This window comes from Chiloscyllium plagiosum, unplaced genomic scaffold, assembly GCF_037043375.1.
Source record: "Chiloscyllium plagiosum isolate Xiang-an unplaced genomic scaffold, Cpla_swu_hap1 HiC_scaffold_15, whole genome shotgun sequence".
In the NCBI taxonomy this organism is placed as follows: domain Eukaryota; kingdom Metazoa; phylum Chordata; class Chondrichthyes; order Orectolobiformes; family Hemiscylliidae; genus Chiloscyllium; species Chiloscyllium plagiosum.
In genome coordinates this window covers 23,781,789-23,853,877 of record NW_028270153.1, presented here as the reverse complement: position 1 = coordinate 23,853,877, position 72,089 = coordinate 23,781,789, and the positions used below count along the sequence as shown (strand labels likewise).

Sequence of the window (72,089 nt, the reverse complement as noted above, 5' to 3'; positions counted from 1 at the left end):
CATAGTTGCTTAACTGGAGGTAGAATTTATTTGTTTGTAATAAATAGAAATTCTTGTTAAAATACAAAAACCTGGTGCATGTTTTCTACCAACCCTAGTGGATGATCCAATTTGATCTCCTCCTGAGGCTTCCAGTGTTTTAGATGTCAGTTTTCACCAATTCCATTCACTCCACATATCAAGAAACAACTTGAGGTACTGAATACTGCAAATAATAATGGGCTCCAGTAACATACCAGTGGGATTGAAGACATTCACTCCGGAAATAACTGCCCTGAAACAAGTTGTTCCACTCAGAGGGCAGGACAGAATTCAGGGGCCCAGGTTCTACACCTGGACAAGGACTTCAGACCCTGGTCCAGCTCCCAACCAAGTGCAATGAATCTACTTCCAACTCCTAACCCAAACACAACGAGCCCTACAACTTCTGGTTCTGCTTATTGGGCCTTATGTATGGCCTCCATCCCCTGCCCTGATACCAGAACATTTACAACTTTGTTATCTACTTGATAGCTAACTCTGGCCCACCCAAAAGCAGGACAAATCCACCCAGCCAATTACTGCCCCATCAATCTACTTTTGATCATCAAAGTGATGGAATGAGTCTTGGATAGACCTAACAAGTGGCACTTGCAAAGAAACAATCTTCTCACTTATAATCAGTTTGGATTCTTTTAAGGCCACTCAACTTTGACCTCATTACAACCTTGTCCAAACATGGAAAAAACAGCTGAACTCCAGGGGTGAGGTGAAAGTGGCATCTAGCACAATGAAAAATGGTTGTGGCTGTTGGAGATCGATCATCTCAGATCAATGCAACACTTCCTCAGGGTAATGTCCTCAGCCCAATCATCTTCAGCTGCTGCATCAAAGATCTCCCCTCCAAGTTTGCTGATGATTGCAAAATGTTCAGCAGTATTCACAACTCCTCAAATATTACAACAATCAACGTCCATATGCAGCAAGTCTCGTACAACCTCCAGACTTGGGCTGATAAGTCACGACTAACATTTGTACCTCATAAGTGCTTGACAATGGCTATCTTCAACAAGTAAAAAGTCACATTGCTCTGACACTGAGTCCACTGCTACCAACATCTTGGTGGTTACAGTTGACTAGAAACCCAACAGGACAGTAACTGCTGCCCAGCCTACAATGTCTTAGCTTCTCTCTTCTGGACAGGCCTGCCATTCAATGTTGCCCTGCAGCAGTGGCAGAAAATCCCATTGAAGGACTCTAAGAGAGAGTTATCTCCCTTTTCATGGTGGATCTGGGGTGGGAGGTGCTGCAAGGCTGTGCAAGATATTTAAAATATTTATGTTAAAAGGACTATTGTTAAAGCACTGCTCACACTTCGTCCATGCACGCCTGATCTTTGGAGAGCCAGTGTGGAGGAGAGGAACATTCAAATCTGAGGACCATCTCATGGGTCTGCTTCTGGGACTAGTCAAGATAGCCATCAACAGGTTGAGGAAGCAGACTTTGAAAGGGGTTTTTGCACACAACTACCTGCCTCTTTTCTAGTTATGTCTGTCAGCCTTTCCTTGGTTGGTGGTCACTGCTGGTGCATCGATACGCGACAAAATGTTGCCAAATTTAAAATATCCCTCCTCTGGATTTTGATTTTCCTTATAGTAACCCTTATGGACAGTTCACATTAATTTTGTTTGATTTGTAATTTAAATATAGTACAATCTGAACTGGACCATCCAGAATTCTGTGGTAACCCACTTCCAGCGTTTTCAATGTCAGTACACCACATACAAAATTCAAGTCAGAAGTATGATGGAAAACTCTCCAATTGCCTGGAAAAATGCAGCTCCAAAACTATTTATGAATCTTTACACCATCCAGGACTTCTTTGACTGGCCCCCATCCACCAAGGTGAACATTCATTCCCACCACAACTAATGGATAATAATAACAACATGTATCATCTACAGGATGAACTGCAGAAACTCACCAAAAATCCTTCAAATGCATTTTCCAAATCTACCAACTCTACCAGCTGGAAGGGTAAAGACAGCAGATACACAGGAACTCCACCACCTTCAAGTTCCTCTGAAAACCACAAATCATCCTGACATGAAATTGTATCATTCTTCATTCACTGTCACCAAGGAAAAGTCATGCCATGGAACTAATAGCACTGTGGACGTCCACACATCCCACAGACTGCAGTAGTTCAAGTAAGTGGTTACTATCATTCTCTCGAGGGCAATTAGGGATGAGTAAAAAAAAATGCTAGCTAACATCTCAAGCTAAATTTAAAATTGCATATGCTCTATCATTGGGTGTATTTGAGATTCTGATAGATATATTCCTGATTGCTCAAGGTATCCAGGGATCTGGGATGTGGTAGGAAAGTGGAACAGAGATCGAAGATTAACCATGCTTGTATGGACAGATTGAGCAGGCTAAAGATCCTTTTTCTTATGCATGAAAATTGGCTTCCATGCTTCTTGCATTACAATGTCAGACTTGCACAGAAAACCAATACTACCGAGGGGGGAATGGTGTTTCCATGTGTAGTAACATAAGTCATAGCAGAAATCTCCCAGAACAATAAAAAGGGAGGTGATAGCCTGGTGGTATTGTTGCAAGACTATTAACCCAGAGACCCAGGTTCTGTTCTGGGGACCCAGGTTCAAATCCTGCTATAGCAGATGGTAGAATTTGAATTCAATAAATATCTGGAATTGACAGTCTAATGCTGACCATGAAAACGTTGTTAATTGTTGTAATAACCCATTTGGTTCAGGAATACCCTTTACAGAAGGAAACAGCCATGTTTACCTGGACTGGCCTACATGTGAATCCAGACCAACAGCAACATGATTAACACTTCACTGCCTTCTGGACAATTAGGTCTAGGTAATAAATGCTGACAAACCAGTCACACCCACGCCCTGTAAATGAATAATTAAAAAAAAACAAAAAAGCTTTAGGGATGGATTTACGCATTTCAGAGCATTCGGACTCTGGCTTGTGACTAATGACAATGGAGGAACTTTATTCAAGAACATATTGATATGTGTAAGGGTGTCAGAGAGAGCGCATGAGTTTCCCCAACAACTCATTTACCTAAACCTCCTATGTGCCCTCCGTGTGGCAGAGTCTACAGAAGCACGCTCATCATCTAACAATGAACCCATCAAACCAGAGTGGAAACACGTCAGCTTTCATCCTAAGGGACTGACCAAGATAACGATTACAACAGTGAACACATCTCTCAATTGTGAATCAGCTTGAGATTTTTTGAGGAACTACATAAATGCAAATCTGTATTTTTTTTTGTTTCTACTGCTATGAAGGTATGTTAACTGAAATATTAATCGATAATATCATTGACCTGTCTCTTTAGCTTTTTGAAAATGATACTGGCGACAGCAACAAAACATTGCAGTTTGCAATTGTTACAAAGTGCACATGCTGCTTCAACAGTCACCAAATCTACACTGAGAAAAAGAGGAAAGGTCATATGAACCAGTTGCAGGTGTGAACCATGTTGGCTTTGAGCATGGACAGAGAGAGTGGACTCATTACAGAGGCACCAAACTTTGACTCCTTTCTGTTGCTCCAAAACTCCCCTCAGACTTTGAGATTTGAAAGACAACCAATTAAATGCCACAAGTGAAGAATTCTTAAAAGGGAAGTCTGAATCTACACCACTGACTTGAGAGACAAAAAAAATCAAGCCTTAACTAATCCAGGAAGAAACCCCCAATCTTTTAATAGATTGTGTGGAAAGTGACTTTTTCTGCATATCATTGTGAGGGACAATTTATCTTTCTTTTTTTTTCTCCTGAACTTAATTGTTATTAGCCAAAAATACTTCTAAAGATAATACTCTGCAGAATTGTGTATTTGTTTTTGCCAGTTTGGAGGTATGTGTTATTTTTCATGAAGGGTAGTTGGATTCCTTTGCAGATTTTAAACTGATCGTTAGCAATTTTTGCTCAAGTACATTTTTCTTAAATAATCATTTTGTTAATTTAAACAAGTTGGCTGATCTGTTTCTAATAATCACACAACACGAGGTTATAGGCCAACAGGTTTAATTGGAAGCACACTAGCTTTCGGAGCGTCGCTCCTTCATCAGGTAATAGCGACGCTCCGAAAGCTAGTGTGCTTCCAATTAAATCTGTCGGACTACAACCTGGTGTTGTGTGATTTTTAACTTTGTACACCCCAGTCCAACACCAGCATCTCCAACTCATGACTGTTTCTAATATTAAGCAATAGATATATCATTAAAGTTGATATTGCTAAACTTTCAAATTAAAGCTGTCGCAGCCAGTAGAGTGGGACAATGAAAAAAATCAGTCCACCTCGTGTCAATTAGAATCTGTAAAACAAATCCCACTCCACTGCCATGTCAAAGATCAATGTCTCCTTGACATCCCACCCTACTTCCTTTTAACAACTTTTAAACTGAAATTCTTTACACCAGTGAGCTGCTTTGCAATGTCCAAATGTTTGCATTTCATCAGTCCCAAGATAATGAAATACCTGTATATGACTTAACGTCCAGCTATGATTATTTTTGTGATTAACAATTTGGATTGAATCCATCACACAGCTTTGTAACATTCCAAAGATAGATGATACTCCCTTAATTCATGTTCTAGCTTGTTGATTAAATGCTTGCATCTTTGCAATGATTCAATTAGATTTCAAAAGCACAATGAATATTAGTTATTGCAGTACAAACTACAGTCTCACAGAAATCCAGTAATTGCAATATCGGCAGTGGTTTTCCCAAGATGTAAAAAATTACAAGACAGAATCTAGAAAATGCTTTTTAATGGACACTTTTGAATTGGTTTTCCATTTACATTTTAAATCAGCTTCAAGCAGGAAATAGCTCCCAGAGTCACAGGTGATGTAGTTCAGGACTTGGTCTGTGTGTGTGGCTTTCCTGTATACCTTTGTGGTGAATTCTCCATTCAGTGTTCTCTGTACCATCACGTCTAGGAATGGGAGTTGGTTGTCCTTTCCTTCCTCTCTAGTGAATCGGATTCCTACGAGTGTGGTGTTGATGATCCAGTGTGTTTTCTCTATTTCTGTGTTTTTAACGATTACAAAGGTGTCATCCACATATCTGACCCAGAGTTTGGGTTGAATTTGCGGTAAGACTGTTTGTTCTAATCTTTGCGTTACCGCTTCTGCTATGAGTCCAGAGATGGGGAGCCCATGGGTGTGCTGTTGATTTGTTCATATATTTGGTTGTTGAATGTGAAGTGTGTTGTGAGGCACAGGTCCAGTAGTTTGAGTATGCCGTCTTTGTTGATGGGTTCAATGTCCTGTTGTCTGTTCTGTATGTCCAGCAGGTTGGCTATTGTTTCTCTGGCAAGGGTTTTGTCGATAGAGGTGAACAGTGCCGTTACATCGAGTAATCATACAGTGGTAGTCTCCTCAAATTTTATTATGTGTATATAAAAAAGTATCAGAATTGGCAAACGTATTTAAAAAAAAAACTGTTTCACTTGCGTACATAACAGGAATAACAAGAGTGCAATATAAATAAAAGATTATCTTATATTAGCTGGTCTTTGGACATAAGTAATTGTTTTTGGGCTTTGTGCTAAGATTGCATGCATTACTACTTGCCTTTGAAAGTAATAATGTTTTAAAATAAGTTTACATCCCTTGACAGCAATAATTTGGCAAGGGTACTAAATGGACTGATCTCAGAAACAACCATTTACAATTTCTGCATCATCGGGTCTGGGCAGTAACAGGTCTGCATTGAATTCTAAAAGAATTTAAAACCCCTAATTTTAGCAGTTTATAAATAAGTGTAATTCTTTAAAGAGTCACCTGTCAGTCTTGCAATGTGAGAAATGCAGATGGAAAATACAGTATTAAGTCATTTAAATCGCCAAATTTAATTACTTATTAATTGGCTTACAATTGGAATGTAAGTGAAACAAGTACACTCGTATAAAGATGATCAAAGGCCCAAGTACACAATTTATACTGCTCATCTTCGAAAATGTATCTGGGGAGGAAACAAACAAATGGTAGAGGAGTTAAACAGATACTGTGCATCAGTCTTAACAGTAAAAGATACTTTGAACATCCAATTAATACTAAAAGAATATAGGGAAGAAATTAAATATCATCACCAGAGAGATACTATTAGAAAAACTAATTGGGCTAAAGGCAGTTGCATCCCCTGGCCCTAATGGCTTGCATCTTAAGATCCTAAAAGAAGTGGCTACAAAAATCATGGATTCATTGGTTGTAATTTTCCAAAATTCCTTGGATTCCGGAGAAGTACCAGAGCATTTCCAATGCCAATGCGGCATATCTATTCTTTTTCAAAAAAAGGTTAAAATAGATAACTATAGGCTGATTAGCCCAACATTTATTGCCAGCGAGTGTTGGAATTAATTAAGGAAGCCATAGCAGTTCATTTAGAGAATAATAAATCAATCGAGTCAGCATGTCTTTATAAAAGGGAAACAATGTCTAACTAATTTAGAGTTTTTCAAGTAAGTTTCAGAGTGAATAGAATGGAACCAACAAGTGTGTTTTTGTTAGGACTTCCAGTCAGCATTCAACAAGATACCTCACAAAAGCCTCAGTCATTAGAGCCCATGGAATTGGAGGAAGTTTATTGGCATGGATGGAGAACTGGCGAGTAGGCAGGAAATAACAACTGGGGCTAGGGGGATCTTTCTCAGGTTGACCATCTGTAACCAGTGGGGTTCCGCAGGCATCAGTGCTGGTACTGTAACTGCTTACAATATATTTAATAACTTTAGAGGGAGGCAGTGAAAGTACTGGAGCCAAATTTGCAAATGACAAAAATACATGAAAGACAAGTTGAGAGGGATATACAAGCAAATTACAGATATCTTGAAAAGTTAAGTGGGCTAAAGGTTAGTAAGTGAAGTATGATGTGGAAAAATGTTAAGTTGTTCATTTTGGAAGGGAGAACAAAAAGAAGTGTTTGGGTGGCACAGTGGTTAGCACTGCTGCCTCACAGCGCCAGGACCTGGGTTCAATTCCCACCTCAGGTGACTGCTTGTGTGGAGTTTGCATTCTCCCAGTGTCTGCGTGGGTTTCCTCCCACAGTCCAAAGGTGTATAGGTTAGGTGAATTGGCCATGCTAAATTGCCTGTAGTGTTAGGTGTAGGGGAATGGGTCTGGGTGGGTTGCGGGTCAGTGTGGACTTGTTGGACTGAAGGGCCTGCTTCTGCACTGTAAGTAATCTAATATTGAATATCTAAAATGGAGAGAAACTGCAGAAAGATGCAACACTCAAGGGACTTGGCTGCACTTGTGTATAAAACAGAAAAAGCTAGCATAATTGGAGGTGTCGTGGACAGCGAAGAGTGTTACCTCAGATTACAACAGGATCTTGACCAGATGGGCCAATGGGCAGAGAAGTGGCAGATGAAGTTTAATTCAGAGAAATGTGAAGTGCTGCATTTTGGGAAAGCGAAACTTAACAGGACTTATACACTTATTGGTAAGGTCCTAGGAAGTGTTGCTGAACAAAGAGACCTTGGAGTGCAGGTTCATAGCTCTTTGAAAGTGGAGTTGCAGGTAGATAGGATAGTGAAGGCGGCGTTTCGTATGCTTTCCTTTATTGGTCAGGGTATTGAGTACAGGAGTTGGGAGGTCATGTTGCGGCTGGTTAGGTCATTGTTGGAATATTGCGTGCAATTCTGGTCTCCTTCCTATCGGAAAGATGTTGCGAAACTTGAAAGGTTTCAGAAAAGATTTACAAGGATGTTGCCAGGGTTGGAGGATTTGAGCTATAGGGAGAGGCTGAACAGGCTGGGGCTGTTTTCCCTGGAGCATTGGAGGCGGATGGGTGACCTCATAGAGGTTTACAAATACGCAAAGTCTTTTCCCTGGGGTCGGGCTGTAAGAACTAGAGGGCGTAGGTTTAGGATGAGAGGGGAAAGATATAAAAGAGACATACGGGGCAACTTTTTCCACACAGAGGGTGGTATGTGTATGGAATGAGCTGCCAGAGGAAGTGGTGGAGGCTGGTACAATTGCAACATTTAAGAGGCATTGGATGGGTACATGCATCGGAAGGGTTTGGAGGGATATGGGCCGGGTGCCAGCGGGTGGGACTAGATTGGGTTGGGATATCTGATGGGCATGGATAGGTTGGACTGAAGGGTCTGTTTCCATGTTGTACATCTCTATGACTATACAGATGCAGCAGGTAACCTGCAAGGCTAATGGAATGTTGACTCATATTTCAAAGGGGTTGGAGTTGAAGAATAGGAAAATCTTACAACTATACATGGTGCTCGTGATACCACATCTGGAGTTCTATGTGCAGTTTTGATCCCCTTAAAAGAAAAGATGTCACTTCATTGGTGGCAGCTCAGGCAAGGTTCACTAGGATGGATGATCCATGGTTTGAAGTGATTGCCTTATGAGCAAAGGCCAAATAGGGTGTGACACTACTCACTGGAGTCTAGAAGAACAAGAATGATCTCATTGAAACATATAGGATTCTTAAAGGGCTTGACAGGGTGAATGATGAAAGGATGTTTCCTCTCATGGTAGAGTCGAGCACAAGAGGGCATAATCTCAGAATAAAAGAGTGCCAATTTAAGACTGAGATAATGAGGAACATCATCTTCCAGATGGTCCAGTGCCTTTGCAATTCCTTGCCATAAGCGAGCTTGTGGGGACAGAGTCCTTGTGTATATTTAAGTCAGAGATAGATCAATCTTAGATCAGTATGGGAATAATGCTGAAAACATGGATATGAGGAATTTCAGATCAGCCATATTACTATTGAAGGGGAGTGCAGGCTTGAGGGATCGAACAGCCTTCTCCTGTTGCTACTGTCTTATGGAATCTTATAATACTTAACAAAGGAGTGGATGAAAATAGGATTAGACACAAACCTATGTTGTACCCATTGTAATAAGGAACCATAAACATTATATTGAAATATTTCATCAAAGAAAGTGACATGACAGGGTTTAAATAATTTTTTTTAAACTGCAAAGAATGAGGTTTAAAAATCTAATGCATATTGCATATGAAAGTATTTATTCCTACCTTTTTAGTGTGGGAAAACAAAAAACAAAAGGTACTGCATAAATGCATTTTGACGTTGAGGTATTTGTCCAGTTCTGCTGAAAAATTACTCTGCCTTAACAGTAAAATATCAGCAATACAGCAATATTTGTCTATAGACAAAATACTTAGTTTTTGATGCAACTGAACAAATAAGCAAAGAATTTTAGTGCGGTTGCACTGAATATACTTGCCCTACTCTGAAAGCTCCAGAGAATGGAAAGTGATTTCATCTGACCGATATGGAAATGTGATTTAGAATCAAAAACAATGATTTGTTGCTTCAACATCTTTAGAACCAGGTGGGGGCGCGTGGCAAGCAGAGAAAAGGAGGCACTAAACATTATTCTTATATTGCAGCAATCAACAAGAAGAAAACCTCGGTCCCCTATGGTTGATCTGTGATAAATTCAATAACTTTCTGCATGCCCTTGAAGCAATAGCTACACGACTTATAACCATATAAGTTTATAAACATTCTTGATTGATAGAAAGAAACACACTTGGATTATGTAAGCCTTTCATGAGGTCAAGACATCACAAATACTTTACAGTCAACAAAGTACTTTTGTGGTCACACCAAGATCAAAACTTGGTAACAAATTTGCATCAAGGTTCCACAAGCAGCAATGAAATAAAGCAGTAAGATAATCTGTTTTGGTTACGTTAGTTTGGTTATAAATATTTTTTGAGACTATTCATGAATAATGCCGCAAAGTTTTTAATATCTGGAATAACTATACAGTGGTTTAATGTCTCTCATCCAAAATAAAGCTGTATTCTAGCAGTGCTATATTGAAACATCAGCTTGGATTACATTCTCAAGTTTCTGTAACTCAAATCTGCAACCATCTGACTTGGATGGAGTGCCCTATTATTAGGCTAATGTGGATCAAAAGAAGAGTGGAGAATACAGAAGCAGCTGGAATGATAAGAATCCAGGTTTCTTGGAGCACTGCTGGGCTGATAAGAAAAACTGACAGGGTGAGAGGAGGTAATGACGAGATTTGATGACAGGCATTGCTTCAACAGGAGACAATGTAGAGCAGCAAATATTAGGGGAATGGATGAGGACACAAAACAGCTTTTATGAAATGAAGTTTATATAAAGGTGGGGTATGGGATGGCAACAAGAAAGACATCAGAACAATCTGGACTGGACGTGACAAAGTTGTTGGCAAGAGATCAGCTGAGATAGGGGAGGAAATTGGCAATGTTAGACATAGATCATTTTTGGAAAGAAGGGAAACTGGAGGCTTGCCTGATTGCTGTAGTGATAATTGTGTCTGTATTTTTTTCTGCCAATTCTTGCCCTTCTGAAGGCACCTACTGCTTTCAGAACACCAGGCAACTACCACCCAGTGACTATATATAATATGAAGCTAGAAAGTGGCCACTGGAAAGCAAGTCAGTAACATATCACCAAACATTAACTTCTGCCTTCAAAAAGGTGATTGCAAATTGATAAACCCAGAAAAAGCATTAGTAACCATAGTCCAAGACACTAGCTAATATCTAAAGGGGAAAGAAGCAAAGTTAGGAAGTATCGGGTGGGTGACAAAGCTTGAAAATGGTGTTCAGAACTATTGTTTTCTTTGACTCAGTACCACTGCAACCACTTCTGCAAAGCTGGAACTTCCTCATCTCTATGGTTCAGCTGATATTGCAGAACTGACATCTTCATTTCAGGCACTGGTCAAATTACATTCAGAGTTTCAATTCCAAAAATAGCCCTCTGCACCCTGCATCAATTTAATATCATTTCCACAAGATGTACATGAATGCCAAATGGAAGGTAAAACTTCAAGGCTGTGGTGTTGTGCACAATAACAACATAAAAACTAGATGGATTTGGATCGGTTTCAAGCCTGCCTGCTTGTACACTCTGTCAAGAGGGTTCAATCCAATGTGACCAAAATGCTTTCAGACATCCATATTTGTGTTTACAATGCTATCTTCCCTTCTGTACATTCCACGTCATACTGAAAAGATCAAGGTGCACATCAAACAGATATGGAGAAAAACACATTTCAGATAAGGAAAGGTCATCAGTCTCAACAATTTAAAAAAAAAATCTCAATAAAGGAGATTGAAAGACAATAGCAGCAAGTCCATAAATGCATCAGAAACCACAAACTGTGAATCCAAAAAAGTGGTCAACCTACATTTCCTGAAGTAGATGCACTATCCCTTGGAACAAAAATAAAATCCACGAGTTAAGACAACACCCTCTTTGATACTTACAAACCATACTGTTGACTGATACAGCAGGAAACAAGTAACAGCAAGTTTATTATTGTGACAAAAATCACCCTTCCCCTCTGCCAAAAGAATATGACCCAAGCATGTTTATTGTTTAAAACCTGTAACTTTCTATTAGGCAAACAACTACTTCCTTCACGTAGTTGAACCTTAATTTCATTAAACAGACAAATGCTCCGAAAACAAGGAAGACGACACAGGTTGAACATATATTCCTCCCCCAACCCCTCCCCATACAATTATTTAGTTTGTTGAAGGTAAAAATCCAGCAAGTGTTCTCTACTTGTCCTTTGATTGAATACGAATAAGTAAAGAGAGAACGTGAAAGTTCTATAAATTTGCTTTTTGTGTTTACAACTTTGTTGAAAAAACCATATCATCTGAGAAGTGGAACAGCTGTCATACACTGCCAGGGTCAAACATAACATCACTTGATATATTTTTGGTTGTGTGGAGTTATTAACACTGGTACGAGATTGCTCAACCATTTCCCTGAGGTATATTCACTGTAATGAGAACTGAAATGTAACAACTGCAAAATAATATTTGTATTTTGATCAGCATATCTTTACTTCACTCCCTAACTTGCAATTTTAAATAGAAGAATTTATATTAACTTGGTTTGTGTTCCTAAATACTTGGAAACAAAGATGACATATAACTTTTATAAATGTTTCCCCTGAACACAACAGACCTCAGGTGTCAAATCTTTTTCTCTGTATACTTTGTATCTTAGTATTTAAAACACTAAGGGTTAAAATAATATTATTTAGTTAAACAGGGTCATCCTGATAAATTACTGGCCACAATTAGTTGTTTTCTTTCCTTTGATACAGTGAGCAGATGAACGTGGTCCAAACAAAATCATCAGCCAAAATAAGTGTCATTTGAACTGTCTCAATAAATCAGAGAAATGCTACTGGACAGTCAGATGGAACTCAACAACAAATTCAATTTTAGTTTAAGCACATGCAATGTCTCCTCACACTGGGGGGTTACATTTTACATAGTAACGTGCGAGTACCACTTATACCTCATTTTTCAGAGCAGGTAGGAAGACAGCTGATTCCTACACTAAGTTAGGTGTGAAGGGATGACATGGATTCAAGGATGGTCGCTCAAGCATTGCCAATGGAGGATGCTGCAGCTGTTCTGAAGTTGGCTCAGAAAGATAGCTTTGCATTTCACAACCTCAGGACAGTCCAAGTCCCTTGCAGACGAATATGCTTGAAATGTAGTCAATATTATAAATATAGAGAAACCTATCAGATCAGTTTGCAGACATTAAGATCTCACAAAGTTTACTATGATAACAAACAGATAATACCTTGGTGATGTTGGTTATGGGGCTCGAAGAAGAATTCCTCTTTTCTTCTTCAAACAGAAAATTGAGTAACGTTTAAAGACAGGACAGTGAAACCTCATAATGCAGCTCCACCTCAGCATTGAGGAGCCAGCCTAAACTATATACTCAAATCTCTGGTATGAGATTGTAAACTAAAGCCTTAAATACAGGACTGTTAGCATTGAGCCACAAAATAACCAGAAGCTTTACTTGGAAACAGAAAAGGAAATGAAAATTTATATGGTCTCTCTTTGAGCTCTCGCAGCAGTTTCTATGCTGGCTAAGTTGTTCACACAGGTACAACCATGCAGAGCTCATACTGAAACTCAACATATTTCTAAGTAACAAATACAGAAGTTATTGCGAAAGCTCAGCAGATCCAGCAGCATCTGTGAAGAGAAATCAGAGTTAACGTTTTGGGTCCAGTGACGTTTCCTCAGAATAGTTCTTTGGTTTTTACATTTCTAAGTAAATTTAACTTTTGGGGACTTTCCAACAGACAATAGACCCAGATTTACATTTTTAAGAGGAATCTAAAATTTATTTTTGTCAAACACTCAGGAACCAATGGAATCCATAATGGTCTACATGACTGTCACACTTCTGGCCTAATACAGATGAATTATGCTTAGAAAATAAAACAGATTTGATTTGATAATTTCATGTGAATGGAGAGCATTTATAAGAAGCAACATGACTGAACTTTGTTTTACATGGCAGGGGATGGGCAAACTGGGTTGAACAGTTATAATGTGGAGACATGCCAAACTAGCTGTATTTATCTTTTCATGGACTAGCAATTAAAAAAATTATTGACTGAAGATGAAAGTTACTTTCTTGGTCAAATTTAATGAATTTCTTCAAGTGCTTCACCATCTGAGTGACAAGTAATATCATAAAAAGGATCCAATTGAGTTTTCACATTGCAAATCTGAAGGAAAAAAAAGTTGATTTCACCCAGAAATGTAGCCTTCCTTATTCAAATCATTAGAAGAAGGCTTGCAGTTATGTCAAGCTTTTCATATTAAAAATGCTTCTCAAGTTGATTTAAGTCAATGTAATACTTGAGATGTAGTCACTTTTCTAGAAAACACTGCACTCCAGCTGCACAAAATGACCTCTCTCAGTAGTTGATGTGATAGAAATCAGGTAATCCAACTTTATAATGACATTGGAGGATAAATATTGTTGAGAACACCGAGGATAACTTTGCTAAACTTTTATGAAATAGTGCTGTGGGAGGTATTTAGCTGTGTGGGCAGGTGGAGCTATTGGTATGACATTCACCCAAATTCAAAAAAGGAGCAAAACAATCAATCTTGAGAGCCGGCTCTGCTATTCACTAAGATAAATATCGAACTAATAAAGTTTCATTTGAAGGATAGCACCTTCCACAGCAAACTATTTCCTCAGTACTGCACTCAGTTTTTATGCTCAAGCCCTAGAATGGAAGTTGAATCCATTACCTTGCATTTCAGAGGAAAGCATGTGCCCAAGTTACGGCTATCACTAGGTATTAAAGGTCGACATTAAAAGTTTTGATGTTTGTCAAAAGGTCCAAATTTACTCAGATCCATAAGCTCTGAAGTAGCTTATTAACTGAGTTACCCTACCTCAGATGGGAAAAATTATGTAGCAGCAATGTTCAAACTAATTCACTTAAAAAGTCTTAATTAGGGCAGCACGGTGGCTCAGTGGTTAGCATTGCTGCCTCTCAGTCAGGGACCTGGGCTCGATTCCAGCCTCGAGTGACTGTCTGTGTCGAGTTTGCATATTTTCCCAGTGTCTGCGTGGGTTTCCTCCAGGTGCTTAGGTTTTCTCCCACAATCCAAAGATGTGCTGGTTAGGTAAATTGGCCATGCTAAATTGCCCATACTGTTAGGTTCATTAGTTAGGGATAAATATAGGATAAGGATTGGGTCTGGGTGGGTTACTCTTCAGAGGGTTGGTGTGGACTTGTTGGGCCAAAGGGCCTGTTTCCATACTGTAGGGAATCAAATCTAACCTAATCTTGGTTACACAATCACACCTTGCATGCTCAGAGGGAATGTATGTTACATAAAGATACTTTGTTCAGATGGCTCTTGTGGTGAGTTTAGATTGTCAACTTTCATTGTTTATCGTAACAGGAATAAAGAGTAATGACTTTGAAACAGATGAAAGAGGAAAAACGATGAAAGTGACACACTACATCTCATCAGGCTGCCTTCACCTGGAACAAAAAAGTAATCTAACTTCGAAACTCAAGTTAAGCAAACTGCCCAAGTACAGAAATTTTAAAAATGACATCAGAGTTGGCAAAAATGTGCTTGCTGATCAGAAGGTGATGTGATTACTGGGTTTAATTATCAGAAATTAGATGAGTTTTTGATCAAACCTGAGGCTAGGTGAACCTGAAACAAACTGAGTATAGCACATACCATACATTAAGAACACCTCAGACTTAGAAATCAGAAAAGAAACAGTTCAAATAATGCTGTAAACCCGTTTTATTCTCTGAAGCTCATTTTAAAAACATTTGGTGCTATAGACTGCATCATGCAACACGCTTGCACATCACAGACGCACATGGAAGTGCACTAGTGGGTTCAAACATGATCTAAAGAGTGAAGTGGAAATATCACAACTGAACAAAATTATCCTGCAATTTCTTTTACTCTATAATCATGAAAGAAAATATGGGCTTTGTGCTAGCACAAAGACAGACAATCAAAGTTTGACACCTGTATTACTAACAGTATTTGTAAAATTTTCAATACTTATGACTGGCATAAAATCTCAAACCCACTGTGCAAAAATAAACTAGATGATATGTAAACTGTGAAACATTTGCATATTTAATCACAACCTACACCAAAATCCCTGCATTTTTAAACACAAACTTGATACTATTTGAGCTAACAATTGTGCAAAAATAGCATCCTTCTCATCGAAAGACTAAGAAACAAATGAACACCCAATAAAATACATAGGTATGATGCCTAAATTAAACACAAACACTAAGACCTCCAATAAATGAAGTCATACACATTATTAGCCATAAGGTGTTTTCTAAGTCATCCTTAAGAACTTGAAAAGACAGGTGATAAACAGTAGGTCTTACAGAGGTTCATTATTTAAAGTTTGAAAGCCAATACCAAATCTTTCCACTATTCAGGCAATTGCAAAAGGCCACTTCTTCTGAGGGCTTGGAAAAAAACAAACAAAGTGGAAATACTGAACTTAGTTCCTGTAATCATACACAGCGCAGGCTCCAAATACAAATCCATGCAGCACTCCTACTTCACATCCGCGAGCACGTTATCCTTTTGCAATGGAAGGTGCCGTCTGCAGATGAAACCCCACTTCCACCAACGGTCTGGGTGCAAAAGGATGCACTGGGATCCAGAAGGAAAACGGGAAGAAACCCTTTCATTTAAGAAAAAAAGAGTAGTCGCATCCGCTTGACGGGAGGAAGGTCAAAGAGACGAAAGGGGCTGACAAATAAATTGAAGGGTGAATGAGAGACCATCGGAGGCTGAGTTGGCGGAGGTTGTCCGGGTGGAAGGCGGCGGCAGATTGGCACTAGGTGCCCACAATGTTGGGGTCGTGAGCGGAGTCCGGCAGCGGTGCTCCGCCGCAGTGGTAGAGGAAGCAGTTGCCCCAGCAGCTGTAGCAGATGAGAAAGAGGGCGGCCAGGAAGACCAGCGCGCAGATGGTGCAGGGTTTCCTCTCCAGCAGGAAGCTCAGCAGGTAGAAGCCCATGAACATGGAGTGGTTGAACCACAGGGCCGGGTTCAGGGGTTTGGGGATGAGCAGGACGGGCAGCAGCCACTGCAGACAGTACATGGCGGATGTGGGAGACGGTGGGCAAAGCGGGTTCACACCCACCCGGGGGGGGGGGGGGGGGAGGGGAGGGCAGGGCAGGTCAGGTCAGGCAGCAAATCCCGCAGCCACTCTCCTGCAGGCTCCGAGGCCGCGCCGAGTCTCCACGGCCACTGTAAGCTGCCCTCGCGCTCTCTGTCTGAGGCGGCTCTCCCTCAGGCCTCACGCTCGAAGGTGGCTGTCTCCCAGTGAGTCCACGCTCTCGGTCAGCCTCAAGGCCTCACCCTCCCTCTGTCTCTCACCGTGTGTCTCTGTCCCAGACGCTCCGGCCCCCTACTGCGCAGCCGCGTGTACACGGCAGGACCGGAGATAGGAGGCGGGTCAGCTCGCCCGCTTCCACCCGCCGTCTCGCGATAGCTCTGACGTTTCGCGTCCGAGTTCTGGTTTTTGACATTTTGTTTTTAAAAATTCTCCCGGGTTGTTTCCTGTGTATATTTTGTTCAAAGGTAAAAAGGGGTCACATCACACGAGCGTTTGGTTTAATTCCTACCGGCGCTCGTTGGTCGCCCCTGAACTTGGGGGCTTTGTGGCGGAAGAGGGACCATGGAAACGTGAGAGAGATGAAAGGCAAAGGGGGAAGGACGGAGTAGAAGGATGAAGGATTGTAGAGGGTCTAAGGTGGAGCGAGTTGGTGGAGATGAATAGGATTTGAAGGTGAGTAAGCGCCTAATTCCTGATGATGGGCTCTTGCCCGAAATTAGTTAAAACAATGACTGCAGATGCTGGAAACCAGACTCTGGATCAGTGGTGCTGGAAGAGCACAGCAGTTCAGGCAGCATCCGAGGAGCAGCGAAATCGACGTTTCGGGCAAAAGCCCTTCATCAGGAATAAAGGCAGTGAGCCTGAAGGGTGGAGAGATAAATGAGAGGAGGGTGGGGGTGGGGAGGAAGTAGCCTAGACTAAAATGGGTGAGTGGGGGAGGGGATGGAGGTGATAGGTCAGGGAGGAGAGGGTGGAGTGGATAGGTGGAAAAGGAGATAGGCAGATAGGACAAGTCTGGACAAGTCATGGGGACAGTGCTGAGCTGGAAGTTTGGAGGTGGGGGAAGGGGAAATGAGGAAACTGTTGAAGTCCACATTGATGCCCTGGGGTTGAAGTGTTCCGAGGCGGAAGATGAGGCGTTCTTCCTCCAGGGGTCTGGTGGTGAGGGAGTGGCGGTGAAGGAGGCCCAGGACCTCCATGTCCTCGGCAGAGTGGGAGGGGGAGTTGAAATGTTGGGCCACACGGCAGTGTGGTTGATTGGTGCGGGTGTCCCGGAGATGTTCCCTAAAGTGCTCTGCTAGGAGACGTCCAGTCTCCCCCATGTAGAGGAGACAGCATCGGGAGCAATGGATACAATAAATTATATTGGTGGATGTGCAGGTAAAACTTTGATGGATGTGGAAGGCTCCTTTAGGGCCTTGGATGGAGGTGAGGGAGGAGGTCTGGGCGCAGGTTTTGCAATTCCTGTGGTGACAGGGGAAGGTGCCAGGGTGGGAGGGTAGGTTGAAGGGGGGCGTGGACCTGACCAGGTAGTCACAGAGGGAACGGTCTTTGCGGAAGGCGGAAAGGGGTGGGGAGGGAAATATATCCCTGGTGGTGGGGTCTGTTTAAAGGTGGCGGAAATGTCGGCGGATGATTTGGTTTATGCGAAGGTTGGTAGGGTGGTAGGTGAGCACCAGGGGTGTTCTGTCCTTGTTACAGTTGGAGAGGTGGGGTCTGAGGGCGGAGGTGCGGGATGTGGATGAGATGCGTTGGAAGGCATCTTTAACCACATGGGAAGGGAAATTGCGATCTCTAAAGAAGGAGGCCATCTGGTGTGTTCTGTGGTGGAACTGGTCCTCCTGGGAGCAGATACAGCGGGGGCGGAGGAATTGGGAATACGGGATGGCATTTTTGCAGGAGGTAGGGTAGGAAGAGGTGTAATCCAGAGAGCTGTGGGAGTCGGTGGGTTTGTAAAAAATGTCGGTATCAAGTCGGTCGTCATTAATAGAGATGGAGAGGTCCAGGAAGGGGAGGGAGGTGTCAGAGATGGTCCAGATAAATTTAAGGTCAGGGTGGAAAGTGTTGGTGAAGTTGATGAATTGCTTAACCTCCTCGTGAGAGCACGAGGTGGTGCCAATGCAGTCATCAATGTCGCGGAGGAAGAGGTGGGGAGTTGTGCCGGTGTAATTATGGAAGATCGACTGTTCTACGTAGCCAACAAAGAGACAGGCATAGCTAGGGCCCATACGTGTGCCCATGGCTACCCCTTTGGTCTGGAGGAAGTGGGAGGATTCGAAGGAGAAATTGTTAAGGGTGAGGACCAGTTCAGCCAAACGAATGAGAGTGTCAGTGATTCTCCTACTCCTGGGATGCTGCCTGACCTGCTGAGCTTTTCCAGCACTCTTGATTCTGAAGGTAGTGGTGTAGAGAGAGAGAGAAATGGACTGATGAGTGGGGAAATGATTCAGGGAGGGGAAGTGCAGTTGATTCGTTGAGCGAACAGTTTAAGAGTGAGTGGGGTTTCTCAAGGAATGAGAGACATGGCAGGGTTTGGGGTAGTAAGGTGGCAAGGAAAGTGAGGATGGGGTCTAGGCAGGATGATGTGAAAGCTGATGGGTCACCAGTAAATGGCAAATAGGACAATCAACCTCCACAAAGACGAAACGAAGTCTGAGTAAATTAAAATCAACAATAAACAACAACAAAACAGTAGCCATGATCGCACCCTCCATTAAGTCACCTCTTCATCTTCTAAATTCCAGTGAATCTGAGTCCACATGAACAACACTGCACTTGTTCACTGAAGACTGGTAATTGTAGGTACAGGTGTTACTTAATAAGGCAGCTGGCATGTTAATCTTTATTGCTTAAAAGATTTGTATGCAGGAGTAGTGAAGTCTCATTTTAGTCATATAGAATCTTGGTTAGACCATCTTGGTTAAAACTAGATTGCAGTTTTGGTCTTTTTTAGCTTTGTGAGAATATTGTTGCCATATGTCGTGTGCAAAAATAGTCAAATCAGGTTTGTTCCTGGCGTGGCAGGACTGACCTATGAAGTGGGAATATATTCTCTAGAGGTCATAGTCATAGAGATATTCAGCTCTCAGACCCTTCGCTCCAACTTGTCCATGCTGACCCAATCTAGTCCCACCTGCCAGCACCTGGTCCATATCCCTCCAAACCCTTTCTATTAATTTACCCATTCAGATGTCTTTTAAATGTTGCAATCGTACTAGTCTCCGCCACTTCCTCTGGCAGCTCACTCCATACATGTACCACCTTCTGTGTGAAAAACCTGTTCCTTAGGTCGGTTTTATATCTTTTCCCTCGCAATCTAAACCTATGCCCTCTAGTTCTGGACTACCCCACCTCAGGGAAGAGACTTTGTCTATGTATCCTATGCATGCTCTTCATGATTTTATAAACCTCTATAAAGTCACCCCTCAGCCTCCTACGCTTCAGAGACAACAACCTCAGTCTATTCAACCTCTCCCTATAGGTCAAATCCTCCAACCCTGGCAACATTCTTGTCAATTGTTTCTGAACCCTTTCAAGTTTCACAACATCCTTCCGATAGGAAGGAGACCAGAATTGCATGCAATATTCCAAAAGTGGCCTAACCAATGTCCTGTACAGCAGCAACATGACCTCCCAACTCCTGTACTCAATACTCTGACCAATAAAGGAAAGCATACCAAACACTGCCTTCATTGTCTTATCTACCTGCGACTCCACTTTCAAATAGCAATGAACCTGCACTCCAAGGTCTCTGTTGAACAACACTCCCCTGGACCTTACCATTAAGTGTATAAGTCCTGCTAAGATTTGCTTTCCCAAAATGCAGCACCTCGCATTTATCTGAATTAAACTCCATCTGCCAGTTCTCAGCTCATTGGCCCATCTGATCAAGCTCCTGTAATCTGAGGTAACCTTCTTTGCTGTCCACTACACCTCCAATTTTGGTGTCATCTGCAAACTTACTAACTATATACCTCTTACATTCACATCCAAATCACTTATATAAATGACGAAAAGTAGTGGACTCAGCACCGATCCTTGTGGCACTCCACAGGTCACAGGTCTTCAGTCTGAAAAACAACCCTCCACCACCACTCTCTAAGAGGAAATTTCATTGAATACTTAAAGGAATAGACAAATAAGATGTTTCCCCAGTTGAATCAAGAACCAGTGACACAATTTCAAAATATGGAAGCCAGTTGCAATGAGATGAAAAATGGTTTTAACCAGAGTCTCAGTCATTGAGTATGTCTAAAGTTGATATTGACAGATGTCTAAATACCAATGAAGGCATTAAAATCGTTAATTGTCCATGATCGTATTGAGTGGCAAAACAGGCTTGAGAGGCTGAATAACTTACTTCTGTTTCTGCGTCACTAAAATGCACTTGACAGTCATGAGCTCAGTGCTCTAGTGCAGTTAGGTAAGCAATAATCGAGTGCCCGAAACGTCAATTCTCCTGTTCCCTGGATGCTGCCTGACCTGCTGCGCTGTTCCAGCAACACATTTTCAGCAATAATCGAGCATCATCCACTGAAATAACTCAGCAGAGGCCAGTATCCCACCACCCTTTATTTACACGTGGATAGTCCTTGACACTGATCCAGCTCCTCAGAGCCAACTCTTAGATTGAACAGGATCTTTGACATTCCTGTTCCTATCTGTCAGCCAGGGCTATCTGATTAAAGCCCCATACTCTACTATGTCCATCTGGCTGACCTCGTCACAATCACTACATCCCTCGTGCTCTATGTCCAAGGACATAGATCAATTCTTTTTGTTGCTCCTCCTGGGGCGTTTTAGTATAAGTCAGGTTCCTCCAACTCTGCCTTAGATACAGGCGGCATGTAAAGCATAGTAACTCACCTATTACTTATTGGAAGAAATTCATTCTGATTCAGGCAGCAAAGACGTCGAGGCAGCGACATTCACTGTGTCCATCTCAGATTTTGAGGTACCTTCAGTGCTTGACTGAGATGGATAAGCCACAGGTCTTTGAGGAGCTGGGCATGTTTTGATCCCGCCCTTTTTGCTAGTTTGCAGCTGTCATATGGACAACATGCTTGTTCACTACCGAACAGCCCAAATGGCCTCCTTCAAAGACCGCAATTTCCCCTCCAACATGGTCGACGATGCTCTCCACAGCATCGCTGCCACTTCCTGCACCTCAGCACTTGAACCCCCGTCCCTCCGTCCCTCCAATCGCCACCAGGACAGAACCCCACTGGTCCTCACCTTCCACCCCACCAACCTCCGGATACATCGTATCATCCTCCGTCATTTCCGCCACCTCCAAACAGACCCCACCACCAGGGATATATTTCCCTCCCCAACCCTATCAGCGTTCCGAAGAGACCACTCCCTCCACGACTCCCTCATCAGGTCCACACCCCCCAACAACCCAACCTCCACTCCCGATACCTTCCCCTACAACCACAAGAAGTGCAAAACGTGCGCCCACACCTCTCTCCAAGGCCCCAATGGATCCTTCCATATCCATCGCAAATTCACCTGCACCTCCACACATATCATTTACTGTATCCGCTGCACCCGATGTGGTCTCCTCTACATTGGGGAGACAGGCCGCCTACTTGCGGAACGTTTCAGGGAACACCTCTGGGACACCCGCACCAACCAACCCAACCGCCCCATGGCTGAACACTTAAACTTCCCCTCCCACTCCGCCAAGGACATGCAGGTCCTTGGCCTCCTCCATCGCCAGACCCTGGCCACACGACGCCTGGAGGAAGAGCACCTTATCTTCTGCCTAGGAACCCTCCAACCACACGGGATGAATGTAAATTTCTCCAGCTTCCTCATTTCCCCTCCCCCCACCTAATCTCAGTCCCAACCGCCGGATTCAGCACCGCCCTCTTGACCTACAATCTTCTTCCCGGCCTCTCCGCCCCGCCCCTTTTCCGGCCTATCACCCTCACCCTCGCCTCCTACCACCTATCGTATCCCAGCGCCCCCACCTTTTATCTCAGCCCACTTGGCACACCAGCCTCATTCCTGAAGAAGGGCTTATGCCCGAAACGTCGATTCGCCTGCTCCTCGGCTGCTGCCTGGCCTGCTGCACTTTTCCAGCACCACATTTTTCAACAACATGCTTGTTCAGACCATTGCACCTACCCGCACTTTATAGGTCACTGGAACTGACCTCTGGTCAACCATACATCTTACCCATGTAGGGCCATTCCCATGGTTCCTGCACCAAACTTTATCACCTGAAGAAAACTGTCTCTTTTGCTTAGTACAGTATTGTGTCCAGCATTAACATTGCTGATTTTGTTTCTCCCTCCTCCTAGCTCTGAGAAATTCAGATTTAACTTGGTGCTGATTTCGTATGAAAGTAGTGCCATACAGCACGATAGATGGTATCTTCAGTGTGAAAAATGGGAGTTCATCTACACAAAGACTTTTCTGTTGTTATCCTTTCCCAATACTGTCATAGAAAAAAACTATAGCAGGTAAATTGGTCAAGTCAAATAGATTTTGCCCTTTTTTTGCTTCCCCCAATGACTATTGTAAACCCTGAATAGCAGTAATGAACTTCAGGACTTGTCCAGTAGTGTTACTGAGCTATATTTAATGATGGACATTAAACTCTCCCATCCAGAATACTATATACTTTCAATTGACATTTATCAATGAGGAGTACTAATCCATTGGTTCAGAGTTGGTGGGGGGAGTGGGTGTTGGCAATCAGTACAATGTTTCGTTGGTGTTATGAACCCTCAAGACATCATTTCTGATGCTTACGTAATGCTACATGGTTTTCCCTTCTTTAGTCTTTGTAATGATTTGATACAACTTGCTCGGCCATTTCAAGAGCAACTAAGAATCAACCCCCCCACATTGTTATGGGTCTGGAGTCTAGACCAGACTAGTTAAGGATCGTGGATTTCCTTCCCGAAAGGGCATCAGTGAACCAAGTGGATTCTACATCAATAAACAATGTTACATAGCCATCATTAGTTTTTATTTGCAGATTTTATTGAATTCAAATTTCACCATCACCAGTAGCCTGGCTTTCTGGATTACAAGATCAGTGAAATTACCAGTTTATCTTGAATTGAATTGAATTAGTCTTTTATTGTCATGTGTGCTGAAAGGAATGCAGTGAAATGTTTGTAATATCATTGCTTTGGCGCCATCATAGACCATAAGACAGAGGAGTGGAAGTAAGGCCATTCGGCCCATCGAGTTCACTCCACCATTCAATCATGGCTGATGGGCATCTTAGGTAAAGGGTACCCAGGTACAGAATACTTAAGTATGTGTTACAGACTTGAAAGGATCATAAATAAAATTCAGCATAAGAATAAAGAATTTATCTTTTTTTAAAAAAAGTACTCAAATTTTAGTCTTTTTACCAAGTGTGTGCCACCACTGGGCCCTTCAGACCATCTGGGCCAAGTTTCTAGACCACACTGGTCTTCAAACCTCGAGGCCTCGCTTCCAGTCCCCAAGGGCCTCACTCCACTCTGGGACTCGCCACTTTGGCCTGGGATCACCTAGAGATTGCCTCTGGGACTTGCAGCCCCCACACTGTCCTGGCCTGGGACTCATGTCCAGGACTGTCTCTGAGACTAGTTGCCCTCACGCCGACCTCACCCGGGACTCGCCTCTGGGATTCACCAGCAATGACCTTTGGTCTCCTCCATTTGCCTCTGCATAAGTTTAATTTAAGAGTTTGAAAAAAAGAGAAAAAAAGGTGGAGTAGAGAAGCTCCAGCTGGAGCGTCTTACTTTACCACCATCTTGGGTTGCACTCACCTAAGTAAAAGAGTGGAAGGCAGAGGAATTTTGTTACTTACTAACGCCAAGAAAATAATAAAGATACTGTACAAAACACTGAATTAAAACACTGGTCAAAAGTTTATCTAAAGATGATTGTGTCCGGTAGGAAAAGAAAGATAATACATGTACTTTAAAATCCTTATAAACCTTGAGTTTTAAAAAAACAAATTCATTTGTAGCATGTGGGTGTCACTGACTTGCCAGCATTTCTTGACCATGCCAAGTTTCCCTTGAGAAGGTGGTGATGAGTTGCCTTCTTGAACTGCTGCAGTCAATATACTGTAGGTTGGCCCACAATGGAGGGGATTCCAGGATTTTGACCGAGCAACAGAAAAGGAACAGTGATGTATTTCTAAGTCAGGATGGTGAGTGACTTGGAGGAGAGTTTGCAGGTGGTGGTGTTCTAGGAGAAAGTGAGGACTGCAGATGCTGGAGTACCAGAGTTGAAAAATGTGGTGCTGGAAAAACACAGCAGGCCAGGCAGCATCCGAAGAGCAGGAGAATCGATGTTTCGGGCATAAGCCCTTCTTCAGGTGATGGTGTTCCCATATATCTGCAACCTTTGTCATTCTAGATGGAAGTGGTCGTGGATTTGGATGGTGCAGTCTAAGGATCACCACCAATGCATTGGTGGTGGAGGGAGTGGATGCTTGTGGATGTGGTGCCAATCAAACAAATTGCTGTGTCCTCAATGGTGTCAAGCTTCTTGAGTGTTGTTGGAGCTGCACCCATGCAGACAAGTTAGGAGTATTCAATCACGTTCCTGACTTGTGTCTTGTAGATGGCGGGCAGGCTTTGGGAATCCTGGAGGTGAGTTACTTGCAGCAATATTCCTAGCCTCTGACCTGCTCTTATAACCACTGTGTTTATGTGGTGAGTCTAGTTGAGTATCTGGTCAATGGTAACTGTAAGGATGTTGATAGTTGAGGATTCAGTGATGGTAACACAATTGAATATCAAGGGCAGTGGTTAGATTCGTCTCTTATTTGTGATGGTCATAGACTGGCATTTGTGTGATGCAAGTGCTACTTTCTACTTGTCAGCTGAAGCCTAGTTAGTGTCTAGATCCTGTTGCATTTGTACATGGGCTGCTTCTTTATCTGAGGAGTCATGAATGGTGCTCAACATTGTGCATTCATCAGAATATCCCCACTTCTGACTTTATGGAAGGGAGGTTATTGAAGCAGCTGAAGATGGTTAGGCTCGGACACTATCCTGAAGAACTCCTGCAGAGATGTCCTGGAACTGACACAATTGACTTCCAACAACAAACATCTTCCTACATGCCAGGTATGACTCCAATCAGCAGAGAGTTTGCCCTGATACCTATTGATTCCAGTTTTATTAGGGCTCCTTGATGCTCGACATTGTTGAATGTGCTCTTGATGTCAAGGGTTGTCATTCTCACCTCACCTCTGGAATTCAGCTCTTTTGTTCACATTTGAACCAAGGCTGTAATAAGGTCAGGAGCTGAGTGGCCCTGGCAGAACTCAAACTGGGCGTCACTGAGCAAGTTATTGCTGAGCCGATGCTGCTTGAAACCACCTCCGTCACTTTACTGATAATCCAAAGTATACTGATGGAGTGGCATTTGGCTCATTTTTAATTTTAATTTCAGTGTACAGGACACATTTGGGTAATTTTCCATTGTTGGGTAGTTGCCAGTGTTGTCGCTATACTGGAACAGCTTGGCTCGGGGAGTGACAAACTTTGGAGCACACATCTTCAGTATTCTGCCAGAATCATGTCAGGGCCCATAACCTTTACAGTATTCAGTGCCTCCAATTGTTGCTTAATATCATGTAGTGTGAAACAAACTGGCTGAAGACTGGTATCTGTGATGCTGGAGACCACGGAGGAGGCAGAGATGGATCATCCACTTGGCACTTGTGGCTGAAGGTAGCTGCAAATGTTTCAGCTTTATCTTTTGCGCTCTTGTGTTGAACTCTTCAATCATTGAGGATGGGGATATTTGTGGAGCTCCCTCCTCCATTGAGTTGTTTAATTGTCCACTGACTGACTACTAGTTGTGGTAGAACTGCAAAACGTAAATCTGATCCATTGGTTGTGGGATTACTTAGCTCTGTGTATACTTGCTGCTTATGCTGTTCGGCATGCAAGTAGGCCCATGTGGTAGCTTCACCAAGTTGATGCCATATAATTAGGTGTGCCTGGTGCTGCTCCTGGCATGTCCTCCTGCATGCTCTGCTCAAATTTAAACCTGAGATCATGGTTATTTTCTTGTTGTCATGCAGTCTCAGCAGTAGTGAATATTGCAGAGAACTTTGACTTCTAAGTTTCTCTCATCTCCAAATGGTGATTTATTTTAAGACGCTGAGAGAAACCTGGAAGAGAGAGAGAGAGAGATTCTTTATTTTTCTCTCCCTGTTGCTCTGCCAGTGCAGCTTCTTGAAATATAGTTTATTTATTATTCCTGTGTCTGACTTCATTATTTCTTCAGACTGAATAATATGTGAAACCTATTCATGAAGGTGTAAGTGAAATAGGATGTAAGTGAAATAAGAGTAATTCCAGAGCACACTGGTTCTTGTTTATTGATTGTTTCAACCTGTGGTCAGCTGATTGTTGTGACCATTTTAAGTTAGCTTTTCATTCCCTTTTTTTAAAAACCATTTTAGTTCATGAAGTTCCCAGGTATTGAAATCAGATGATGGAAATCAAAAAGTGATGGTACATATTTCACCACTATCAAAAGCATCCATCTCGTAATTCATCAAAAATCATTTTCTGCCTATTTAGAATCGGCCAATCCTCAATGTAGCTTCAAGAGAGACCATCAATCTAGAGCCAGCTCATCACTGTCAATGCTGCCTGCGCCATTTTCCTCTGCCACTGCTTTACCATTGTCTACATTGGACGGTCGCTGATCCTAATTTGCCATCTTTGCTGCTGGGCTGATACTCCTTCACTACCGTCTCTCCACTGCCTGCACTGAACCAACCAATATCAGCATTTCTCTCACTGCTGGATCCACTGCAATGATGTTACAATGATGCACCTTCACCACCGCCAGCACTGGACCAAACCAACAATGAAGTTGCCTATCCCCACCTTGCTGACGTAGGCCCAGCTCGAAGCAACTCGAGGTCTGTGTCCTGTGTCTGCTCTCGCCAGCAATGGTGTCCAAGCTCAGGTCAAGGGAAGTAAGTAAAGAAAAAAAGAAGTGAAAAGAAAGAGGTCAGAGTGGATGAACTTGGGCACAGGAGTCCCACTCTGCTGTCATCTTGGACTGGAACATCATGGATTACGATTAATGGCTGAGATTCAATCTTGTTAACCTTGTTAAAAACTCTAGGTAGGCAATATTGATCACATTTTGATACAATTCTCTTGGCAACTTCTGAAAAAAAAGAATTAAATTAGGAAGACAAGATTTCCTGTGTCTGAAATGCAGGGTTTCCCTGAAATGCCATTTTCTGTCAACTTGGTGTCATTGGTTGACTGATTAAGATTCTGTGAAATATCTTGATCTTTTTTAACAATGAAGGTGCGAGATATGGATTTTGAAAAAATAGACTGAAGACCATAATAAATCTAATGATTCTAATGTAATTTGATTATAAATGCTTTGTTATGTTGGAAAAACAGCACAAGACATTTTTGTTTCCATTGAACAATCAAAATAATAACATGATCCATGTATTTTAAAATTCAGAACAGCTCTGGAAGGATTGGATTTGATGTAGCTTTGATGCGAATAGACCATATCTGAGAACATTGGAGTATCTTGAATAACCACTTCAAATAGAATTCATTCTGAAATGTAAATGGAATATAGACATTTATATTTATGTGAAGGAGTACCAATTGTTGTAGTGCTGTAGAAATGCAAAATATCTCTGTTGATTTATCCTGCCACAGTTTAAAGCCATGCCATTTATTGTGCAGAAAAATATCTTATTAGCAATAGCCTAACTGGCTAACACCTTACTGTTCTTCAATAACAGTCAAACAGTTTTGATTTTGAGTATGCTGTCTGGGTAAATTTCTAAAAAGGTTGTCCACATATCAGAAGCCTGTTTTTAGAAACATTAATCGTGTTTAATACCTGTGAAAGTTTGAATGTCAGAGGACTATGGAAACTCAGTCATTGAGTATTTTCAAGACGGGAATTAATAGACCTCTGGATACTAATGGCAATAATGGATTTTTCAAAATCCATATCTTGCACGTTCACTGTTAAAAAATATCACAAGATATTTCACAGAAGCTTACAGTCAACAAATGAAAACAAGGATGGCACAGGAACATGGCATGATCTAGAATGGCAGAACAGGTTCAAAAGGTTGAATGGCCTAATTGTGTTCCTATGTTGAAGATATTGTCTTTCATGATTACAAAGATGCTCAGATATATGAGGAGAACATCAAGCAGAACTCTACTGTTTCGGACTAAATCTAATCAATTTAAGAAAATTTCTCACAGAAAATCTTAACTCCACCTCAAGCAGAGACTCTAACAGGTCTGTCCACCAACCATTAGATACAATACTCTTCTTTATCACTCTACATTATGAAATGGAATCACACATCTGATACTGCTGTATCATTTAGAAGTGAGGCCATTTCCATTTGCTATGTCATTAGCAACATTGGCATCAATTAGTTGACTAAGACAGATGTCCTGAAGTCTGCTGTTTAATGGGAATTGAAGCCACAATTAAAAGGTCCAATTGCCCTGATCCAGAATTTCCTCTGGTTGTAGATTTTCCAATGCTGTCAAGAGTTTCACTTTGCGCAGTGAAAATTGGGAGCATTGTATAACACACAGCAAATCCAATATCACCCATTTAATGCTGCCACACAACATTCAAATGACACCTGGAAGATCCAGAGTCTCTGGGGCTTGGCTCAACTGCAGTGGAATATCAATTCTGGTTACCAGTCTATTAAGGCACAGGCACCATTCAAACTCCCAGTGATTTTGGTCACTTGTATAGGAGCTGGACATCATGTTCGTGGTGTGGCAGGATGATATATAATGGCAGGAATTTCACAGTAGTAAACTGTAAACTGACCATTCCAGTCAGAGAAGATTGAAATTGCAATTTTAAAAAAAATCAAATGTAAAGTTGTGGCTTTATATGTCACATAAGTTCATTAAATCCATGTCTCCCTATGACACTATCAGAAACTTGAAAGATTCAGCACCACTTCTAGCAGACAGTAGGAAGGAAAAGAGGCAGATCCTTACAGAATCCAACCTTGAAAGTATTTCAGGCACCCTCACAAGGTTACTATTGTGATCCCCTTCCAGGCACAGGATTTTCAAGGCTAAAAAGTATATTGCATTGTTGTATAGCTTTCATAGTGTGGTAGTTACACATGAAAGGTCACTGATTCAAGGTCAAGTGGAAAATTTAAACATGAAATTTAGCTACGTACCATCCATATCTCAGTTGGCAGCAGCAGTATAGCCTTTGAGTCAGAGAGCCACCAGTTTCTTCATCCCCCCTCCCCCCACCTTGTCTCAGCCGAATCCCTCCAGCCCGGCACCGCCTTCCTGACCTGCAGTCTTCTTCTTGACCTCTCTGCCTCCATCCTACTCCGACCTATCACCCTCACCTTGACCTCTTTCCACCTATCACATTTCCAACGCCCCTCCTCCAAGTCCCTCCTCCCTACCTTTTTTCTTCTCCTGCTGAACACTCTCTGCTCATTCCTGAAGAAGGGCCTGTGCCCGAAACGTCGAATCTCCTGTTCCCTGGATGCTGCCTGACCTGCTGTGCTGTTCCAGCAATAAAGTTTCAACTAGCCTTTGAGTCATACTATTCTGGGTTCAAATTACACTTCAGCATGTATGCACAAAGACCCAGTTTGATAGTGCAGTACTGTCCACCGTTGGAAGTGCTCTCCTTAGATGAGAACTTAAACCAAAGGGTCATATTCTTTTTCAAAAGGTCCCACAGGTTGTTTGAAAGAGTAGAGGTCTTATCTCTAATATCCTGAGCAATATTTACGCCTAAATCAACAACATGAACAAACAGATTGACTGATCATTGTTGTTCAAAAGAGTTTGCTGTGCAGAAATTGACTGCCACCTTTCTTACAATACAACTATAACAACACTTAAAATGTGAGATTGGTTGTGGGATGATCTGAGGTTGTGAAAAGTACTATACTGCCTCTTTTCCTTCCTACTGTCTGCTAGAAGTGGTGCTGAATCTTTCAAGCTTCTGATAGTGTCATAGGGAGACATGGATTTAATGAACTTATATGACATATAAATGCAAGCCTCACTTCTGCTTTTCTTTCTTTTAACAGTGAACACACTACTAAATGAAAACAAGTAAGTACAAGAACTTATTAAAATATATCTAATGTATTATCTTTTAAATTCTGACCTTTTATTTCAGATGCCAATTCATCGAAAGAAATGACACTGACATGATACAATTCGATTTTACAAAATTGAGACATACCCCATTCTGCAGAAAGATTTCTCAGCATGCCACAAGGTGGTGTCAAAGACAAATATGCTATTTGCAAAAAGAGGAAATAGTTGCCCAGGTTTGATGATGTGTACAACTACTTAGAGGAAAGAAATTCTGAACAATAATGCAAAATTGAGAGTTAAATTTCAGAAGCCACTGTACCAACGAGCTATGAGATGCTGGGTTAATTTTTTATGAATAACCTGGTGTGGATTGCAGCCGTAATATTGAGTCAACGACCTGCACACTGAAAGTTTGCAAGATTTACTCCTGTGTTTCTAAGTTAGGCTTTGTGAGATTTTTTTTGTAATAAGGGATTGTGGTGCTGAGAAAAAGATTTATTTTCCTTCCCAATTTTCAGCCCCTAAGGAGAAATTCAGTGAGCATGTACTCAATGGAATACAAATCCAGTTCCTATAGTGGTAAAGCCCCATCACTTGACCCAGTTTCCATTCTAACAAGGCTCCACACTGGGAGTAGAGCTTTGCTGAGTTTCCCCTTTAATGTTAGAAATTCAAGACAAAGATTGATAGATATTTGGATTCTGAAGGAACCAAGGGATATGGCAATTGATCAGGAATGTGAAATTGATGTCAAAGGTGAACCATGAATACACTGAAGAGGCAGTGAGATGAACACTTGAAGAAAGTATTCAAATTTCGAACAGGTGGGATTAGACTACTTATTTCTGATTTAGCAGAGGCTGTTTTTTGTTCTAAGTCTGTTATGATAATGGTTTCTACCCTGAGGCTAGATATGTTTAACATGTGGAAAAGGTCCTAATCATCTCAACAATTTACAGGTTGAGTGCATTATAACTGTTTTTCTTCCCAGATTTAGTAACATTACAAAGGTCTAATTGCAGACTTTTGTCAGCACAAATTAAAAGTGGATACAAACTAATTTTATGGAAATGAAAGCTGTTATAACTCTGACAGGAGGAGGCTGCTGGTAATCAAACCCCACTACTCCATAAATTATATTGTAAATGTATTTTTGTATCTCCAGTATGTAAATTTATCTAACTTTTGTACTGCTATCCAGAATAAATGAAGTGTTCACTTGGCTTCTTTACTGAACTCAGAAATAACTCACTTATTTTAAGAGTCAAAAGGAGTGGTGCTGGAAAAGCACAGCAGGTCAGGCAGCATCCGAGGAACAGGCGAATTGTTTCGGGCATAGGCCCTTCATCAGGAATTCCTGATGAAGGGCTTATGCCCAAAACATCGACTCTCCTGCTTCTTGGATGCTGCCTGACCTGCTGTGCTTTTACAGCACCACACCTTTTAACACTGATCTCCAGCATCTGCGGTCCTCACTCCCTCCTCACTTACTTTAAGGACCATCTATGCTTTAAACAAGTGGCAAAACACTTAACAATCAAGCTATATTCAAAACTAAACTATATCCCTTTAATCCCAAAAACATACATTCATTTACAGACTCAATAATCAAAACAATGCAATGATTTGTTGATGCTGGTGTTGGACTGGGGTGTACAAAGTTAAAAATCACACAACACCAGGTGATAGTCCAACAGGTTTAATTGGAAGCACTAGCTTTTGGAGCGCTGCTCCTTCATCAGGTGGTTGTGATGAAGGAGCAGCACTTCGAAAGCTAGTGCTTCCAATTAAACCTGTTGAACTATAACCTGGTGTTGTGTGATTTTTAACTGAAACGATGCAAGGCAGCTCTACAGAGATATCATGTATTTGAAAAAAAATAGGCAAAAGGCGAACAACACCTCAATGAGTCAAGAGTATGAATTCGGAAGATAAAGTGTCTAACTTCTCTCAGTTTCTTTTTCATTTCCTGTCAAAAACATAAGACTGCTGACTGTGGTAAGATGATCTGAAATATCTGCACACCAGAGTTTAGATTCAATTGAGAAACCGTTTGGAAGCCTGATACTTGAGACTTGATTTTTATTTGCAAATACATCACTGAGGGAGCTTCCATCTGGTTTTACGTTATTTCTTACTAACAGAGAGCAAAATAAATATCCGCAAGTTTTCTGACCTCTTCTAGATCTGTGAAAATTTTGTACTGAGGTTGTTGCTAGGCAATGAATATCACTAGGACTAGGGCTTTCCCCATTCTATTTATGCAGTAGTTGATGGCTATAAAATCTACTGATTATCTTCTTTAAATGTTTATTAGATTCTTCTCTAAAAAATATTTCCTTTTCCAGTAGCAGCAGATAATCCATGGTTCCCTTTGACCATTTACTTTTCATTTTCAAGAATATTGTATGCAAGCCTGATCTCTCTCCTTTAGGAAGGATATTGTGAAACTTGAAAGGGTTCAGAAAAGATTTACAAGGATGTTGCCAGTGTTGGAGGATTTGAGTTATAGGGGGAGGCTGAATACGCTGGGGCTGTTTTCCCTGGAGTGTTGGAGGCTGAGGGCTGACCGTATGGAGGTTTATAAAATCATGAGAGGCATAGCAAGGGTAAATAGACAAGGTCGTTTCTTTGGAGGAGGGAGTCCAGAACTAGAGAGCATCGATTTAGGGTGAGTGGGGACAGATTTAAAAGGGACCTAAGGTGCAACCTTTTCACAGAGAGGGTGGTGCATGTATGGAATGAGCTGTCAGAAGGAGTGGTGGAGGCTGGTATAATTGCAATATTTAAAGGCCACCTGGATGGGTATATGAATGGGAAAGGTCTAGAGGGATATGGGCTGGGTGCTGGCAAGTGGAATTAAATTAATTTAGGATATCTGGTCGGCATGAACAAGTTACACCGAAGGGTCTGTTTCCATGCTGTACATCTCTATGACTCAATGACTCTAAATCACATGATATATACCATCTTCAATCTGGAAATGTTCAATCTGTTTTATATGCCAATTGCTAATATCCATACATATATTTGTACTCATAACAATGGACTGTGTGCCAATTCACTGGGTCACCTCACCTCCTTATGAACTATTGTATAACTTACTGTGATAGTACATGTTTTTCATTTGTTTCATATGAATATTCTTTCGCAAACCTATATTTAATAAATATGTTTATATTTCTGGAACTACCTGGAAAACTCCCTTCTGAAACAAAGTATTTCTGCGTAATATAAAACTTCCCTCAGTTACACCATGAAGACCAATAGTTGAGTTTTCTTTGCAAAGAAAATTATTGCCCATCACTTGTGCCAAAGAACTTCTACAGGATTAGCAGCATTAAGAGCATTTGGTGTAACAAGTAAACACTAGCACTTGACCCATACAAATATATGAGAAGAGAAAGATTTAAAAAAGACATGAGGGGCAACGTTTTACAGAGAGAATGGATCGTGTGTGGAATGAAATGCCAGTGAAAGTGATGGATGCAGGTACAATTACAACATTTTAAAAAAAAAATTTGGATAACTTCATGAAAAGGAAAGGTTTAGAGGGATATGGCCAAGCACAAGCTAATGGTGCTTGTTTAGTTTGGGAACATGATCAGCATGGACTAGTTGGATTGAAGGGTCTATTTCCATGCTGTATAACTCTATGTAACACGAGATTTAAGGACACAGGTGATCTGAAGATCATGAAACAAAGATTCTACATACTACTGGTGTCAGGTCTTTACAAAAATGAAGGGAAACTAAAGTTAACCTAGGAAAACAAAGTATATGCTTGGTGCTCTCTCTCACTGTCATCTTATACTACTAGAGGTCCTGTTGGACAGAGATGAAGCTATTGGTGCAGTGAAATAGCCAAATAATTACATAGCATGTTAGTAGAGGCAGGAACATACTGCAATTCAGAAAATTGTTACTAGTTTAAGGCAAATTGTCTCAGGTTTATCGACACATACAAAAGCTAGGTGCAAGGGACAATTAAAATGGAATAGTTCAGAATTCCAATCCTTTTCCAATCTGGTTTGGCTGACTGTGGTTTTAAATTGAAGATCTCAAGGATATTTGGCCTGAGCTGGTGGGATCCTCTTTAAATATGCAGATTGTTCTCTAATGACATCATAAGTTATTTTAATGAAAAATATTGTGTGCAATTCTGGTCTCTCTCTACAGAAAGAATGTTGTGAAATTTGAAAAGGTTCAGAAAGAAATTTACAAGGAAGTTGTCAGGGGTGGAGGTTTGAGCTATAGGGAGAGGCTGAATAAACTGGGACTGTTTCCCCTGGAGCGTCAGAGGCTGAGGGGTCAGCTTATAGAGGTTTATAAAATGATGAGGGGCATGAATGGGATGAATATCCAAAGTCTTTTCCCTGGGGTGGAGGATAGGGAAAGGGCATAAGTTTAGGGTGAGAGGGGAAAAATTTAAAAGTGACCTAACGAGCAACTTTGCACGCAGAAGGTGATGCATGTATGGAATGAGCTGCCAGAGGAAGTGGTGGAGGTTTAAAAGGCATCTGGATGGGTATATGAATAGAAGGGTTTAGAGGCATATGGGCCAAGTGCTAGCAAATGGGTCTAGATTAATTTCAGATATCTGGTCAGCATGGATGAGTTGAACCAAAGGGTCTGTTTCTGTGCTATGCATCTCTGACTCAGACCTGAGTGTATGAGCAATGGTTGCTTCATTAGCTGACTAACTGGTAAGAGGGAAGGGTAGCAAGTTTTAAATTTATTTTTGTTTAGTCTCCTTAATGGCCAAGAGAAACAAGAGAGACTGACTACAACCAGGAAACCATTAGCCTCTCTTCCCAGGCTTCCTTCACTATCACCTATCCCATTTCTCCAACTGTACCCTTGTCATTGCATCATCTGGCATTTTCCATCCAGGCAGGCTTATCTTTTACAGGGGACCATAAAGTATGTACCAGAGAGTTAAATATTTCTAAGAACTTTGGATTCAAATTTATAGTCTTCCCAGATAAACCCTCCTATTGCTGAAGAGACTTAACAGTCACTTATTATGCAACTCATTCCAATTTCAAAATCATTGGTATCTGGTAATGATTAGAGCAGGCTGCTAATCTAATAGTGGTCAAAGTTACATACATTAAAAAAAAGGAGTGTCAGGGGTTCTGCTCACACTAGGAGCTGGCTCTGCCTGGTTGGATAGTGTCATGTAATATTCACGTGTAAATATAGGGTGACTTGGTGACAGGATATCTGCCCTCATGGAGTTCTTACAAGTATCAGTTTACAATGTGACTTAATCCAGATTATCTGACCACAATGCTGAAGTTGGAGTTTTGAAAGCGGCCATTGAACAATATCAATCTAAAATCAAGAACCTGAATCTTATCATTCTCTTTATAACTGTTAATTGTCTCCAAAAATTAAACACTCAATCAAATTCAATAATAATGTTTTGATTCCATTACTATATACTCAAGTCCAAGAATTGAATATGTCTAAAGAAAACAATAGTCAAAGTCAAAACGATCCCCAGCATACTCCAACCTGTTCCTGCACTGACCAATGATACAGTTATCACAAGTATGTTCACTACACATTAATATTAATGTCTTCAGTTAAAATTGAACCTAATAAAAAAAATCAAAAATTGTATTCTAAAAAGGATTCTAATTGTTTAATTAATTAAAATAAACTTCAAAATAGAATAAAGTGTGAACTTCCAATCTGCATTTTAAATACATCTATTTCTGTATGATGTTTGCTGACTGACATAAAACAAGAGAAACAGAAAGATGGAAGGCTAGGAAGAAAAAAGGAAAGAGAAACGTAGTCATATTTTTTGCGACTTTTTATCCACAAGAAGGACCACTTTCAATATTCAGGGTAAATCCTTTGGTGCAGTAAAAATACTGAAGATTGTGGGGCTGTTGCAAGGAAAGTGGATAAAATCTCAGGTAAGAATGAATGTTCTTCCTCTCACCATCTCCAGTTTTTCCAACCACTGACAGTTTAATCCACAATGTTTCAAAGTTCTTGTACTCTATCTTCCTGAATCCATTGAAAGTTAAAGCAAGCTTTCATTTGAATTTTGTCACAGCTTGCTGTTTAATCATTGCTTCACGCAGTGAAAATGTTTTTGGGTTAATATACCAATCAGTGCAGCACTCTCCAATAGTACAGTTGTTAGAAATGACCAGCTGTGATCACAATTTCATTTGCGAATATGCTGCAGATTCGAATGGAGCTACACTCAAGAAGAAAAAAAAAACGAATGGCATCAATATTTGCTGTGACCTCAATCTAATAAGATTTCTGGCTCTTTGCCTTTGCTTCTTTCTCTACTTGATTGGTTCTAATAGGAACTTCTCTGCCAAGTCTAATGATGGGTTCCAATTGCGACATTAAATTTTATCAGATGCTGATTGTTCTGCTGTACGTGATTTCAGTGTTCACAATTTTTCAATCTCTTTACAGCAATCAGTAATGCTTTAATATACCACTCATATCCAGTTTAGTCTTCACATAGATTGTGAATAATATGTTTGTGTGGCATTTTGGTTGGTGTGGTGATACAGTAGTACTGCCTCACAAACAGCAGGGATCTAGGTTTGATTCCAGCCTTGTGGGACTTTTTGGAGTGTGTACATTCTGCCCATGACTGTGTGGCTTTCTGCAGGTACTGTGGTTTCCTCTCACAGTCCAAACATGTGCAGGTTGGTTGAATTGGCCATGCTAAAAATTGCTCAGTAGTATCCATGGATATGTAGGTTTCTACCATGGTTAGCCATGGTAAAAACCCCACGCACGGTTATGGGGATGGATGGGATGATGCACTTGGGTGCATGCTCTTTGGAGGGTCAGCACAGACCTGATGGGCTGAATGATCCCTTTCTGCATTGTAGGGATTCTATTACTTTTTGTGTTGTCTTTGAGGAGGCTGGATGCATTACATCGCAATAGAGAAGTTGTTGGAATCCGAGGTCTTTTCACAGTAACGGATTATTGACATTACACTGATGATGTATAATTAGACTTAGTACAACGTCTAGACTGGTTTCTCTCTTTAGAATCTCTCCATAATCATGTAATGTAGTATGTCATCACTGACATTGCTTTCTTACTACATAGTCAAACGTGACCCTTTACCTTACAGTATTAAGGTCATAGTCATACAGTCATACAGCATTAGTCCAACCAGTCCATGACAACCATAATCCCAAACTAAACTGGCCCCACTTGCCTGCACTTGGCCCATATCCCTCCAAATATTTCTTATTCATATACCTATACAAATGTCTTTTAAATGTTGCAACTGTTCCTGTATACCATTTCTTCCGGAAGTTCATTCCACACATGAACACTCTGTGTAAAAAAAATTGTCCTTCGTGTCTTTTTTAAAATCTTTCTGCTCTCACCTTAAAAATATGCCTCCTAGTCTTGAAATCCCCCAGCCTAAGGAAAAGACACATGACTTTATAAACCTCTATGAGGTCACCATTTAACCTCCTATGCGTCAGTGAAAGAAGTCCCAGCCTATCCAAGCTTTCCTTATAACTCAAACCCTCCACTCCCAGTAACATCCTGGTAAATGTCTTCTGATCCCTCTCCACCTTAATAATATCTTTTTTAATAATAGGGCCACTAGAACTGCAAATACTACTCAAGAAGAGACCTCACAAGCATGCTATACAACCTCAACAATGATGTCCCAACTCCTATATTCAAATGTCTGAGCAATGAAGGCAAGTGTGCTAACTGCCATCTCAATCACCTTGTCTACCTGTGTTGCAACCTTCAAAGAATTACGTACCTGCCCCTTAGGTCTCTCTGTTCTATAACCCTACCCAAGGTCCTATTTTTAATTGTATAAATCCTGACCTTGTTTTTCTTTCTCAATATGGGCAGCATGGTGGCACAGTGGTTAGCAGTGCTACCTCACAGCGCCAGAGACCCGGGTTCAATTCCCACCTCAGGCAACTCTCTGTGTGGAGTTTGCACATTCTCCCCGTGTCAACGTGGGTTTCCTCCGGGTGCTCCGGTTTCCTCCCACAATCCAAAAATGCGCAGGTTAGTGTACACTAAATTGCCCGTGGTGTTTGGTGAAGGGGTAAATGTAGGGGATTGGGTCTGGGTGGGTTGCGCTTCGGCCGGTCGGTGTGGACTTGTTGGGCTGAAGGGCCTGTTTCCACACTGTACGTAATCTAAAAAATGCAATGCCTCACATTTATGCAACTGTTCAGCCCATTGACAGAATTGATCAAGATCTTTTTGTATACTTAGATAACCTTCTTCATTGACTACTATACCTCCAATCTTGGTGTCATCCACAAATATAAATGACGGTTGAAAGTGGACCCAGCACCGAACCCTGCTGGGAACAGGCCTCCACTCTGAAAAATAACCCTCATCCATCACCCTGTTTCCTGCTGCTAAACCAATTTTGTATTCAATTGGTAAGCTTATCTTGGGTCCCATTTTACTAATTAGTCTAGCAAGTGGAGTTTTGTCAAAGGCTTTACTAAAGTCCAAGTAAACAATGTCTATCGCTCTGCCCTCATCAATCTTCTTGGTTACTACCTCAAAAAAATCAAGTTTGTGAGATGCGATTTCCCTCGCATAAAAACATGCTGACTATCCCTAATCATTCCTTGTCTCTCCAAATGCATATAAATCCTATCTTTCAGAATCACCTCCACCCACCACCAAAGTCAGACTCACAGGTCTATAGTTGTCAGGCTTCACCTTACATCCTTTCTTAAACAAAGGCACAATATTAGCCACTCTCCGGTCATCCCAAGACCTCACCCATAGTTGTAGATGATACAAGTATTTCTGCAAAGGGCCCCATAATTTCCTCCCTTAACTCTCCACAACATCCTGGGATACACTAGATCAATATTGGTAACACTTGTTGAGTTCTTCCTTTCTAACAGTTTTCATGGTGTTACCTTGTCATAACCAAGAAGATGCCAACTTGGGTTTGTACTTAGCTTTAATCAAGTAACATTTATCTCATTAGCTTGGAAGAGTAAGTGAAAAGAAAGAATCAGAAGTGGTTAAAACAGGTTCCGGATCTTTCCTGTTACTGGGTCAAAATTATTTTCAGATGTCCATAAGACACGTAACTGTTTATTTGACAGCAAGAAGAAAAGCTTTTTCAATTAATTTTAATCTCAGCTGATGTTCATGAAACAGTGTAGAAAATGGTTTGTTGTGCTTCAGTTCAAAATGATTTGCTGTGCTAACAATTGATGGCAGTTCATTCACTTTAATAAAAAGACCTTCTGAGTCTATTACTTTGTTTAGCCTGTACATTTATGGATGTGAGGCAAGCAGCAGAATTCAAGCTCCAAATTTCAAAGACAGAGTAGGGTTAATCCAATAAATGAATATTGATATTGCTCAGACAAGTGCTCAGTGTATGATGCATGATTGAATCTGTTCTTGAAGGTGACTTCTTCAATTAAGCAGCCAGGACTTTGCCTTTCTTTTGTTAATGACTAATCTGTTGCTGCAGAAACATATTATTTGGTTGGAGAAATACATTATACTTACAAATTGTCAAGGACAGGACCGGAAAAGCAGAGAAATATTTGGTTGGAAAAGAAAAATGTCTTATTCCTTTTCTACACAGAAAATTCCTGTAATATCTTTCCCTAATTTCTTTCAAATTTACATTTTGTCCGTGAAACACATCGCCTGCTTGCGTGGCTAGTTTCACGCAATCTGCAAGCTAAATCACTACCTGTCAAGGTCCCCATGTTAGCTAGTACAGTTAGTAATCCCTTCTACAAATCTGCAATCATTATATCATGCCTGACAAATCTGTTAGAATACTTTGAAAAAGTAATGAGCAAGCTAGAGACAAATCTGTTAGAATACTTTGATAAAGTAATGAGAAGTTAGATAAAGGAGAGCCAATGGATGGAATCTATTGGATTTCAGAAAGCCTTTAACAAAGTGCCACATAGGAGGCTGCTAAATAAGGTAAGAGCTCATGGTGTTGGGGGCAAGATACTGGCACACATAGAGGATTGGCTGACTGGCCGAAGGCAGAGAGAAGGGATAAAGGGGTCTTTTTCATGATGGCAGCAGTGACTAATGGAATTCCACAGGGGTCACCATTGGACTACAACTATTCATGTTGTACATTAATGATTTGGATGAAGAAACTGAGGGCACTGTTATTAAGATTGTAGATGACACAAGGATAGGTGGTGAGACAGCTGATGTTGAGAAAGTGGGGAGGCTGCAGAAGGACTTACGCTAGGAAAGTGGACAAAGAAGTGGCAGATGGAATATATTATGGAAAGTGTGAGTTTATGCACTTTGGTAAGAAGGTTAGAAGGTAAGATGCTATTTTCTAAATGGGGAAAGGCTTTGACATTCTGAAGCACAAAGGGACTTAGGAGTCCTAGTTCAACATCCAATTACAGTTAGCATGCATTGATACATTGACACAATGATAGCATTCATTTTGAGAGGGCTAGAATACATGAGCAGAGATGTCGTACTGAGGCTTTGGTCAAACCACATTGGTGAGCAGTTTTGGACTTGTGGGAGATAAAACGCTTGTCATATGAGGAGTGGTTAAGGACTCTCAGTCTGTACTCAGTGGAGTTTTCAAGGACAAGGAGCAATCTCATTAAAACTTATAGGACACTGAGAGGTCTGATAGAGTGGATATGGAGAAGATGTTTCCAGTCAGAGGAGAGACTAGGGCTTGAGGGTATAAAGAGACCTTGGGGTGACAGTATATATTTCCTTGAGGTAGAATCGCAGGTAGACAGGGTAATGAAGGAGAGATACAACATGGAAAGGGACCGATCGGTGCAATTTGTCTGCACCAACAGCCATCCCAATCTGACCTACCCTTGAGAGATACAATCAAGACAAGTCAATTCTGACCTTATGGTGGAATAAAGATTACTGATAAAGCAGCTGAAGTTGTTTGGTCTTAGGGCACTACCCTATGGAACTCCTGCAGAGGTGTCTTGGAGCTGAAATGACTGACCTCCAACAACCACAACCATCTTTGTTCGTGTTAGTATGCCCAACCATAGAGGTATAGAGTCATAGAGATGTATAGCACGGAAACAGACCCTTCAGTCTAACTTGTTCATGCCTACCAGACATCCTAAATTAACTTAGTACCATCTGCTGGCACTTGACCCATACCCCTTGAAACCCTTCCTATTCATTTACCCATCTAGATGCCGTTTAAATGTTGTAATTGTATCAGCCTCCATCACTTCCTCTGGCAGCTCCTTCTATACATGCACCAACTTCTGCATGAAAAAGTTGCCCCTTAGGTCCCTTTTAATTTTTTTCCCTCTCTCTGGACTCCCCCACCCCAGGGAAAAGACCTTGTCTATTTAGCCTATCAACTCTCGTGATTTTATAAACTTGGATAAGGTCACCCCTCAGCCTCTGACATTCCAGGGAAAACAGCCCCAGCTTATTCATTCTCTCCCTGTAGCTCAAACTCTTCAACCCAGGCAAAAACCTTGCAAATCTTTTCTGAACTCTTTCAGGTTTCACAGCATCCTTTCTAAAGGAAGCAGACCCCAGAATTGCACACAATAGTGAAGTTTTTTACCCCTGTTTCCCATTTACTCCAGATTTTTCTAGGGCTCCTTGATGCCACTGTCGGTCAAATGTGGCCTTGATGTCAAAGGGCAATGACACTTAAATCACCTCTGGAGTTCAGCTTTTTTGTTCATTTTTGGACCAAATCTGTAATGAGATCAAGAGCTTAGTGCCCCTGATGCACTGAGCATCAGTGAGCAGGGAGCTATGCAAGTGCTGCTTGATAGCATAACTGATGATCACTTTGCTGATGTTCAAAAGTAGACTGATGGAGTAGTAAACAACTGGTTTCGATTTGTCCTGTTTTTTGTGCATAGAACACAACTGGGAAGTTTTCCACATTGTTGAGTAGCATTGTAGCTGTACTAGAACAGCTTGGATAGGTGCATGGCTACTTCTGGAGCACAAGTCTTCAGTCCTATGCCTGGGATATTCTCAGGCCTTATAGCCAAGCAGTATCCAGAGCCTTCAGCATTTCTTGATACCACCTGGAGTGAATTATGTTTTGAGAGCTTGGATCTATGATGCTAGGGACCTCAGGTTAATTTGAGATTATTCATTATGATTTAGATCAGAATATAGAAGGTGTAGTTAGTAAGTTTACGGATGGCACCAAAATTGGTGGTATAGTGAACAGAATCCAAGAACAAAGAAATCTTAATGAATTGGATCAATGTGTTGAAGAATGGCAGGTGGAGATTAATTTGGATAAATTCAAAATATAGCATGTTGGTAAAACAGACAAGGCCAGGACATTTACAGTAGCCCCCCTGTACCCATGGGGAATAGGTTCCAAGATCTACCGCAGATAGGAGTGAACCTGTTCATTTCAATGGGAAATTTACGTTCTCGGCAGCTCCCTGGTCTCTGGTTCCGGAAGGTTTTCTATAATATGTTTGGGCCACGGTAAACTGTGGATAACTGAAACCGCGGAAAACGATACTGTGGATACAGGGGTTGCTGTGTACAATTAAAAGTAGGGCCTCGGGTAGTTTTGAAGAACAGAGAGACCAAGGAGTTCAGGTGCATAATTCTTTGAAGTTCACATCACATATAGATAGGGTGGTTAAGATGCTTGCCTTCATTGCTCAGACCTTTGAGTATTGGAGCTGGACATTATGTTGAAATTGTACAAGATATTGGTGAGGCTTTCTTTGGAGTGCTGTGTCCTGTTCTGGTCACCTTCTTATAGGAAGGATGTTATTAAGCTGGAGCAGATTCAGATAAAATTTACCAGGACGTCGCCAGGAATGGAGGGTGTGAGTTATAAGGAGAGACTGGATAGGCTGGACTATTTTCACTGAAGTGTTGGAGGTTGAGGGGTGCTGTTGTAGACATTTATAAAATCATGAGAAATATAAATAAAGTGAATAGCAAGTGTCTTTTCCCTAGGCTTGGGGATTTCAAGACTAGAGGGCATATTTTGAAGTTGAGAGGAGAAAGATTTATAAAAGACACGAGGGGCAATTTTTTACACAGAGTGTGGTTCTTGCATGGAATGAACTTCCAGAGGAAGTAGTGGATGTGGCTTCAGTTACAACATTTAAAAGACACTGAGGTAGGGGTATGAATAGGAAAGGTCTGGATGGATATGGGCCAAGTGCAGGCAGGTAGAATTAGTATAGTTTGGGATTATAGTCAGTGTGGGCTAGTTGGACCATAGCATCTGTTTCGGTGCTGCTTGCCTCTATGAATCTATCAATTCAGCTGTCCTGACTGAAGACTGATGCAAATACTTCCACCTTGTCTTTTACATGGATGTGCTATTGTGGGTGTGGTGTAGACATGCACTGTCTATTGCATGCTACTTCTGCTGATTCCCATGAAAGTAGTCCTGTCATCAACTTGACAACTCATTTTTAGGTATGCATGATGCTGCTCCTCACATGCCCCAGGAACTCTTCATTGCACCAGAATTAATCTCCTGGCCTGATGGTATTGTCAGAGTGTGGAACATGCCAGAAAAGTGAAAGTGCAGATTTTGGTTGAATATAACTCGACTGCAGCTAAAGACCCAAAACATATCAAGGATGTCCAGTCCCGGAGAATCAAAGATGTGAATGTCAGCTTCTATGGGGTCAGTCCAAAGTGAGACAGGTGTGTGTTGGATCTTGCAGGTTCAGGTTAGAATGGGTGTCTTGTGATGTGGAATTAGGTAGGATCCTGTTGGGAGTCTGGTTAGGGCAGTGGCATTGCCACATTATATCGAGGTATCGGGTTGGGGAGGGAGGAGGTGCTTGTGTTAGGCATCAAGGAATGTTGTTGTAATCAAATTTATATTCAGGGTTCATTTTAATGTACCCAAGGAGTCAGGACGGGTTCGTAATCCTCTAAATTTTCCAGGAGAAAGTGAGGTCTGCAGATGCTGGAGATCAGAGCTGAAAATGTGTTGCTGGAACAGTGCAGCAGGTCAGACAGCATCCAGGGAACAGGAGAATCGACGTTTCGGGCATAAGCCCTTCTTCAGGAAAATCCTGATTTTCCTGAAGAAGGGATAATGCGCGAAACGTCGATTCTCCTGTTCCCTGGATGCTGTCTGACCTGCTGCACTGTTCCAGCAACACATTTTCAGCTCTAAATTTTCCAGGTTAACGAGTAAGTGAGTAGGCATCATTGGAATTCTACAGCCTTGAGGAGCATCTTTGGACTCCAATGCAAGTGAATTGTCTATTGGAATTTTCAAACCTCCACTAAACTAGGATTTGGTACATAACTCCAGTCTACACTGCAGAAACAGACATCTGGCCACCAGAGTATCTGACCCAATGTATTGCACTTAGCTGATTTTATAAGCAGATTTTGACCAGCAGGTGGCAATAGGATATGGACAGATTTAGCTTAGTATAATTTTTTTTCTCTATTAAAGCATTACCTTCAATTCAAATTGCCCAAAATAATGGAATAAAAAGTACAGCTCAGTACTTAATGGGGAGAATTCCACAGTATGCTTTTTTTGTATCAGTTGAGTCTTTAATAAAAATGAATGGACAGTCTCACTTAGAATGGCCACAATAATGACTGGTGTGAGAAGTGGGGGTGTCACAATAATGTAGCAAGGGCTTAATCTCTCGGTTAAGCAGAACATACATTATTGACTGTTCACCATTTAACATGTTTAAGGTGAGTAAAAATAATGAAAGATAAAGAACTATGAAGGAAATGCTGAATGATTAAGTTATGTTTAGCCACTGTAGCTCAATCCTTGTGTAGCCTTATAGGCCTCCATGAAGAGACTCTGCAAGGGATTAAAATTAATTTTAACTTTTTATCAGTGTGGCTTTAGGAATGATAGTATACGACAATTTTACAAAATAAAATGATGGTCAGGAAAAGTACCTTGTGCTCATTTGTATGCTACACTGTCAGGGATTGAATAACAGGCATTAGGATGAAATCAGAAATGAAATCAAATATCTATTGACAAAAATGCCACCTTCTCCGAATAAATTGACTAATTTCTTTATCATCAACTGGGAATAGAATAAAGATTTTGATAAAAGACCATCAGGAATTGGGCCCAACATTCAATTAAATCATTCATGATTCCTGAGTTCAGAGTGTATTGTTGGGAAAGCACAGCAGGTCAGGGAGCATCTGAGGAGCAGGAGAATTGATGTTTCGGGCATAAAGCCCTTCATCAGGAATGAGGCTTGTGGGCTGGGGCTGAGAGATAAATGGGAGGAGAGTGCGGTTGAGGGGAAGGTAGCTGAGAAATCGAAAGGTGTATGAAGGTGAGGGAGAAGTTGATAGGTCAGAGGGGGGAGTGACAGGTCAGGAGGGCGGTGCCGAGTTAGAGGCTTGGGACTGGGATAATATGGGAGAGGGGAAATGAGAAAGCTGTTGAAATCCACATTTATTCCGTGTGGTTGCAGGGTCCCAAGGTGGAATATGAGGTGTTCTTCCTCCAGGCATCGGGTGATAACGGTTTGGCAGTGGAGGAGGCCCAGAACCTGCATGTCCTTGATTAAGTGGGAGGGGGAGTTGAAATGTTCAGCCATGGGGTGGTAGGGTTGGTGGGTGCGGGTGTCCCAGAGATGTTCCCTGATTCCTGAGCATAAGTGACCTCATAGGGAAAGGCTGAATAGGCCGGGCTGTTTTCCCTGGAGCATTGGAGGCTGAGGGGTGACCTTATAGAGGTTTATAAAATCATTAGGGCCATGGATAGGGTAAATAAATAAGGTATTTTCCCTGTGATGGGGGAATCCAGAACTAGAGGGCATAGGTTTAGAGTGAGAGGGAAAAGATTTAAAAGGGATCTAAGGGGAAGCTTTTTCATGCAAACGGTTGTGTGTGTATGGAATGAGCTGCCAGTGGAAGTGGTGGAGGCTGGTACAATTACAACATTTAAAAGGCATCTGGATGGATATATGAATAAGAAAGGTTTAGAGGAATATGGGCCATATGCTAGCAAACAAGACTAGATTAGTTTAGGATGTTTGGTTGGCATGGATGAGTTGGACTGAAGGGTCTGTTTTTGTGCTGTACTCTATGACTCTGTGACCTCACTTAGCCATGGGCAAAAGAAAGGCTGGTAAAAGGTTCAACTGTGATGCCTCCACTGCAGACAACCTTATACTTGAAGAATGGCTGCTAAGTGAGCTGCCTTGAATTGTAAAATCAAAACAGCAATTATAATTGTTCTTCTATTTCTACCTGATGTTATTTCACAACTGCTGGTTGAGAAATACTGACTGGAAAGTATAATCTAGCACTAGGATCAGAACAGGAGACAAAGAAATCAAAACTGGAGATGAAAACAGAAATTGAATGCTTCCCTCTCACTTAAGAGAGATCAGGTATTGAGTAAATCTTTTATACAGACACCAGTCTTTGTTCCTGTAACTTCTGGTCCTGAGGGCAGCTGGTAATTCAGCAGCTAAATTGAGAAACAGTCCTGCAGGCAAATTCCGTGTGCTGTTATCATGCAGTGAAAAATGTCAGGGTAGTCTCAGGGACACCAACCACAAGCATTTTATTTGAATACACTAAAAACATACCTAATACAAGCCAACTTGAATTGCCATAATATTTTTCTAAAGCTCTTCAGGGCAACAAGCAGTTAACTATCAGACTAAATATTGCTAACAGGGGGTGAAGGTGGCATCAGAAGTATTATAATACAATTTCAATCACCAAAGAAGGTCAGTCCTGGTGTACGATTTATAGCTCAAATGTTAAAGTCCCTTCTCTCTATAGTTGTTGCCAGAATGGCTGTATGTTTCTAACATAAGACACTTGTTTCTAATAGTGATCTGATATGTAGTAATATTGTTCAATACGACCCAGATGATAGTGAGGCTAAGGCTCCCTTTTCTTTATGGTTGTTTGAGGATTCGACTGCACATTATTTATGTGGCCTGCAGCCCAGTTGTCAGTTGATGATCATTCATAGAATAAAGCTGCCTCAAGTTTGGCTAATTTCATTTTCTAACTCAGAGACCTTAATACTAAGCCATCCTAATGGGCAGAAGTGAATCAGGGAGACTCAGTTCAAGGATGATGTGGAGATGCCTGTGTTGGACTGGACAGAAGACACAAATAAACCTTTTGGACGATAATCTGGTGTCGTATGACTGTATCTTGAATGTATTTAATAAAGCTGCCTCTACTGCTTCCTTGGCCCTGAAGAAGGGTTACACCTGAAATGTCGGCTTCTTCACCTCCTGATGCTGCCTGGCTTGCTGTGTTCTTCCAACCTCCTGCCTCTCGACTGCTTCCTTAGGCAGAGAATTCTGTAGACTCATTTCTCTTTGGGAAAAGCAGTTCCTCCTCAACTCTGTCCTAAATCTACTGTCCCTAGTCTTGAGGCCATGACCCCTCGTCCTAGTCTCACCCACCCGTGGAAACAACTCGTCTGCCTCTATCTTATCTATCGCTTTCATAATTTTATATGTTTCTGTAAGATCACCTCTCGTTCTTCTAAATTGTAACGAGTATAGTCCCAGGCTGAACGAGAATAACAGATTGGAAAAAAACTAACAAACATTTGCAGAAAAGCCAGCAGAAAGATCACAGCCAGAGATCAGGTTGGAAATAGTGTGGAGGACATCACATGAAAGAGAAGAATGCATGTCCAACATGGGGAAAGCAGTGCTTTAATGCAATAAGCTGATTCATTTTGCACACAAACATTTAGCTTGGAAGAGGCAAAGCAAGTCTATAAAATGGCTATTGGAGCGATAACAGCTGATGATTCACACTATACAACAAGTTGTCACAATTAAATCTAACTATGATAAATGTTTTCTGACTGTTATTACAATGTCTGCAAAAGGACAACATGAAGTGAACATAAAGTGCCAGATCGGACCAATGCTTCATGTAGCATCATGAGTTTTGCAGAGGTGTAAGCCAAGATGAAATACTCTAAATTGAGGTTGAAACTTTATGATGGAATAAGAGACAAAAACAGAAATTGCTGGAAAAGCTCAGCATCTGTGGAGAGAAATCAGAGTTAGCATTTTAGGTCAAGTAACCCTTCCTCAGAGCACAATAATATTGATGTTACAGTCAAATTAAGCTGAGAGCCCAATGCTCTTAGTGTAAATAATTAAGCAAAGTTCACTCATTTCAGCTGAAGCATCTTTAAAGCTTGGACTAGTAACCCTAAACATGCCAGAAGTGATTTTCAGTCTTTCACAATCCACTAAGCCATTGACTGCCAAAAAGATCCTAAAAGCTAATAGATTTTTTTTAGGTTTTGTAAGTTCTCCTGATGACTATCCAACTTAATGTTTGCCAGTGTGAGGCAAAAGCAGCATCTGTCGAGGAGACTTCCATCAAGTGCTGGGAAAGAAGGAAATAATCAAAAAAGAGACAACTTCTACAGATAGGGATATCAGCATGTGATAGCAGTGAAAAATACCTGGAAAAATCTGGGAGTGTGTATGAATGCAAGAGATTCCAATAAAAGTTGAAATGATCTCACTACCCATGCCAACCTGTGAAGAAATTTTACCTCAACTTGCCAAAGGAAACATCTTAAATGTTGGCAAATGGGACTGGATTAATTTAGGATATCTGGTCAGCATGGACGTGTTGGCAAAGTGTCTGTTTCTATGCTGTACGTCTCTATGACTTCATAAGGCTCTTGACTAATTTGCCAACAGACTGTGAACCCTCAAGTGATCTCACTAAGAAAAATATGCAGTGGGACTGGGAACCAGAACAAGGAACAGCTTTCACTATAATCAAACAATTAGTGATGACAATTGCAATACTGAGGTACAGCGTCATTAATGATGATGTCACCTTGCATCATAGTGCGAGTGAGACAGAACTTGGAGCAACCTTTTATGCAGCAAGAACAAAATCATTTACATCCAGGGTGTTAACACAAACTAAACAATGCTACGCACAGGCTGAGAAAGCTTGTCTGATTATTGATTTTGCTTGTGAGCATTTTTATCAATATTCTTTTGCCAAAGGCAAAGTGAAAGTGGAGACAACTACAAATGACTTCAAAACATGATCAGAAAAGTGATTCTTGCTGCTCCAAAACATCTGAAAAGGATGTTACTTTGTTGAAGAGATACCACCTCGATATGACACGCAATTAGGGATATTATCGCTGGACTGTTAATCCAGAGACAAAAACAGAAAATGCTGGAGAACCTCAACGGTTCGAGCAGCATCTGTTGAGAAAAATCAGAGCTAACGGTTTGGGTCGAGTGAACCTTTCTCAGAACTGATGCTACCACCAGTTTGGGTTGAAGAAGGTTTAATTGACCCAAAACGTTAGCTCTGATTTCTCTCAACAGTTGCAGCCAGACCTGCTGAGGTTTTCCAGCAATTTCTGTTTTCGTTTCTGGTTTACAGCATCCACAGTTATTTCGGTTTTTGTTAATCCAAAGATCCAAGTAATGTTCAGGGGACCCGGGTTCAAATCCTACCACGGCAGATGATCAAATTTGAATTTAATTTAAAAATTTGGAATTAGGAGTCTAATGATGTTCATGAATCCATTGTCAATTGTCAGGAAAAGCACATCTGGTTCACTAAAGTCCTTTATGGAAGGAAACTGTCATCCTCACCTGGTCTGGACTACATGTGACTCTGGACTCTCAGCAATGTGGTTGACAATTAACAATTAAAGATGGGCAATTAATGCTGGCCTAGCCAGTGACACCCTCATCCAGTGAAAGTTGAGGAAGAAAAGACTGAGTGTAAAAAAAGACTTGCAGATTCAATGACAAGTAACAGCTTGATATACTCTGGAAGACAATAACCCTCAAGAAATACTGAATCTGAAAGTCAAGAGTCCTGTAAAAACCATGCTATGTAACAAAATATACATCTTCGAATGCTATGGGAATTCATGATGAAAGAAAGGCCTGAAAACATCTGTTGCTATCGGAGAGTGTTGGGCATCCAGGGTGCCAAACATGATCCATGAGATCAAGAATCAAGAGCAGCAGTTACCTTGGGAACACTTGCCATGGGAACAACACTCCCAGGGAAAGGAACATCACCTAACAATGATAAAATATTAGAACAACCAACAACAACATACATGTATCATTAGATGGCTTGCATGATTTAAAAACAATGCATACAACGCTTGTACAAAGACTGATGAAAGTGAAACTGATTAGAGTTAACACCGTTCTGTTAATGAATGGTCATTTTCTTTGTGATAGTGCATGTTGGGTAACTTGTATAACTTGTAACTGCAAATCATAGAGCACTCAGATTTGATTTTGTTGTTTTTTAAAAGAAAAGAATGGATGTTTGGATCTGTGGAATTGTACCATTAATGTAGTGACTGGCTTGCTGTATCACATAATCTCTACCTCATATAAGTGCCTTTGTGTGCAGTCAGTGTTAGTCATTAACACACATCACTTAACACACCTATAACGCTAGCTTCACTTTCTCAGTGACAGTATTAAATTGATGACAGCTGAATGTTGAAATGCCTAACCGCAGGAAATAGGCTTTCAACATGCACTCTAACAGAACATTTCTTCATGTTAGAAACCTTTGTGATTCGAATTATTTACCTGTTTAAGGATACATCGTGGCATGGACTGATAGGGTCAAACAGTTTGTTAACATGTGTAACTTCTACAAAACTATGGAATACTTCGTTTAATCTTCTCTACTCAACGAGAAATTGTGTCAGAATTTAAAGTCTTTCCACGTATGTATAATTCTGAAACTACTATTAATCATCATTAAGTTTACCACAAAATCATTTCATTTTTGGTTTGAAATATGGCACTAATCCATTTCCTTCCAGTTAATATTTATCACCATTTTACTGTATGAAATTTGAATAGGATCAAACTACCAGAGGTGTTAGATTAAAGAGGTTCAATCAGAATCTAATATTGACAGCTAGCTTGATGAGATATTGGCTCACTTTTGTAAAATTCTGACTTACTGGCCTAGAAATCTCATCTGTTACACCAGAGAAGAATGAATAATCTGCATGCCTGCTACAAGTGGCTCAGACAGCAATAGTTACATAGAGTTTTTTAATTACAAAAATATATTTTATTCATTTAAAAATTTTTTATGTACATGTTTTGTTACTAAGGCAGTTTTTGTACAGTCTTGCATCTGAAGAACAAACAAATATTGGAATTTGGCAATCCTGCAGTTACAGAAGTATATAAGGCATTTCTTACTTATACAGGAAATTTTAATGTACATTTGAAGTACCAAGGGGTGGGGTCTTGCTACTTGGTATTTCCTTTCTTTCTGGTGGTGGAAATTTAAAAAGATTTGTCCACCTGTTGTCTTTCACTGTGTCTCACACCTGCACACACACATGTGTGCTGGGGAAAATATAAGCATTACTACAGTTAGGAGATAGTGTGGGGATAAAGGAATAACCAGGAGAAGGGCATTGCTTGTCACTGGCCACTCTGGTGTTTGCTTTCTTCCTGGTGGTGTAAAATGAATAAAGATTTGTACACGTGTTGTCTCTCTGTGTCTCACATCTGCACACTACACCGTGGACGCTGGGGAAAATATAAGCACTACTGCTGTTAGGCAGTAGTGTACAGGAAAATAATAAAAAAACAGGAGATTTTGAATCCCCTCAAAACATATATATAACCAGGATAAGGACACTGCTTGTCACTGGCCACTCGGGTGTTTTCTTTCTTCCTGGTGGTGGAATATAAATGAAGATTTACACACTTGTTGTTCTTCATTGTGTCTCACACCCGCACACACACATAATATGGTGCTGGGGAAAATATAAACACTACCGCGGTTAGGCAGTAGTGTGGGGGAAAATGAAAAAAAAACAGGAGATTTAGAACCTCCTCAGTTTAGGGGACTGACTCAGTGTGTTACTGCTGCTGTTGGTTCCTGCTTTTTCGGGAGAACTGGATTCCTAAACTAGCTGGTTTACAAAGCCAGTTTTGGATGTAGGTTTGCTCGCTGAGCTGGAAAGTTCATTTCCAGATGTTTCGTCACCCTACTAGATAACATCTTCATGGGCCTCTGGGCGAAGCACTGTTGATAATTCCTGCTTTCTATTTATATGTTTTTGTTTCTTTGGGCTGGTGATGTCATTTCTTGTGGTGACATCTTTTCCTGTGGTGATGTCATTTGCCATTCTTTTTCTCAGGGGTGATTGATGGGGTCTAACTCGATGTGTTTGTTAATAGAGTTTCGGTTGGAATGCCGTGCTTCTAGGAATTCTCGTGCGTGAAAAGATCAATGTTGATTTTGTGGCAGGGCTTAACCTGTTCTGGTTTTCTTTGTTTTTTGCATGTGTTTTCACTTTCTGTTTGATGTTTGGACTGAGCCCTTGTGAGAAAATACATCTTTCCAGGTGAGCTGTTCCTGTGGGTAGGCCTGGTCCTTGTCGGTGTACTAGGCCTCTGTAAGACTGAACATCTGTGTGTGTGCTGGGAGGTGAGCATTTGTTGTGTCCTGGAGTTTGGGAGTGGACGCTGCCATTGAAAGTAGACCAAACCCCTGTGAGTTAACTGCACCTTCACAATTTACTGTGTTCCTGTGTGTGGGCCTGGCTATCTGTGGATAAACTCTATGGAGACTGAACACCTGTGTGTGTGCTGTGGGGTGTGTATTTGCTGCCTCCAGGAGTGGACTCTGCATGTTGGATTGGACTCTGCCTTTGGTTGTGGGTTCTATCTCTGACAATGCATTCTGCATATGGAGAGGACTCTGTTCCTGGGAATGGACACTGCATTTTGAAGAGAACTCTTTATGTTAATGGACTGTGAAAGGATTCTGTTTTTTTGGTAATTGACTCTATCTTGTTGCTTTGTTAGGGTTTATTACCTGCACTGTCTTGTGTGTCCCTGTGTCTGACAGGCCTGGCTGTGAGCTGGGAGGCTCATAGGTCATCCCGAAAGCTGGCACCCTGACAGCTAGATGGTGGGTAGCTGCCCCGAAAGCCAGAAGGTGGGTAGGCCACACTGATGCCAGTTGCCCCAAGAGCCAGAAAGTGGGTAGCCTCTTCTAAGTGCTATTGTCCTGAGAAGGAGTAATTGGGACAGGCTGTCCTAGAGGTGGTCGAAGGTTTGTCAGAGTGGCCGAGAGCCAGAAGGTGCATAGGGCAGGCTGAGATCCGGAAGGCCTGTGGGCTGCCCTGCGTGCTGTCATTCCAGGGACGGGGACGGGTTGTCCTAGAGGTGGCTGGAACGTATGTGAGGGCAGTCCATGTGTCAGATGGTGCGTTAGGTGGGTGAGAGACAGGTGGCACTTAGGGGCAGACCTAGAGCCAGAAGGCAGGTAGACTGCCCTCAGCGCTGTCACCTCAGGCAGGTACTGGGGCAGGCTGTCCTAGAGGTGGCCGGAAGGTGAGAGAGGGCGTTTAGGAAAGCTGGAAGGTGGGTAGGTCATCCTGATCGCTGTCGTGCTGGTGAGTGGGTGTTGGGGAAGCAGGACGGGCTGTCCTAGAGGTGGCCAGAAGTTGTGTCAGGGCGGACCAAAAGCCAGAAAGGGCATGGGGCTGACTGAGAGCTGGAAAGGGCATGGGGCGGACCGAGAGCCCAAAGGGGCATGCTGCCTCAGAGTGGCCGGAGGTGGGAGGGATGGATGGCTTGCTGCATTACTTGGGTGGCGGGGGGGAAGGGTCTGTATTCTATGCAGTGTTTTATCTAATTGGACTGTCTTATATATATTTGTTACTGTTACTGTTTTGTGGGATTTGAGGTTTCTCCTCATTTTCCCAAAAACTAGTTGAATGATGGGGTTTGGGGTCTGGCTTTGCTGCTTCTCTCCCTTGTAAATTGCTGTTTCTGTTAATGTTAATTGTTTTGTAAACTGCATTGATTAATAAAATTAAAAAATATATAACCAGGAGAAGGGCACTGCTTGTCACTGGCCACTCTGCTGTTTCTTTTCTTCCTGGTGATGGAAGATTAGATTAGATTCCCTACAGTGTGGAAACAGGCCCTTCACCCCAACCAGTTCACACCGACCCTGATTTGTACACCTGTTGTCTTTCATTGTGTCTCACACCTACACATACATAACATGGGTGTTGGGGAAAATATAAGCACTACCGCAGTTAGGCAGTACTACCAGGGAGAAGAAATAAAATATAACCAGGAGAAGGGCTCTGCTTGTCACTGGCCACTCTGGTGTTTCCTTTCTTCCAGCTGGTGGAATATGAATAAAGTTTTCTGCCCTTGTTGTTTCTTCACTGTGTCCGACACCTACATGAAAATGACATGGGTGCAGGTGAGAAATAAGCACTACTGCTGTTTGGGGAAAAGATATATATATATATATATATAGGAGATTAGAACCTCCTCAGTTCAGGCAACAAAAAAAATGCAGGAGATGGAGGGGGTTGTTCTGGCCAACTGCCTTCTCCTCTTCTGTAGTTATGTTCGGGCCCAGGTGTCCCTGGAGATGGAGCACGCCGAGTCCACCGATATTCTTGAGGTCTTCAGAAGAGCTGGGCATTGCGGGGTGTGGAGTGTTTTATTTCCTCCTCTGATTTTATTTTGATTTAATCCCTATCCTCCCTTTCACTTTTCCATTCATCATGGCATTGTCCTAGAAAAGAAAGGGACTGCTTGTCACTGGTCACTCGGGTTTTTTTTCTTCCTGGTGGAGGAATATGAATGAAGTTTTTGCACTCAGTATTTCTTCACCGTGTCCTGAACCTACACGCACACGATATGGTGCTGGGGAGAAATAAGGACTACCACTGTTTGGCAGTAGTGTGGGGAGGGGATTAAAATAAAGGTATAAACAGGGGATTATGAATCTTCTCACTTCAGTGGATTGACTCTGAGCTAGCTGGCCAAACAGCCTGTGTACTGCGGGGAAAAGTTCTCTGAACTGGAGATTTTGTATTCCTTTTTTTTTGTTTTGTTTCTTTGGATTGTGTTTAGCTGCATCAGTAGCCACCATCATCACAACTGCAGCTGCTCCTGCAAAAAAAAAATCAGGAGATTAAAATCTCCTCAGTTCAGGCGACTGACTGCGAACTGGCTGGTGACAGTTAGTGTAGTGTGGCAAGTAAATAAGGGGTGACTTGGTAACGGGGTACCGGCCTCTGTGCAGTTATTTCAGAAAGATAAAATTAAAACTCACACAATACCAAGTTATAGTCCAACAGGTTTATTTGGAAGCACTAGCTGTCGGAGTGCTTCTTCTTTGTCAGGTACTTGTGAAGCAAGACCATTAGACACAGAATTTATAGCAAAAGATTACAGTGTCATACAACTGCAATGATCCTTGAATAAACCTAGATCGCTGTTAAGTCTTTCACCTTTTAGAATGGGTTGCAATTTTTGGTTGATTAATATGTAAATCCCAGAACTTCTTTTAAGTCACATTCTCAAGATAACTTAAGGTTTATATAAAAAAGGTGCCATCTCAGCTCAGACAATGCATTAAAGGTGTGAGGTAAGAGTCTGAGTCAGAGTTCAATATGTCATCTCAGAAATGATAAATTATTTGAAATAGACAAAAGCATATTTAGGGGAATAGATTCTGTTCCCTGTAGCAAAGACACATTGTCTCAAAGGCTGTGGTTCCTACTAGAACAGAGGGTACCAATGAGGAGAGACTGAGGACAATTCTGGGATGAGGTGGCCCAGTCAACACAACTGTTAGTTTTGAGTAGTGGCCTTACCTTAATCCATGAGACGGGGAGTATCGTGGGAGCTGCACTTCTCACTTCACAAGTTCAAAACTGACATTTTGGACAGTAGTGGTAAATATGGTCAGGTGAATTTATTTTACTTATCTTGAATTTCCATTAATTTTCATACCCATTAGACTTAAAATAGTGGAATTTCGGCTACTGGTAGACTAATACAGTACTGGGATTTGGAATAGTACCAGACCATTATTTATGGAATAGTGTATTTAGTGATTTTTACTGAGAATCTAACACCAGGGACCATCACATTTGATGTAAATTAATTTAATAGAAATTTATTTTTAATTATACAGTTACTGGAGGGTAAAAATGGTGGTGAGAGAGGTAGTATGCTTCTGTGAAATGTGGGAAATCAGTGACAGTTTCCCTGACGACTACATGTGCAGGAAGTGTGTCCAATAGCAATTCCTGTTGGACCACATCGATCAGTTGGATGCACTTAGAAGCAGGCAGGAGGCAGAATGCATCTTGGACAGGAGACTTAGAAATATGGTCACACCCAAGATTCAAGCAGATAGATGCATGATTGTCAGAAGGGCAGGCAGACAGTGTAGCAGTCTCCTGTGGCTATCTCCTTCTCTAGCAAGTATGTCGTTTTGAATACTGTTTTGGTAATGAACTATCAGGGTACAGCGACAGTAGCAGCTGCACCACAGCTGGCTCTGTTGTATAGCTGAGAGGGTCAAAGTAAAGTAGAGCAGTAGTAGTAGGGGACTCTATTATCGAGGGGGGCAGATAGGCATTTCCATGGCCTAAAAGGAGATGGTGTGGTGCCCCCTCGGAGCTCGGGTCAAGGATGTCTCTGAGCAGACATTCTCAAAAGGGAGGGTAGGCAGCCAGAGGTTGTGGTACACATTTGTACTAACAACATAGGCAGGAAGAGTGACAAGGTTCTGCAAAGGGAGTTCAGGGAATTAGGTGGGAAATTGGAAAGCAGGACCTCTATGGTTATAATTTCAGGATTACTCCCTGTGCAAAGGAATAGGATGGTACTGCATTTATATATGTGTCTAAAGAACTGGTGTAAGAGGGACAACTTCTGGCATGTGGATCATTGGGATGTTTTCCAGACCAGATGGGACCTAACCTGAAGGGCACAAATATCATAGCAGAGAGGTTTGCTGGTGTTAATCTGGAGGGTTTAAATTGGTCTCATTGAGGGTTGGGAACCAGAGTAGTCGGCCAGCAAGTGAAACGATTGAGGAGGGGTTAGAGACTAGAGACTGAGGAGTAAGACTAAGAAAGAACTGACAAGGAGAGGTTTGTGAACATGGTGGGACTGGCAATCTGAAGTTTTTTTATATTTTAACACGAGGAGTATGACAATTAAGGCAGAGCTTGGATTAATAACTATTATGTTGTAGCTATTACAGTGACTTGGTTGAGAGAGGGACAGGGGCCATACTAGACTTGGTATTGGGGAATAAGTCTGGTCATGTAATGGACGTTTCAGTGGAGGAGCATTTTGGGAACAGTGACCCTAATTCCATAATTTTAAGTTGCTTATGGATAAGGGCAAGACTAATTCTTGGGTGAAAGTACTAAATTGAAGGACAGCTAACTACAACAAATCAGCCATGGACTGGGGAATGTAGGTGGGGTGGTTGTTTGAGGGTCAATCCACATCTGGCATGTGGGAATTTTTAAAAGACCAATTGATTAGCATTCAAGATCAGCGCATTCATGTGAAAATCAAGGTTAAGAACAGAAAGAGTCAGGAATCTTAGATACAAGCTGAAAAGAAGTTAACTTGGAATTAGGAGGGCAAAAAAGAGCCATGAAATGTCTTTGGAAAACAGACTTGAGAAAATCCCAAGGCATTTTATATGTATATATGGAGCAAGAAGATAGCTAAGGAAAGGGTAAGTTCACTCAAGCACAAAGGAGGATATTTATGCATTGAGTCACAGGAAATGGCTGAAATCCTTAACAAATACTTTGCATCTATGTTCACAAAGGAGACAACATGGTGGATGGTGAGTCTAGTGGATGGTGAGTCGAGAGGGGCTATGTTGATAATCTAGGGCATGTCAATATAAAAAAGGTGTTGGGTGTTTTGAAAAGCATTAAGTCCCCAGGGCCTGACAGGATCAATTCCAGAATACAGAAGGAAGCAAGGGAGGAAACTGCCGGGTGCTTGTATGAAATCTTTGAATCCTCTTTAGTCACAGGAGAGGTTCAGAGGACTGGAGAAAATCTAATGTTTCTTTATTTAAGAAGGACAACAGTGATAATCTGGGAAATTACAGGCTGATGAATCTTATCTCAGTTGTAGAAAATATATTGGAGAAGATTCTTAGGAACCGGATTCACTCGCATTTGGAAAAATATGTACTTTTTAGCAGAGGAAGCATAGCTTTTTATGGAGGTTGTTGTATCTCACAAACTTAATTGAGTTTTATGAGGAAGTGACAAAGATGAGTGATGAGGGCAGGTAGTAGATGCTGTCTACATGGACTTTGTAAAGGTCTTCGTCAAGGTCCCTCTTGGCAGGTCCCTCTTGGCAGGCTGATATGAAAGGTGAAGTCACATGGAATCTGAGGTAAGTTGGTAAGGTGCATACAGAACTAGCTTGGTTATAGAAGACATAGAGTCATAGAGCCATATAGCATGGAAGCAGACCCTTCGGTCCAACCAGTCCATGCTGACCATAATCTCAAATTATTACGTTTGCCTGTGCTTGGCCTATATTCCTCCAAACCTTTCTTATTCATGTACTTATCTACATGCATTTTAAATGTTATATCTGTACCTGCATCCACCACTTCCTCTGGAAGTTCAATTCACACATGGACCACCCTCTGTGTAAAAAGAATTGCCCCTCATCTCTTTTTAAAATCTTTATTCTCTCAACTTAAAAGTATGCTCCCTAGTCTTAAAATCCCCTACACTAGGGAAAAGGTACCTGCCATTCACCTTATCTATATGATTTTATAAACCTCCTATGCTAAGTGAAACCAGTCCCAGTCTACCCAGCCTCTCCTTATAACTTAAACCCTCTGGTCCTGGCAACACGCTGGTATGTCTACCGAACCCTCTCCAGCTTAATAATATCCTTAATTCCACTGTCTGCCATAAACCCAAACATTCAGTTAATGTTACAAAGGTCAGACACTTGACTGAATATATATGCTCTTGGAACTGATGCATTTTATGTTACTCTTCCAGAATGACTTTCTGACCTTTAAAAGACACCTTTGCAGCACTAACACACAGGCATCAGGCTTTTTAGAAATATTTAAAATTCCAGAAATGCCAATCCATTACACATTTTTCATCGCAAAGGCTTTCTAAAATCTTTGTACTTGAGCTTGTAGATGTGTTCTAGGCTGTTCCTTTCTATGCTTAGGAATTACTACTGCACTTTTGAAGACCTAGGTCAGACTAGTTTATTTTAGATTAGATTACTTACAGCGTGGAAACAGGTCCTTCGGCCCAATAAGTCCACACCGACCCTCTGAAGAGCAACCCACCCAGACCCTGCATTTACCCCTTCACCTAACACTACGGGCAATTTAGCATGGCCAATTCACCTGACCCTGCACATTTTTGGACTGTGGGAGGAAACCGGAGCACCCGGAGGAAACCCACGCAGACACGGGGAGAATGTGCAATTGTCAAATTTATTTAGCAATGTTTCCTAAAGGAGTCAGCTAACATCAGATAAATGCACCAGGGATTTTTTTTTGCTTTCTTACTGCAGATTTTGTTCTTTATTTTGTTTTAAACAGTTATAAGTTATGGATGATGCTTCAGTTGGAGATTAAGCCCAGTTCTGAATACCACACTTTTGAAGCAGGTCAAGATGTTCAGGGTTCAGGGGAAATTAAGAGAGAGAGAGAGAGAGACATAGTTGTTAATTTTATTTACTGAAAAATTCAATAGAAAATAAAGACTTGGATATATGCAACATCTTCAGAATGTCTGGGCATCACAAAATATCAGTATCCAATTTATAGTCACTATTGTAACGAAGAAAATGTAACAGCCAATTTTTACACAGCAAGGTCCCATTACCAGTACAACAACAACTTATATTACAGAGCAATGAGATGTCCCAAGGGGTTTCACAAGAATATTATATATTATACAACCTCTACAGTGAAGAGCAATATCAAATAACCATTCTGAGGAAGGGTGACTCAACCTGAGACATTAAGTCTGATCTCTCTCCACAGATTATGCCAGATTTCTGATTTTGATTTTGAACTGTTACCAATCCTTGTAAGAATTATGTGCTTTTTCTTTAAGTTTGATATTATTTTCTTTTCTTGGTTTACCACAGATGATGAGCCCTCCACCTGGGAACGTTTCTTTCTTATTATGTGTATTCTGAAACTTATAGTTAAATGTCTGCCATTATATTTCTATTGGCCTTCAGTTCATTGCAGCCAGCTCTGCTGCCATGTATTCTTAATTCCAGACAATAGCAGTGGAAGGGTGTTTGTCTGACTGGAGATCTCTGACCGGTGGTGTTCTGCAGGGATCAATGCTGGGGCTCCTGTTGTTTGTAATATATGTAAATGTGTTGGAGGAGAATGCAGGTGGTCTGACTTGTAAATTTCTGGATGACACAAAGTTTGGGGGAGCTGTTGGTAGAGAGGAGGATTGCCAGAGGATACAGCAGGATATAACTAGGCTGGGGACTTGGGCTGAGAAATGGCAAATTGAATTTAATCCAGACAAATGTGAAGTGATATATTTTGGAAGGTCTAATGCAGGTGGAAATTGTACAGTAAAAGGAAGACCCCTTAGAAGTATTAACATGCAGAGGGATCTAGGTGTACAAGTCCACAGTTCCCTGAAAGTTGTAACACAAATGAATAAGATGCCAAGAAGGCATGTGGCATGTTTGCCTTCATCAGTTGGGACATGCTGTATAATAATTGCCAAGTCATGTTGCAATGGTTTTTAGTTTAGATAGGCATCATTCGGGGCTGGAGAGGAAGTTGTAATGACAGAGGGGGATTCGGGTGTCATTGTCCATTTTCATACCAATGACATTGGTAGGAGTAGGAAAGAGGTTCTGTTGACTGGTTGTGAGTACTTCAGGTTGAATTAAAATGCAGAACCACAAAGGTAATAATCTCTCAATTACTATCTGAGACATGATTTGGAGATGCCGGTGTTGGACTGGGGTGTACAAAGTGAAAAATCACACAACACCAGGTTATAGTCCAACAGGTTTAATTGGAAGCACACTAGCTTTCAGAGTGACGCTCCTTATGAAGGAGCGTCGCTCCGAAAGCTAGTGTACTTCCAATTAAACCTATTGGACTATAACCTGGTGTTGTGCGATTTTTCACTTTGTACACCCCAGTCCAACACCGGCATCTCCAAATCATGTCTCAGATAGTAATTGAGAGATTATTACCTTTGTGGTTCTGCATTTTAATTCAACTTGAACTACTCACAACCAGTCAATAGAACCTCTTTCCTACTCCTACCGATGTCATTGGTATGAATATGGACAATGACACCCGAATCCCCCTCTGGGGGGATTCATAAGGAGCGTCACTCCGAAAGCTAGTGTGCTTCCAATTAAACCTGTTGGACTATAACCTGGTGTTGTGTGATTTTTAACTTTATCTGAGACATGTACAAATTGCTAAAGGGTTGATAAGGCTAGAGATATAAATGTGTGGCTCAAAGATTAGTGTGGGGGAAGTGGGTTCTAATTCATGGAGCAAAACAGTACAGCTAAGCAGGTTAAGTTGTTATGCATTAGAGTTTCTATCTGATGATGAATTCCTGATGAAGGGCTTATGCCCGAAACGTCGATTCTCCTGCTCCTCGGATGCTGCCTGACCTGCTGTGCTTTTTGAGTACTACACTCTTGACTCTGATCTCCAGCATCTGCAGTCTTTACTTTCTCCGTCATTCAAAAAGACCATTGCTGAATTGTTTGTGTTTCAAATTCCACATTCTGTTGTATAAGGTAGTGGTTCTGGAAGAGATAATGTTGGAGAATATGTTACACTCCACCCAATCTGAAGATACCACTCATTTTGAATAAGAAGGATCCAGCTCTTGATCCTGATGGGATCAGTTAATGTATGCCTAGCTTCTGATAGACTTTGTAATGTTGTTTAAATAGCTGATGTAATGTGTACCCATTACTATAATGGAAGAAACTGAGGCTTGTTGTTAAGATGCATGCTTCGTACTGTTAAAAACAACAAGTGGTGTATCCTCTATCATTGTGAGCCAAACATACCCCTTAGACTCAGTAATGATGGGAAGGTTAATGGCAACACTTTACCCCAACCACAGGCTGCTAGCTTTTGGTTCCACAAACATGCAACAACTTCAACCTAAACGCAATGGTTTTACTTACTGATTTTCCTTACAAACAGGTTCTTTATATATATGATTACCAATTATCCCATTTGCTGTAACAGAAACACCAGAATGTCCTTGTTGTTATGCTATGTTATAAATTATTTAGGTGTAGCCAAGTATGAAGTGCAGCCAAGTACCTTTGCAACCCAAAACAGTTAGTACATCCCTTTACAATTAAACAGAAATACATTGCGCATCTGAATTATGAAGCTGGAATCTAAAATTAGGTGTCATAAATACAAGATTGTCAATAATTAAATTGATCAAATAATGATCTTTGAAGAAGCATCGTTACCTGAGATTTATTAGGAAGTAAATAAATATATAGATGGGTTGAAAGGGAAGCCAGAAAAATATATGAAGGGAAAAGGAATAGAATATTTTTATTCATTCATTCATTCACATTGGCAGGACCAGCATTTATTGCACATTCCAAATTGCCCTTGCGAAGGTGGTGGTGAGCTCCTTTGTCGAATCACTGAAGCATACTTGGCACTTCTGGCTGAAGATTGTTGCAATTGCTTTAGCCTTATTTTTTGCACTGTTGCGCTGAACTCCCCTATTATGGAGTATGGGGCTATTTATGGAGCATCATCCTTCAGTGAGTTTTGAATTGTCCACTACAATTCACAGGGATTAAATCTCAACAAATCACTTAGCCCTGTCTATCACTTGCTGCTTAAGCTGTTTATTACACAAGTAGTCCTGCTTTGTAGCTTCATCACGTTGTAACCTCTTTTTCGATATGCTTGGTGCTGCTCGTGGCATCCCCTCTTGCACTTTTCACTGGACCAGAATTGATCCCCTTACTTGATGGTGATGGTACAGAGGGGGACATACCCAATTTGACCCAATAACAGTGAAGGAATGGTGATATATTTCCAAGTCATGATGGTGAGTGGTTTGGAGGGGAAAGTGTTATTTTCAAATCATCATCTAATGCCGTCTTGAATACATTAATTGAACCTGTCACCACTCCAGGCAGTGCCTTTCAGGCCCAAACCACTCATTGCCTGAAAAGGTTTTTTCTCACAGTGTATGTTAATTGAAAGTAGGCGTTATGAATTGATTGTGGGGTGTTGGGGAGTGCAGTGTAGCTGCTTAGTTAGCCCAGATAATACCAACATTATAGGTACCAGCTGAAGTGGGCCTTGGGTCCGGCTGCTTGCCTTGACCCATATAAATATCACAGCCTAAACCAAACAATGAGGACGTTACATGAAGGAAGCGAGAGAGAGAGAGAGAGAGAGAGAGATGTAATGAGCAATGTCTGGAAAAGTTCATTGATTTCTTCCACTAGTTCAGTTTCTTAACAATGTTTGAAATCTGCTTGAGCATTCAATAGTGACTGTGTTTATAGACACATCAATACAAATGCACATTTTATGGCTTACCAAGTGTTTAAAATCTAACTCGGCAGCAATGTTCAATCATTTGGAAGACATCAGGCACTTATTGGCAACTTTGCATTAGCACCTTGCTTAACATAACACACACAGTTTAGCAAAATAAACAAAAGTTGCCCTTATCTTCTTGACAACATTTAAAATTTTATTATCAGCTCCTGGAACTACTTACCTTTGCCAAAAATGTTCCATGAGTATAAAGTCAGATCACTTAGAATGTCAACTCATATTCTTGTTCATTTAGCATATTTTAATTAACAAGGACAACCGATAAAAACACTTTGAGTTGATTATCCCTAATTTCTGGCTAAGTGTTGAATTTAATGGTGTAATTCTTGCCCTGAGGCTGGGTGAATTTTCTTGTGTATCTTATTGAACTCATTGCTTTAATCACTCCCTATCTCTGAGGAACTCTCTGCTCAGAGAAGCATCCCTTTGAATTGCACCATCTTTCAAAGTCCAACAGACATCTGCAGAACCACTGCCATCTGTAAGCTGAAATGCTTGACTATGTTAGGCATCAGTGCAGATGGCAGAGAAGGGGAGACTGGCATCATGCTTCATCAGAAAGGGATGTGGAGGTCCTTGTGGTTGGGGTGTTGGAGGGAATGAGGTGTTCATTTCTTAGAGGCCCAGTGGAGATGTCAGGCCACCATGATGTCATGGATTAGTGTCACCTCCAGGGTGAGGAGGACTGGGCAACAATGAAGGAAGGAGGTCAATGATTTTCTCTGATCTGCCAGAGTAAGTCAAATACTCTGCTCTGTGTGACCTCACATTTATCGGTGCCTCTGCACCCACCTTTCACCAATGTTTATGCATGCAACACCTTTCATCAATTGCTCTAGATACACCACGAATAACATCCTCTCCCCAGCCTCCTACCCATTAACATTGCATGACCTCCAGGCTGCATCTCTTAGAACACCTCAATGCTTTTCCTCCCACATGCACCACCCACTCACATCTTGCTCTTTTCCCTGTTTTTATGGTATTACACGAGAAGATATCCCATGACAGGGTTGAGTGATGCTGCTCAGATAGAAGGTGTCTTCACTGCCCACTGATTAAATGAAAGTCAGAGCCTTACAGAGATGCAGAGGAGAGTATCTCAACCTCCCACTGATCATCCCAGGGAAGCAATGGAGGGTCCATTGATGGCACTGTCTTCCCCACCATATTCTTCAGTTCCCTTCCATTCCTTTCAGGGATGGAGGCAATGAGAGAATGGTGGATAGCCCATTGTGCAATTGGATTTGCCAGTGTCAGCTTCACCTGCCCAGATTCCTGGCTTGTGGACACACATGTCTTGCACTGTGCCTGTTCTTGCCCTCCCTCCCCACTGACACAAACTGGCCCCAAGGGAGACAAAGGGCTGACTGTGACTCACTCGCAGAAGACCCCTCTGCAATGCCACTCTGGCCACTTACCTGACTGTGGCTGAAGCCCAGGACTGCAATGGGAGACTGCCATGACTAACTGTGCTGTGTTTCTCCTGGCTGATAGGTTCCCCCATGATCTCCACTGTGTGCTGCTTCCCTAAGACTTTCAGTCAGGTTGCTCTGCTTGCTACAGATGCTGTGTGTTTGCAGTGAACCCTGAAGCCAAGCAGTTCAGGCGCTGGACTGAGGTGGCCGACTGACATACAACAAGATGCATGTGTTCCCTGACTAAGGACTGTGGCATAGCACAGGCACCTGCTTGATTGTTTATCTGTGCAATGTCAATGTAAGGAAAGGCATGGCAGGGGAAAGCAAAGCATGTAGGCTGAGGGCATGCCAGTAGGAATTCAGTGTTGTGCAACTGTATGACTATGTATCCAAATTCAGCTGGTTTCTAGTGTGCTGTCCTAGAGGAGTGCCCAGGGGAAAATACAAGTGCATTGGAAGGTGTCAGAATGGTGACAATTGCACATTGAAAGTGAAGTGCCACTGCCTGTGCTGGAAGACTATGTGCAGCTGGTGCTGGAGGATTGTGCCCTACTCTCCAGCTTGGTTGTGACCAACCTGGATCTGCTGGAGTAGGTTACTGGTTGGAACTACCAAGAAGCTGCTCGTGTTTCTATATTGAGATTTCCTGATGGTTAGTTTGTATGGTGAGATTGGTAAGACCACAACCCATGGTGAGTGGGGCATTAGCAAGCCATTTAACAAGCAATGATGAGAGTCTCATGGGAACATGCCACTTCCTGGACAGACATGCCATGCTACTTAAGCAGAGCAGGGAGATTGCGGTGCAATGGTCTCAATGATGAGATGACCATTTCACAATAACCCCCATTGTGCAGAGGCTGGTGAGATTCCATCCTTAATTTTATACATTACCATCCACAACACCAGGAAAGCCTGAAGTTCTTCAAAGCTAACAGAATACTTTTAAGTTCTATAAAGCCTGATTATTACACCATGATCATCCGCCCTATTTCACAGAATTAAAATCTCTAATCTCAGTTGTAATGTTGGGCCATTTGGTAGTTAATTTGCACCTCAGCAAGGACACAGAAATAATGAGATAAACAACAGATAATCCAGATTAGAAGGATTGTGAAGTTTAATGTCCAGAAAATCAGGAGAATGCAACAAACTTTCTTCAGATATTACTATGGGATCTTCTATATCCACTGTGCAGGCAGTTGAAGCTTTGGTTTAAAGCTGTGACTCACAGAGTAGTACATTTTCAATAATGCCACAAGATCACAGATTGGATGTTATGTTCCAGTCTGCCACTCAGTCACTGAGCCTTTGCTAACACTGTCGAGATCTATCCAGGATTTTGGAATTAAACATAGGCTGACACTTCAATGCAGTGCAGTTATAAATGCTGTCTTGTGGAAGAGATATTAAATCGAGGCTGAGTCTGTCTGTTCAAGTGAGCATAAAAGATTCAAATCAAGCAATTTTAAAAAGCAGAATTTGGAAATTAGCTGCAAATTCACTTGAAACAACATCATAAAAACAAGCTGCTGGTTCATTTAATTTCTGATACTAAAATGGACTGTGGAATTTTCCTAAAGGCCCACCTGTGGCTAAAATAATATAAACTTTTTGAAGATACTTTGATTTCTCTCTAGCTACTTTGCGACTTGAGCCATAACTAGATGTGATCTATATGGACTTCAGTAAGGCGTTCGACAAGGTTCCCCAAGGGAGACTGATTAGCAAGGTTAGATCTCACAGAATTGGTTCAAAGGTAGAAGACAGAGGGTGGTGGTGGAGGATTGTTTTTCAGACTGGAGATCTGTGACCAGTGGAGTGCCACAAGGAGCAGTGCTGGGTCCTCTACTTTTTGTCATTTACATAAATGATTTGGATGCGAGCATAAGAGGTACAGTTAGTAAGTTTGCAGATGACACCAAAATTGAAGGTGTAGTGGACAGCGAAGAGTGTTACCTCAGATTACAACAGGATCTGGACCAGATGGGCCAGTAGGCAGAGAAGTGACAGATGGAGTTTAATTCAGATAAATGCGAGGTGCTGCATTTTGGGAAAGCAAATCTTTGCAGGACATATACACTTAATGGTAAGGTCCTAGGGAGTGTTGCTGAACAAAGAGACATTGGAGTGCAGGTTCATAGCTCCTTGAAAGTGAAGTCGCAGGTAGATAGGATAGTGAAGAAGGCATTTGGTATGCTTTCTTTTATTGGTCAGAGTATTGAGTACAGGAGTTGGGAGGTCATGTTGCAGCTGTACAGGACATTGGTTAGGCCACTGTTGGAATATTGCATGCAGTTCTGGTCTCCTTCTTATCGGAAAGATGTTGTGAAACTTGAAAGGTTTCAGAAAAGATTTACAAGGATATTGTCAGGGTTGGAGGATTTGGGCTATAGAGAAAGGCTAAACAGGCCGTTTTCCCTAGAGGGTTGGAGGCTGAGGTATGACCTTATAGAGGTTTACAAAATTATGGAGGCATGGATAGGATAAATAGACAAAGTCTTTTCTCTGGGGTCGGGGAGTCCTGAACAAGAGAGCATAGGTTTAGGGTGAGAGGGGCAAGATATAAAAGAGACCTAAGGGGCAACATTTTCACACAGAGGGTGGTACGTGTATGGAATGTGCTGCCAGAGGATGTGGTGGAGGCTGATACAATTGCAACATTTGCGAGGCATTTGGATGGGTATATGAATAGGAAGGGTTTGGAGGGATATGAGCCGGATGTTGGCATGTGGGACTAGATTGGGTTGGGATATCTGGTCGGCATGGACTGGTTGGACCGAAGGGTCTGTTTCCATACTGTACATCTCTATGACTCTATGACTCTAACTCAATTATCTTCATTGTCTGTCCCAAATACAGACGTTAAATTGCTGGGCCTGTACTGAAAATGTCTGTAGGCTGTAGCTTTTTAGTGCAGAGTAAACTCTCATCTGCCATGTGCTTCCATCCCCAATGCTTATGATTTTCAGCTGGTGACAGCATTCGCAGCAATCGTCAGCCAGAAATGCTATGTGGATGCTCATCTCGGCCTCCTCCAGTGGTCCATACCAATCTTCAGCCAATTCGATTCATTCCACACAATGCCAAGAGAGAAAGGCAACTTTTTCGCCAGAGTGTGGAACAAACTAGTAGAGCAGGTGGGAAATGCAGGTACAGTTACAACTAAATTCTTGCATCTATTTCTAAAACCCTGAATCCCTTTCTTTGTCTCATTGCAGGAAAAGCAGACCCAGTCCCCGGACTGATGTCTCCACTACACCTTGAATGGCTGACCAGTCATCCCAGATTTCTTGCAATTGACCTGCAGGACTGATGGTGACCCGATCCCTTGATGGCAAGGACATGGGTTCCCAACTGCCTGACTGACTTAACTAGGATAGGATGAGCCACTTAGAGCGATAGAGTGACAGAGATGTACAGCACAGAAACAGACCCTTCTGTCCAACTTGTCCATGCTGACCAGATATCCCAACCCAGCCCAGTCCCACTTGCCAGCACCTGGCCCATGTCCCTCCAAATGCTTCCTATTCATATACCCATCCAGGTGCCTTTTGAATGCTGCAATTGTACCAGCCTCTACCACTTCCTCTGGCAGCTCATTCCAGACACGTACCACTGTCTGTGTGAAAATATTGCCCATTAAGGCCCTTTTATATCTTTCCCCTCTCACCCTAAACCTATGCCTTCTAGTTCTGGACTCCCCCTCCCCAGGGAAAAGACTTTATCCATTTATCGTATCCATGCTCCTCATGATTTTATAAACCTCTATAAGGTCATCCCTCAGCCTCCAACGCTCCAGGGAAAACATCCCCATCCTGTTTAATCTCTCCTTATAGCTCAAATCCTCCAACCCTGGCAACATTCTTGTAACTCTTTTCTGAACCCTTTCTGAACTCTTTTCACAACATCCTTCCAATAGGAAGGAGACCAGAATTGCACGCAATATTCCAACAGTGGCCTAAGCAATGTCCTGTACAGCCATAACCTCCCAACACCTGCATTCAATACTCTGACCAATGAAGGAAAGCATACCAAACTTCATTCTTCATTAAGCAAAAGCGAGGACTGCAGATGCTGGAAACCAAAGTCTAGATTAGAGTGGTGCTGGAAAAGCACAACAGGTCAGGCAGCATCCGAGGAGCAGGAAAATTGACGTTACGGGCAAAAGCCCTTCATCAGGAATAGAGGCAGGATGCCTGCAGAGTGGAGAGATAAATAAGACTGGTTAGCTTCAAAATACTTATCAGTCAATGCAAAGTGTAATTTATCTGGTAATGGAGCCAGGGTATTTTGGATGTTGCTGTTCAAATGTTGCACACTATTCGAAACCTCTTTGATGTTTCATTACTTTTATTTTCATTCTTTTATCAATTTTAAATTATGAGCTGGAAATGACTGAGACTTTGGGACAGCTGGTGGTTAAAATGAAAATAACAGATCAAATGAGCTTTGTTTGTTTGTGAGGTCAGGCCTGCAGTTTTGATTATAGGGTTCTAACAGACATAGTGACCCCAGGAAAAGCAGCATTTCTTTTTAACAGACAGCAGGAGTTGACGACTAATGAGGTCACTACCTGGAAATTGGATCAAGCAAGTCTGGAACAGACCCTATGTTCAGGCAGATAGCAGTTGTTGCATGGTAATTCAGACCTCTCAGGGTGGAACCAGAATTAAAGATTCTTTTGAGCCATGTTTTCTGGGAGATGGTTCTGGGCTGCTGTTGTACAGCATGAACATGTGAAAGCTCTCTGCCTAATCTGATGTGTCATTTTCTGGAAACCCAAAGAGTAGAAGACTTAAGTTAAAAAAATTACTGCCTTTACCTGAGTAAACTGAAGAAGTGACCCTGATCAATGTTTTAGGAAAGCAACCAAGGAATCTCTATTTATACACATTTCACTATACTTAGGTAGAAGTGACAATATTAAATAAGTCTAAATCAAATTTATGTCCCTGGAACAATTTATTATGAGATCCATTTAAATAATCTGGCCAGTTTTGTTATTTGCTTTTATTTATCCCTTAACTGTGTTTGTTTGTCTGCCTTTTGTGTGAATGGGGGCTAGAAAACAGATGTTTCAGTTTAAAGCACAGACATTAATCAGCTTACCATGTTGTTCATTTTCTCTCTGCTGATGTTATTGTATATTTAATAAAAAGTTCATTCTTTTGTTTAAGATACAAAACTGGTGTCTAGATGGGTCTTTAATGGTTTAATTTTACTGTGCTGTGAATACAGAGGTAGAAAAGCTGATTTGGTTTGGCTGTCTGTTTCTGTGTCATAACACAATGACCAGATACAAAGGAGTCTAATATAAATGGTCAAGCTGTTTCAATTATTTGACAAAGCTATGGGTGAAAAGTGAAAAGTTCTAACAGCTAAACTATTGATTGGCTTTATAAATCGGGGTATAGATGCAAAAGCCAAGAGGTTTTGCTAAATCTTTATAATAGCTCTGCCCAACTATGAATATATTGCCTAATTCTGTACACCCAAAGGAAATGACAGGTTTTAAAAGGTTAAGGATATCAGAAGTAGGAAAAGAACCAGAGTCCATGATTTCTCTCCCTGGCCTTGATTGGAATAGAGAGGATACAAAGGAGACTCCTGAAGATGTTGCATGAACTAGAGAATTAACTAATATTTTTCTCTAGGTCTGAGGAGGCTGCTGGGAGACCCAATTGAAATGTATAAAATGTTAAGGGATCAACAAAAAGTGGTGAGGAAAAGTGAGTTAAAATTGAGCCCAATCTACACTCCTCCAATTCTGCTCTCTTGCACATCCCTAATTTTAATTGGTCCATTATTATTGGTCATGCTTTCAGCTACTGAGTGCAAAAATTCTGGAATTCGCTTCTTAAACCTTTCTGTTTACATTTTAGTAAAGGTACTCCTTAACATCTATTTCCTTGATCAAACATTTGGTCACGTGTCCCAATAGTTCCTTATGTGACTTGGTGACAAAGATGGTATAACAATGCTCATGTGAAGTTTCATGGCATGTTGTTTCAAAGGCTCTATGTAGGTAGAAGTTGTTTTTGTTGTTGTTGTTGTGTTGAGCAACAATACATTGGGAATGATGGTTGATGTCTGTTGTCCTCAAAACCCAACACCTTCACTGTTCCAATCAGGAGCAGATGGTCAAAGTTTAGTTCTTTTTTACCTCGATCTTGGTCTTTATCTTATCTGTCTAAGGGCCTGAATTTTCACAGATTTATAGAAATATAGGAAACAGGATCAGGAGTAGGCCATTCAGCCCTTTCAACCTGCTTCCTCATTCAATATGATCATGGCTGTGCATCCAACTGAGTGCCCTCTTCCTGCTTTTGTCTCTTATTCTTTAATCTCTTTAGCCCTAAGAACTACGTCCAATTCCTTCTCGAAAATATTCAATGTTTTTGCCTCAATCATTTTCTGTGGCAGAGAATTCCACAGGCTCACCTCTGTCTGGATGAAGAAATTTCTCCTCATCTCAGTCCTAAATGGTCTGCCCTGTACCCTTAAACTGTGACCCATGGTTCTGGGTTTGTTGGTCATCGTGAACATTGTTTCTGCATCTAACCTGCCTGGTCTTATTAGAATTTTCAAGCTTTCTATGCAAACTCCCTCATTCTC

The 72,089-nt window shown here is 41.5% G+C and overlaps 1 protein-coding gene and 1 long non-coding RNA gene across 2 annotated transcripts; one reads left to right on the top strand and one right to left on the bottom strand.

The window, feature by feature from the left end:
- Positions 1–15,144: 15,144 nt before the first annotated feature.
- blcap (bladder cancer associated protein) lies at positions 15,145–16,777 on the bottom strand. Its single transcript, XM_043710613.2, has one exon. The coding sequence runs from the start codon at positions 16,499–16,501 to the stop codon at positions 16,238–16,240; it is 264 nt and encodes an 87-aa protein (XP_043566548.1). The 5' UTR covers positions 16,502–16,777; the 3' UTR covers positions 15,145–16,237.
- A 135-nt stretch (positions 16,778–16,912) lies between these two features.
- LOC148147631 (uncharacterized) lies at positions 16,913–31,841 on the top strand. Its single transcript, XR_015759547.1, has 3 exons — positions 16,913–17,191; positions 27,082–27,637; positions 30,698–31,841. It is a non-coding gene; the product is annotated as an uncharacterized LOC148147631 (long non-coding RNA).
- Positions 31,842–72,089: the final 40,248 nt, after the last annotated feature.

What these genes read in the sequence shown, in the direction of transcription:
- blcap (XM_043710613.2), bottom strand. Translation starts at nt 16,501, where the DNA reads ATGTACTGTCTGCAGTGGCTGCTGCCCGTCCTGCTCATCCCCAAACCC.